The 65,000-nt window shown below is 41.4% G+C and overlaps 2 protein-coding genes and 1 long non-coding RNA gene across 6 annotated transcripts; 1 reads left to right on the top strand and 2 right to left on the bottom strand.

The window, feature by feature from the left end:
* Positions 1–14,170: 14,170 nt before the first annotated feature.
* Positions 14,171–24,927, bottom strand: LOC110526907 (gastrula zinc finger protein XlCGF17.1). Of its 3 annotated transcripts, none has more exons than XR_005052126.1 (2): positions 24,406–24,927; positions 14,171–16,665 (listed from the first exon to the last, which is right to left on the bottom strand). XR_005052126.1 is itself a non-coding variant. In XM_036980264.1 (2 exons), exons 1-2 carry the CDS (start codon positions 24,671–24,673, stop codon positions 15,341–15,343), a joined length of 483 nt encoding a protein of 160 aa, XP_036836159.1. In that variant the 5' UTR covers positions 24,674–24,927; the 3' UTR covers positions 14,171–15,340. The 3 variants fall into 3 exon arrangements, 2 of the variants coding, with proteins under 2 accessions (XP_036836159.1, XP_036836158.1); XM_036980264.1 differs by having other exon boundaries at positions 14,171–15,555; XM_036980263.1 differs by lacking the exon at positions 14,171–16,665 and adding an exon at positions 19,856–22,254.
* A 12,818-nt stretch (positions 24,928–37,745) lies between these two features.
* LOC110526055 lies at positions 37,746–42,128 on the top strand. Its single transcript, XR_002473865.2, has 4 exons — positions 37,746–38,429; positions 38,515–38,595; positions 38,730–38,865; positions 39,639–42,128. It is a non-coding gene; the product is annotated as an uncharacterized LOC110526055 (long non-coding RNA).
* Positions 40,395–61,021, bottom strand: LOC110526054 (gastrula zinc finger protein XlCGF17.1). Of its 2 annotated transcripts, XM_036980261.1 has the most exons (3): positions 60,089–61,021; positions 59,736–59,789; positions 40,395–43,890 (listed from the first exon to the last, which is right to left on the bottom strand). In XM_036980261.1, exons 1-3 carry the CDS (start codon positions 60,354–60,356, stop codon positions 42,995–42,997), a joined length of 1,218 nt encoding a protein of 405 aa, XP_036836156.1. In that variant the 5' UTR covers positions 60,357–61,021; the 3' UTR covers positions 40,395–42,994. The 2 variants fall into 2 exon arrangements, with proteins under 2 accessions (XP_036836156.1, XP_021462332.1); XM_021606657.2 differs by lacking the exon at positions 59,736–59,789 and having other exon boundaries at positions 60,089–61,016.
* Positions 61,022–65,000: the final 3,979 nt, after the last annotated feature.

Genomic DNA, 65,000 nt, shown 5'->3' with positions numbered 1-65,000 from the left:
CCAGACAGGGCCTCAAAGGAGGGAGCACAGGAAGATTAGTCTGGGAGCAAAGCGTTCTGACAGGTCTACCTGGCTCAAGCAGACTGAAGTGTGTCCCTTGTGACGTATGCAATGAGCCCACTGGCGATATGCAATACGAAGGGCCCGCTGAGCTAAGCATCAGGCAACTAGAGGTGTGCTCTAATGGAGCCTCAGGAGAATATAGGTGCAGGTATGGAAGAGTTCAGACGTGTGGCAGCTGCAACTGCAACACCATGACCAACTGCACACTAGACATAAGGACCGTAAATGGTTCCTGGGACCCCAGAGGGTGTCAGTGTGCCTGGGATAGACATGGAAACATCTCAGGCAGAGATTGCCTAAAAATGTCGCAGACAGAGGGTCACGGAGGTCAAACTAACCAGAGGGGCCCTCTTAACCCCAGTTAGAATAGAAGCACCACTCTGGCCCATTCCCACTGGAACTGCAGGCCCAGACCCAGATCTAACAGGTCAAAGGTTCCAATTTAACTCTAGCTATGAGTTTCTGAGAGCCAGGGACCTTGGAGAGGGACCCTCAGATGGGTATGGAATAGACAGGGTCAACAGGCAGGCCTGGATGGAAACAAAGAAAGGTGAATGGATCCTAGTGGACCCTAGTATAGCCTGGGATGGAGTGCTTCTGGAATTGAATGGTTGGAACCAGATAGACGGATATCCCCTAGACAACAACCATGAGCCTAACAAACATCCTGGATGGATGAGAAGGTGTTGGTGGGAAGGTCAGTGCAGGCCAGTTAGAGAGCTACACTGAGGCAGGGCAATGAAAAAGGAACAAATGTTCACCTTTGTCACCCCCATGACTGGAGGAAATGATGCCCCTCCCCATGATGGAGACGGCAGGAGAAGGTACAGGTTAGGCCTAGGATGGCAGCTGTACTTAGCCCAGGACCCTGTGTATAAAACTGAAGGAGTCTACTCTTGTCACAAGTACATATGTAGAGATAGTGCTGCTGGAGAGAGAAAAGGTAAACAAAAGGCAGCACTCAAAAGAGAACAAAGCCCACCTAAGAAATCATTCCTGGCTAGGGTAAAACTGGTATTTGGATCAGACCCTGGAGAGGGCCTATCCAAATTCAGAAACCCAATGGTTAAAAAATAAACTAAAAGATGCTCTCCCTCTTATATTTCACAGGAAATATGAAGTTGGGGGAGTACAGAACAAAGCACAGGGAATGTAAGATAGGATGGTGCTGGTGGGTGAGTATGTTTTTAATTATAGTTGGCGTCCCCAGCGCCACCATATTAGGATTGTATTTGGGCCTAAAATACGAACAAGAAGAGTTAGAAACAGGACGAGCGATATACCTAGAGCAACAAGAATGTGAAAGGGACTTAATCACATTTAGAACATTCACAAAGAGATGGGGCATACCGGTACAATGTGACACAGCCAATAAAACTGGGTGTCCAGGTTTCCCCACTGTAAAACTAAAAAGCAGAACTAAGTACACTAAGTGGAACAACAGCCTAGGTGAACATTTCACCCAAGTAATATTATGGAAACACATTGAGGGAACCATGCTGTCCGGTTGGATTGTTAACTCGACAGCAGGGCTAATATTAGGAAACCAAACTTGTTTAAACGGAGTTTACACCAAGTCCTATAAAGGAGGACAATGGGAAGGTAGCCTAAACAATGGAACAAATGTCACAGAGATAAAGTTAATCTACGAACAAAGCACAGATAGTGAGCCTTGGGAGGACGTGGTTTGTCACAACCCCAGTGTTGTTTTAAACACCACAACCTGGCCTACCACAGTGAGCATCAACCGCACTCCTTTAACTACCGCCATAACAAGCAACCCAGTAAACGGAACTGCAGCTCCCCAACCCTCTAGAGAAATGGATACCACCAGTGCGTCAGCCACAGAAAGAGCTGGGGTCACAACACAAAAAAAATTAACCGACAGCGCAGTTGTAACCCAGCCAAGATCCACCCAAGGGGTGACTGCCATAAAACCCCAAACGACCCAGACAGAACCTAAGCTAAGTATGGACAATGCTTCAGAAAGGCTATGCATAAAACAGAAAAATGGCACCAAACTTAGAATACGACACAAAGCTAAAAAGGAACCTAGTCAGGAAGAGATATACCTTAAATATTTAGTGTTATATCTTCACACAGGCAATAAATCATCATGGGATGATAGAGTGCTAGGAGGAAACAATGGTATAATCCTCCCCTATACAAAACGAAGAACATACAGGTATCCAGGTTACACGTCAGGGCCTTTGGATAGATTCTTTATGTTTGAGTATGGGCAAGTAAACAATAGGATACCAATGGCTCAAACCCAGGATAAAAACCCCATGTATTACACAATGACAGGATGGACCTGTTTTACCACCCACAACAGAAGTAACCCAGGTCTGGTGGGACCCCGCCAGACACCATGGGTGACTCTAAATATAACTAGCCTAAAAGGAATATATGAACAAAGCCTAGCCATGGCACAAAGCTTATGTGGAAAAAAACCTGAATGGAACTGGGGACAAGAACAGAACAACCCATACCACCGCAAAGGGGTCTGGAGCAATGCACTTATCTATGACAAGTTTGTCAAACCACCTGCCAACCAAACTGAAGCATGGGCAAGGTACCACTGCATCTCGGCGCATGGACAGCTTCATGAGAGATATAGTACCCCCTTCTACCACAAATGGTCTGGAGGTCATTACCCCTCCCCAGGTATGGTAGGGGTAGGTCCTCGTTTTGCGGCAGCCAACCTAAATGCCCCTAGGCCAAGTGCATTTGGTAGCGTTAAATATTGCCCTCAAAGAAAATTAGCGGTAGGATCCGTACGCAGTCCAAGAAATATAGATCCTTATGGTATTTTATGGAACCAGTGAACTTCCATGGCTATAGTTTCCCTGCCATAGGACAGGTAAATAATGCTACTTTTGTATGGATGCACGGTTTAACCTTGCAAAAATGGAACACCACGGGCACAGTAATGAAAAGGGCCAAGATAGATCTACAAGAAGCTCTAGTGTCTACTAACACAACCACACTTAAACCCAGCAGTACAGTTGTGACGGCTCTGTATGACCCGGACAGTCTAGGGTGGCATAAGAGGCCCTTAGACCCCACTCCCTCCACCGGAGGGTACGTACAGCTAGCCTGTTACGGAGGATTAAAATTCCATGTCAACCCAGGAGACATACCCGGTACTAGAGACCAAGCACTGAGAACCAATGCGGCCTTAGCAAGGCACTCCAGATTCATGATGGAGACGAGCAGTAGGAAATGGTTTATGAAGGCCTACCAAAACTGGGCCACAAAGTTAATGTGGTCCCCGGCAGAAACTCAGTGGGCTGATAAATGGAGTACTAGCTCCGATTGGAATAATAATTAACTATGGTGTAGAATAAATCTAGCTGCGGGGAACAAGAGCGTAACAATAATATCTCTCAAAGATGTCAGACAATAAAAAATTGTGTTTCTCTTTTAAGGAATGGAGGTCAGGACAACTTTTGTAATATCCTAGGAGAAAACTTCTGGACAGAAGGTGTAAATGGGCTACAATGGTATTTGGATGAAGAAAAAACTCAAGGGGCCTATGGGAACTGGATAGCGAAAGCCTGGGGAGGTTTCACTACTGGATTGGCAAGAGCAGCTAAAGATATAATTGAAAAACTATTCAACCAAGTTAAACAAGCAATAGGTGAGACATGGTCTGGGGTAGTAACCTGGTGGGGTCAGGTGAAAGCCAAGTTCATGTTAGGGTTATACATCGGAATGGGCATAATCATGGTCATAGTGATAATGACAGCGTTAGGGTATGCGAAAAAAATGGGCATACCTATAGACAAAGTGTTCAAGAGAATATGGAGAGGGCTGTTTAAATTGATGGTCAAAATAAGTAAACTGGCCCTAAAAATCATCTGGTCAACCTTTAAGGGGATCAGATGGTTGATAAAGGGACTGATCATCTGGAGCATGGTATACGAGAGAGTGCACCCTCTTAGAAGACAGGAACCAGCAGTTCCTATTGAACAAGACGTACTGCTCATGACCCCGAGAGGAACGGATGTGACTCAAGTTTAAGGGGCAAAAAAAGGCTGATAAATAAGAGAGCCCCCGACAACTCAGATCACAAACACTTTCCTGCTCGGAGACACAGAAGCATCCTGCTCTTCACACAACGCAACTCAACAACCAGATTAACTTTAGGCCGTGAAACTTAAAGATATCCTCTACCATGACTTCCAACGAAACTGACCATGACAACTCGACTGAGGCATACAGTCCCTTCTCGGACCAGGTATGGGAAAACATCTGTTGTCAAATACTAGTTCTCGTAATTTTTTTGAAAATAGCATGGGAAAATAGGCATAATAATGGCTTAGTAACTTGGGTTACTCTATTTATCAATTCATTAGTGGCCATTGCTAGACTAGGGTTAACGATGGGACAAAGAATAATGTTGTCCGTTGTGCCAATAATACTAATACAGAGAATGTACACAATATTAGGAAAATATTATTTGGTCTGTCTATGCTTAGAAGCTTTAGCTGCAGCTATGACTGTAGTAAGTGAAATAGGTGCAATAGAGAAAAACGGAACAGACGGTAAAATGGAACCTGTGTGTGCTACCATAATTGGAATACACTATGTGGCACGGGTCATTGAAGTAGGCCTAGTTGGCGTGCTATGTGTCCAAATAGTCAAATTAATGAGAAAACTGAAACCAAAAGATCAGCTGAACACAGCCTTAAAGGCCGTCCCACTGGTCCTCTGGGTGACTGTCCTATTGACCCTAAGTTGCGGAGAAGAAATGGGGTGGCCCACAAACATTTTGAAAGTAGTTTGGGGATTGTGTTTACCCATCTTTTTTCCCCCTACTCCCAGCAGGGCCAGGAGGAATACGCCGAGCCCTGGGATGGGGTAAGGATGGCTAAAATCATAGCGCCCCCCCACCCCCAGTGACAGAAACCATAGGGGAAGCAGGGGTATTAATAGAGGTAGAGGAGAGTAGGATATGGTTCATAGACCTGTGGGTAAGACAGTTAGATGCCCTTAAGGCATATACAAATTGTGGGGGTTGTGGCCAATTGGAACCATTGCCACTAGGGATAGACTCTACCAACGGGGTAGTGTTAGGAGGAACCACCTTCATATGTGCTCATTGTTACCAAGGGGGTGTAGCATACCGCATTAGGCGTAGCCATGACCCCATTGGTACTTATGCGGGCCCAGTACTGGGGAGCCATGGGGCCAGTAACAGAGGAGGGGGACAGATGGATCAGGAAGTTGAGTCCCAACGGACCCAACCTGAATCTCTGGAAAAGCGAATCATGGCCCAGAAAGGCATGGAGAAAGCCGGGATACCGAACCTTGACCCTTAACCACCGGAGGGTGGCTGGGGACATAGGAAATGGTACGCTAACCGGGCAGTGTGACGAGGCTCTGGTAGTCAAAGACCTGGAAGCCCATTGATCTCAGGAAGACCTCACCATGCTAAAACAGAGCCCTTGGTTCATGTACGGGAGTGCTAGACCACTACTGAGTTGCCAAATCTTCCCACCAAAATGGGAAAGACTCAGCTGTGACCAGTGGAACCTAAGCAATTATGTGGCCGTAAAGGACCACTGGTTCCCTAGAGCAGATGATAAAATAGCCATTAGAAAGGCTAGGAGAGAGCCAATGTCCAAAGTAATTGGGTTTACTGAGACAGGGGGAAGTGAAACTCTGGCTGACTTCAGTAGGAAGCACAGTTGAATTACATGGGATGGCTTACGAGACCTATTCAACAGGTTGGAGAAGAAGGTCAACAGAGACGGGTTCAAAGATGCACAGGGTGTGAATCAGGAACCAGAGGAAAGTACACCTGCCAGTGGGGCAATAAGGATGGTGTTAGTGTTATGCCGCTTTGCAAGAGATGCTTATGTTGTCAGAGTTGCGCTGGAAAAAGGCAGGAGTGGTATAGCGAGGACGAACATGAGAATATGTTGATATATTTGAACATGGTAGAATAGCTACTAGATGTAGACATACAGATGGTGTATATTCGAGAATGAGGGTCAGAGCTGACCCTGAGGGAACCATGCCGGGACATCGTAGCTGGGCAACAGTATGGGGAATAACGGCTAGGTCAGACGGACTAGTGCTAGGAATAACCAGAGTTGGTAATCAGAGTCCGGTTAAGGGCACTAAGAGAAGAGGGACAGGGGTAGATCCTGGAGAGGGTGTAGTAAAACGCCAAATGGACCTACCTCCTGGTCCTCTTTCCCTGTCTTACCCACCAAGGGTAGAGACAGAGATGACCTCGCCTACTGAAATACCGGATTGGGCAAAGCCACCAGAAGACGACTCAAGCCAACCAACTACTGAACCTGACTGGTGTCAGGAAGAATCACCCTCTGCCTCAAGTGACACCTCTGAATGGGAACAGCTGATAGACTCATTGCTGATAGAGTAAGGGCACTGTCATAAACAGAGGCCCATATGCGCACTGTAAGAAAAGTATTTCCTCATTGTTACTAGTGTAATAGGCTCTGTCATAACCAGAGGCCCATATATGCACTGTAAGAAAATTATTTCCTGTTGTAAGATATGTCATCACCCTCTCTGCTCTGAGGCAATGGGAGGAGCAGCGGATCGGGTGCAGAGAATCAAAAGGTATATAAAGAGACATTTGCCATTACTTTGGCGCTGACTTCTTGAATTCTGAATTCATTTAGACAACCATTTGACTTCGGGTAAATTGACACCTGACTCAAATTACTTAAAAGATTCTAACTTGTTGGATCTGAGAAGTAACTCTCCGATATACCGTTTAACTATCGAACAGCTGATGCAAATATATCCAGAGAGTTCTCTGTAGCCTCTAGATTGAGCTCAGCATCTCGACCTCGTTGCGAGCCACTGACACTGCGGTAGTTCAACGGGTTTAACTATTGAACAGTTGTTTTGTCGCTTTGCGCCAGGTACGTGGGTGCTGATGCAAATATATCCAGAGAGTTCTCTGTAGCCTCTCGATTGAGCTCAGCATCTCTACCTCGTTGCGAGCCACTGACACTGCGGTAGTTCAACGGGGTTGAGAGACACTCTAGTCCTTAAGGTTATCCCTTGCTTTCTCTTATGGATGTCTGAATTGACCCTGTGGTTTTGCGCCAGGTACGTGGGTGCTGATGCAAATATATCCAGAGAGTTCTCTGTATCCTCTCGATTGAGCTCAGTATCGCGACCTCGTTGCGGACACAGACTTTTTGGTATTCCATTTGGGGCAGGGAATCACCAGCGGGTTCTCCCATCCGAGCCAAACTTGAATCTCTCAATTTAGTAAAGCACCGACTTCAAGTCAACCTCTCAGCCAGTAGAGGGGAGTCGCTACTAACTAAATTAAAAAATAACTCTGACCGATTGAAACTCTGCTCCTGATCTCGTGGGTCTCCTCGTCATCTCTCAAAGGTAATTAAATAACTATTATAAGTATTTAAATATAGAGATAAGTGTTATCATTGTACCAGGCATTTTATAAGAGCATTAAGTCATTTGCATGTTTTTGATTAACGCTGTGTGTGACCGAGTAACAAATTGTGTATTTTGAAGTGTGTTTGATTGTAAAAGACAAAAAACAGAGTGTTTTCAAAAATAAACGGTAGTCTTATTTTGTCTCGAGAAAAAAGTTCTCTCAAAGACAGTTAACGGCACGGGAGATAACAACTCTGACACTCCCCGCTACCGGGACACTGGAAACGGGGATCAATGCTCTATGACAGAATGAGTTACCATTAAAAGACAAGGAGGAAGGTGTGTCCAGTAGTGATTCATTTAATTGTCTTATCGATCTATCTAAGTTTTATTTTCCAAGCGATACATAGCCGACGGGCAGAGTAGTGAGACTAAGTTGACTAAAGGTCTTCACACTTTAAACTAGATACATCACAGAGGGGAAACACTCAACCACAGGGAAATCATATAGAGACTGGTAGGACTAGTGCTTAATAACAACTCAAGGACCAATTAGTGGTGAAGCAAAGAGTCTAGAGGATAAAGGTGGGGTTCACACATCCCAGCTAGAGCTAGACCGTTGAGAGTGACGAGGCAAAAGACCTCTCTACGCGGACAACGCTTCGATATAGAAAGAGAGGCAGGGCTACGCGAGCGGTCCTGGTTATACCGAGATAACCTGAAGTATCTATAGTGCCCTGTCCAATCCAGGGAACGGGACGCTAACCACCTCTAGCACCCCGCTGCCGGCCAAGGGGCGGGGCTGAAGGTTTCGAATCGCAGTTGGCAATAAAAGTTACTTCTAGATTTGTATAATTTTCATTTAGATTTGATAGCTTAATCACAGACAATGATTTTGAGATACAATCATAAATTAATTGTGTAATTAAATGTATATATTTAATTAAATTAATTCAATTAAACTGTTCCATGAAAACGTGCATATTAAAACATGACTGGCACGCAAATTGGTAGAAATAGTAAAATAAATTTGCACTCTAAATTAGAGGTCGACCGATTATGATTTTTCAACGCCAATACCGATTTTTGGAGGACCATTTTTAATTATGTATTTGTAATAATGACAATTACAACAATAGTGAATGAACACTTATTTTAACTTAATATAATACATCAATAAAATCAATTTAGCCTCAAGTAAATAATGAAACATGTTCAATTTTGTTTAAATAATGCAAAAACATTGTGTTGGAGAAGAAAGTAAAAGTGCAATGTGTGCTTTGGAAGAAAGCTAACCTTACAGTTCCTTGCTCAGAACATGAGAACATATGAAAGCTGGTGGTTCCTTTTAACATGAGTCTTCAATATTCCCAGGTAAGAAGTTTTAGGTTGTAGTTATTATAGGAATTAGAGGACTATTTCCCTCTATACCATTTGTATTTCATTAACTGTTGACTATTGGACTATTATAGTCACTTTAGTATTTCCAGTGTAACAGTATAGCTTCCGTCCCTCTCCTCGCTCCTCCCTGGGCTCGAACCAGCAACACAACGACAACAGCCACCACATCGAAGCAGGGTTACCCATGCAGAGCAAGGGTAAACGAGGCAGTTAACCCACCGTTTCTAGGCCGTCTTTGAAAATAAGAATGTGTTCTTAACTGACTTACCAAGTTAAATAAAGATTAAATAAAGGTGTAAAAAAATATATATATTTAAAAATGTAAAAAAATTGCCGCCCAAAAATACCGGTTTCCGATTCTTATGAAAACTTGAAATCGGCCCGTAATTATGAATTTATGAAGGCCAGCAGGAGGTGGTGGTTCAAGAAGATTTTGTTTCTTCCTCTAGTTAGGTTATATTGATGTAAAGGCATAAAAAAAATTGCTGAAAATTATACAATGACTTTTCAACAGCTTTAGCAATTTGAACCCCACAGGAAATCTACATTGGCAGTTATAGAATATACTATATAGCCTAGAAACCTGGTTAAACTATCATTATGACATCATGGATGGCCAGTCCTTGTATTCATAGTGTAGTGAATTCAGGCGGTAGCCCTGAGCTGAACTCAAACCTGGGTCCACTGGCTGTCAAGTCAACATCTCAAAACTGTTACGCCAAGATGTCTGAACTTCTTCACGAGGTCTCTAGGATTTGGGTTATGGTTGCGACAATAGCTTCCTCTATGAATTTGAGAGTGTAATTCCACCACTGTTTTGGTAATATGATGATGGATGGGTCTGGAGAAATGTAACTACTCTCAAATTCATAGACAGACCTATGGAGGCAAGGACTGACCATCCATAATATCAACATTATAGTTTTAACCATGTTGAGGCTACACAGTGTTGGTTTACATTGTTTGTAAACATTGGAGTAAAAAAAGCTTATTTGGGGTTCTGATAGGGTACAACAGTTGAACTAAGCTCATGAGGCATGTGTTATATTCTTCAAGAATCAATGGCTATAAATAAATAATTTAAAAGTCACAATATGGATGTAGCATGTCCCCTTTAACACCAAACATCAAACTGCTGAGTTTGTGCCTCTGTTTTTAAGACTTACTTACTAGTGTTAAAAACTTGTTGAATCTAGGGGTCATTTTTTTATTTTTGGAAAAATAACTTTCCCAAAGTAAACAGGCTATTTTTCAGGACCAGAAAATAGAATATGCATATAATTGACAGCTTAGGATAAACACTCTCAAGTTTCCAAAACTGTAAAGATATTGTCTGTGAGTATAACAGAACTGATATCTTCTTACCGACGTGGTTCCTGCACAGGAACACCTCAGCGGAAATTTCAGAGCGCCACCTATAGTACTATAGTATAGTACTCGATAAATCTCAAACTTTCATTAAAACACACATGCATGAATTAAAGCTACACTCGTTGTGAATCTAGCCACCAAGTCAGATTTGTAAAATGCTTTTCGGCGAAAGCATGAGAAGCTATTATCTGATAGCATGCACCCCCCCAAAACACCAAAACGTCACCTAAACAACAGATTTTGCAGTAGCCGGCGCTACACAAAACGCAGAAATAAAATATAAAACATTAATTACCTTTGACGAGCTTCTCTGTTGGCACTACTATATGTCCCATAAACATCACAATTGGGTCTTTTTCCCGATTAAATCCGTCAAAGTATGTCCAAGATGTCCATTTATGAAGGCCGTCTGATCCAAGGAAAAGTCACCTTTACGAGACGCAACGTCACTTTTTAAAATGAAAAAAGTTGCCTATAAACTTTTACAAATCACTTCAAACGACTTTTGTAAACCAACTTTAGGTATAAATAAACGTTAATAATCGATCAAATTGATCACGGGGCGATCTGTATTCGATAGCAGCAAGTCTTGAAATCATCGTCCATTTTTTTTACTTTCATAATTTCCTGGGTGCACCCCAAGACAGGAAGTGCCTATACGTCATCCCACCAAGGATAAATGTGCTAAGAAATGCATTGGCGACATCGTGTGGAATCTGTAGGCGTTGTAAACGGAACCGGATCTATTTTCTTTTGCCTTAGACTATTCAAAGACTGGCGGATGAATTTTTTTTGTGTGTTTTTGGTGAACAGTTTTCCCTGGGATTTTTACTCCTAAACACGCTCTGTTATAGCCACAGACACGATTTTACCAGTTTTAGAGACTTCAGAGTGTTTTCTATACACACATACTTATCATATGCATATACTATATTCCTGGCATGAGTAGCAGGACTTTGAAATGTTGCGCGATTTTTAACAAAAAGCTGCGAAAATTCTCAGCATCCTTAACAGGATATTGCAGGTAAAAGAATTAGAAAAATCCAATCAGGAACGCAGCGGTTTCTAAATAAGAGTCCCTTCCTATGCTTCCCTATTGAGCAGTGAATGGGATATCAACGAGATTCCTTTTTCTATGGCTTCCTTAATGTGTCTAGTATCACAAGACTTAGTTTCAGGCTTTTATTTTGAAAAATGAGCCTGAGCGACAACATTGCGTCAGTGTCCACCTGATGGCTCTTTGTGTATTTCTCACGCAATGGTAGCCATTTTTCCACCCGGTCTTACTGAAAAAAGCTCTGTCCGGTTGATATATTATAGATTAGATATTTGAAAAACACCTTGAGGATTGATTATAAACAACGTTTGCCATGTTTCTGTCGAGATTATGGAGCTAATTTTGAATATTTTTCTGCATTGTCATGACCGCAATTTCCGGTCGTTTTCTCAGCCAAAGGTGAAGAACTAACTTTTGGCTACAAAAATAATTTTCTGGAAAAAAGGAACATTTGCTATCTAACTGGGAGTCTCGTGAGTGAAAACATCCGAAGCTCATCAAAGGTAAATTATTTAATTTGATTGCTTTTCTAATTTTCGTGACCAGATTGCCTACTGCTATCGATAAACTTACACAAATGCTCGTCTTGATTTGGCTGTAAAGCATATTTTCAAAATCTGAAATGACAGGGTGATTAACAAAAGGCTAAGCTGTGTTTGAATATATTTCACTTGTGATTTCATGAATATGAATATTTTCTAGTAAGATTTTTTGTCCGTTGCGTTATGCTAGTGTCAGTTGATGACAAATTCTCCCGGATCCGGGATGGGTAGTTACAAGAGTTAACCAGGGAACGATTTCTCAAAGCCATCTTATGGCTAAATTCACCATTGGATGCCTTAAGATGCGTTTGGGAAACCGGGCCCATATATCCAGATATCCTCTTCTTCTTCCTCCTCCTTTTTGGATGTGACAGTCATCTCCACCTCCTTCACTCCAAAAACTGCATCCTCTTCTTTCTCTTCCTCCTCTTATTTTACTGTAACTTTCTCCTCCTCTTTCACTCTGAACACGTCTTTCGCTTCTTTCACAGTAACGGCCTCACCCTCTACTTCTTGTTTTACTGTGATAACCTCCTCTTCTTTATCAGGAGGAGAGTAGCTTAGTGAACTCATGGTCGGGGATGTTAGCTAGGCTAATGCTAACTTAACCAGTCTGCTAGCTGACTAATAACAACAAATCGGATAACTAACAAGACGACAGAAAAGGGTTTAAAACACAGTGGCTAATATACACTAAAGCGTCTAAAGAGCTTTATTGGTTTGCCTATTTTGTCTAGCAAGCTACCGAGGTGTCTGACTAACTGTTGCTGCTGTTGAAAGAAGCTAGAAGTCCACTAGATTTTACGTCACACTAGCAGCATTGCCTCAAGTCGCAAACCGCCATCTGCTGACTGGAGTGGGTAAGTCAGTGAAGTGCTAGTGAAATGTATATATATATTTTTCTGAAAAAAAGTTAAAGGGTAGGAATCATTGACGTCGCTAGGCCTAAAATATTCATTTGCCCCCCCTGAATAAATAAATATAGTCAATATATTTTTTATTTTTTTTCATCAACCGTTCCATCGCATCTTAAACTTCCTACCGGTACGGCACTAGGACCAGGGGAGGCTGCTGCTTCGCTAGTGACTGTTGGACTTTCTTCAGCAAAGATGATGGACAGAAAAACTAGGAGAGAGTGGTACCCCTACACAGAACTGAAGTGGATCTAAGATGGTGGACAGAAGTACTAGGAGAGAGGGGTACCCCTCCACAGAACTGAACTGGATCAAAGACGGCGGAGAGAAATACCAGGAGAGAGGGGTACCCCTACACAGAACTGAACTGGATCAAAGATGACTGACAGAAATACTAGGATGGAAACAAATGTAAGGGATAACTAATCATGCAAAAAACATGTACAGTTGACGGGAATGTTAGTTAATGTAGAGATAAAAGATTATGCATTTTTTTTATCATAGTTCATTTACGAAAATCGTGATTTAGCCAGCTAGCTGGCTATCTTTATGGGTGTTGTGACATGAGTATGAAATTGTAATTCTGGTTGTTTTAGGGACTCCAGAAACAACCAGCAAACCAGGCTGTCGTGTTGTGAAACAGTGGATGTATAGAATCTAGCTAGCTGAAGAATTTACTGCAAATTGAATGTACAATTTTGTAAGCTTTCCTTGCTGATATTTGCAATGCAGATAGATGACATCACGTAGCTAGTTATGTTCTTGCTTATTGTGCAGTGGATGATTCAAATCCCTGTATGCCTATCTAGCCGATCTGTGTATGGACCCAAACGTTTGGCATACATATTAGTTAAGAACCTAGCTATGAACCTCAGCTATCATAGCCAGTTGTATCAACTTCAAAACAGCCTGAATGACATTAATGAAGCCTATGGATTGAGTAGAATATGTTGTACCAAGGATGCAAGTCGTATATACATGTAGTTATTACCATGGATGAGATCCCCACATTGTTGCCTGTACATTTAATATATTCCCTGATCATGTACTCTACTTTGGCAAATAAAGGTGCAATTTAGGTATGCATGTCTTGGAGATTATTTTAGTCATATACATCAAATTCCAGTCTTTGAATGACGCTGTGTCTGCATGTATGTATTACAATTATACACTTCAACAGTGTTTACCAATCTTGGTCCTGGGTCATCAATGGTTACACATTGTAACTAATAGACTAGAAACAGGATTTAACTAGTTAATTCATATATACAGAAATATGTTAAAAACAGTACACTAAACTTCCTATGCATCATGTAAATACTCTAACACTGGTTCATCTCAATATCTAATGTCCTTCATCTGCATTGATCTGGTAAACACAGGATAGGTGGAGTATTTCATCACATTACACTTCATTTCAACCAGTAGAGAATGTGAAACGCTTTATTGAAAAGCTCATTATCCAAGTGTTATAAATACACGTTCAATCTGTCCTTCAATGCACATCTGTTGTGCATTATAAAAACAGAGGAAGAAAGAGGAGTTGGTGCAAGAGGTGTAAAAGACAAAGGGAAAGAGGTAAGCACATAGGAGCAGGGAAGGAAGCACATGATTAATGAATCACAGTGCTACATAAATATTCTCTCAGTTCATCACAATTACATAAAAGTGTCTCTAGTCGGCCCAAAGGTCATCTTAAAAGCAGGTGAGGTGGCGATGATGGGATTGGGGGTTGGCTTCCTCTCACATCAAAACATACCTGCAGAGGAGAGACAGATGGAGAGAGAGAGCATGTTTAAGCCTTGTGTTTTTATTTTTTATTCTAACATTGTTAGTCATCAATTAGGAGGTGAAATGCAAAACTGACCTTGGATCATTAACTCTGGGACTACTGCATCTCTATCTGTATTTCAATGTAAAGCATCTCTTTAATAATACTTCCTGTATAATATAAACTGACCTGGGAGCATTAACTCTGGGACTACTGCATCTCTATCTGTATTTCAATGTAAAGCATCTCTTTAATAATACTTCCTGTTGTCCTGAACATGCGGTGCCCTCTATGTAGCCAGTTCAGATGCGGGAGGGGTTCACCGACACAGCTGATATAACCTAGAGGATTTCGGGAGAAGAGGAGAGAGGGGTGAAGTGAAGGAGACAGACAGTTATTGAGAAAATAAGGTAGTTAAAGCCAACAGGAATCTGTGTGTGGCCTCACCTGGTGGCTGCAGAGGACTTTATGCTGAAAAACATGAACGGACAAACAATCTAGCATAGTTAATAATAATGAATAATGAAGTGTCTTACTATTCTCCATGTTTGGCCCTCTTGTCTGTTCTTTGATTGTGGAAGGAGCCACAGTTATACAATCAGTTACAACAATCAGTTATAACAAACAGTTACAACAATCAGATTGATACATGAGTGTGTAGGTGTGGGTTATATGGTGTCTAATTGTTCTACATTTTTTCAATATGGGTGATTTAAAATAGCCTGTTTTGTTTTTGCACAGACATCACACCCTTACCTAAACATAACATTGGATTGATAGATGCATGGGCACACATGTGCATGTGTAGCATGTGACAATAACAGGATCATATCAAGGATGGCATCACAAATGAATAAATAAATACCACTTGAAGCTTGATGATGATGAGTTGATCATTTGAATCAGCTGTGTGCAGTGCTGAGGCAAAAACAACAATGTGCCTCTCTTTGAGTCCCCAGGACTGAGAACTACTGCTCTTCATTGGGACCTCTTCATATGTAGACTGGCTTTCATAGCGTTCTTTATCTGAGGACAGAAAACCTCACAAGAAACAGACTTCATTATAGTCAAATTACACCACACTGAATATTATGTTACTATTATCTCCGTCCTCACTTCTAGGGACAGGAACTACACAAAAGGTGCCGCTTAGGCTGCCCGATGTGACTCCGTCAAGAATTCAGCAGAGCAAGTTTGTATGAAGGTCTGGTTATTAAATGGGTACATAGATCAATAGTAATATCCTCTAAAACACTCTGGTGACAACCTTTACTGCCCTGTTTCCAGTTGTCCACATGGCTGGGAGAACCTATTCAAGTAAGTAAGTAAATAGATTTTGAAAATATAAATAAAAAAACGATGTATTATTAGCTAACTCGCTACAGTGCAGGCTGACTCAAATGAGCTGCTAAATGAGCTATCTAGCCAACTTCAAATACTGTATAGATAGATAGCTAAGTGAATTGAATATCACCCCTTACCTAACTTCATATTAGCTATCTTGATCTATTTACCACTGTAAAAAACTAAATCCAAATGCATTTGTTGGTAGCTAGCTAACAGCCATGGAGGAGGGTGAAAGGACAGCAGCCCCAACTGTCAGTGAGAGAGGAGGCTATTCTGGATAGGGCAGTCCATCTGCTGACTGGACGCAGTTGAGTACAATGTATATTTTATTTTCAGACAAAAAGTTAAAGGGTCGGAGGCATGAGTTTTTACTCACCAGTGTAACAATACAGTGCGGTTAAAGATTTAGTAACTTATTTGTAGTCACGATCTGGTTCCATATAAGTACAAACAGTTATGTTTTTGTTTAATAGTTACAAAATTAAAATGACATTTTAAATGTTTTCTTTACTCAAGTATGAAAATTGGGTACTTTTTCATCCACTATATTTTTATAACGATCCCTTGTGTCATGCAGTCTGGGTAACCCCGCTGTCTGAAACGTTCATCCAGACAATTGGTCTTGTTTGTCATAGTCACTCTGTGTACTACAAATCCTGTGTATGCGACTGTATTGGCTAATGGGGAGGATCTTTTTTTAGGGGTGTAGTTTGTTTCATGCTCATCAAAGGTGAGGGTGAATTTCAGATGTTCACTGCTGGTATTGATGAAGGAGTGGAATCGATGAAGTTCCTCTGCTGTCCCCTAGAATAGAAGGAACACGTCATCAATGAAGCCTTTTTCAGAGCCTGATGTGCTATAATGGATTGTTAGGGTTGACAATCACATTATTCTCTAACAACCCCACATACAGATTGGCATAATTAGATGCTATTTTTTAAAACTACAATGACCATAATGACCTGAGAGCCTACTTGTCTTGTCTGTGTTTCCTTTACACCTGCTACGTAAAAGAGACCGAAGAATGTGTAACAGTATAGCTTCAGTCCCTCTCCTCGCCCCTACCTTGGCTCGAACCAGGGACCCTCTGCACACATCAACAACTGACATCTACAAACCCTCGTTACCCATCGCTATTAGCACGTACCCCGCTAACTAGCTAGCCATTTCACAATGGTTACATAAGCACAATGATCAATGCTATCTGGGATCCTTGGGACATCCCTACCCTAAACCCTAACCCTAACCATTTTAAATGTCAACTTCAATGGGCAAGGGACATCCCAAGGATGTATCTCTACCTGAAAATACATGATCTAAGTGTTTGATTGTTGGTATTCAGCAGTCATTAAGTCTTATTTACTTTATAATGAACTACTAAAATAGTGATTTTGTCAGACAACAGCTCTACACTTTATTGACTGACTGATCCATTCATCCTTCCATCCCTCCTCAGCCTTCCTCTCCTCTGAAGACCCAGTGGGGGTGGAGCTCAGTCAGAGAGCTGTTGAGGGACTGGTTAGGAAGAACACTTCTACAGCCAGAGAGGTGAGAGGTCACACATGGTTTAGATGGTAAATATGTTTGTCCCCTTAGCGGCTCATCACGTCAGCAAATGGGAATATGTTCCACCTATGTTTATTTACATGAGTGCAAATTGTCCACTGATATTGGTGTAATTTCTCACCCCTTTTGGCTGTATGAAAGTTAATTTCCCCTCAGGCAAACACATTTGTTCTTTGTTATTATGATGGTAATTTGTGTCAAATGTTCTTTTCCCCACTCATCCACCCTGCTTATTTTATATTCAGTGGCCTGGCTTCACCCAGACTGTCAAAGGCCCATCCTGGTAGATCTGAACCTAATGCAGTTTGGAGGTGATCAAATGACAGAAGTCACATTTAGGTGTCAGGTGTAACTGAGGCTGTAGATGCTCCATATCCATTACTTTGAGTGTTTTTATATAACATGACTGAATGTGTTTATTTCTGTGTTGCAGGGGCAGTCAAGAAATGGAACTGCAAGTCTGCAGAGCTGTGGGAGACCACCTCAAGCCCTTGGTTGAGCCGGGGGTGGTGTTAACCTCTCCACCAAGCATTCAGCAGGCTGGAAAAGTGGCATTGATCTGTTTGATCCATTTGTTTGTTTCAGTTTTCAGTAGTTGAATCCTTTGACGTATTGTTGATTTCAAAACATTTCAGTTTCAACAAATGAACTGGGTTGGTTGAAAAGTGATACTAAAACGTACATACAATGCACTATTTTAACATAATGGAAGATATACTGTTTTTCATACTAAGATATGTGTTGCTTTTGCACATACAGTGCCTTGCGAAAGTATTCGGCCCCCTTGAACTTTGCGACCTTTTGCCACATTTCAGGCTTCAAACATAAAGATAAAACTGTATTTTTTTGTGAAGAATCAACAAGTGGGACACAATCATGAAGTGAAACGACATTTATTGGATATTTCAAACTTTTTTAACATATCAAAAACTGAAAAATTGGGCGTGCAAAATTATTCAGCCCCCTTAAGTTAATACTTTGTAGCGCCACCTTTTGCTGCGATTACAGCTGTAAGTCGCTTGGGGTATGTCTCTATCAGTTTTGCACATCGAGAGACTGACATTTTTTCCCATTCCTCCTTGCAAAACAGCTCGAGCTCAGTGAGGTTGGATGGAGAGCATTTGTGAACAGCAGTTTTCAGTTCTTTCCACAGATTCTCGATTGGATTCAGGTCTGAACTTTGACTTGGCCATTCTAACACCTGGATATGTTTATTTTTGAACCATTCCATTGTAGATTTTGCTTTATGTTTTGGATCATTGTCTTGTTGGAAGACAAATCTCCGTCCCAGTCTCAGGTCTTTTGCAGACTCCATCAGGTTTTCTTCCAGAATGGTCCTGTATTTGGCTCCATCCATCTTCCCATCAATTTTAACCATCTTCCCTGTCCCTGCTGAAGAAAAGCAGGCCCAAACCATGATGCTGCCACCACCATGTTTGACAGTGGGGATGGTGTGTTCAGGGTGATGAGCTGTGTTGCTTTTACGCCAAACATAACATTTTGCATTGTTGCCAAAAAGTTCAATTTTGGTTTCATCTGACCAGAGCACCTTCTTCCACATGTTTGGTGTGTCTCCCAGGTGGCTTGTGGCAAACTTTAAACAACACTTTTTATGGATATCTTTAAGAAATGGCTTTCTTGTTGCCACTCTTCCATAAAGGCCAGATTTGTGCAATATACGACTGATTGTTGTCCTATGGACAGAGTCTCCCACCTCAGCTGTAGATCTCTGCAGTTCATCCAGAGTGATCATGGGCCTCTTGGCTGCATCTCTGATCAGTCTTCTCCTTGTATGAGCTGAAAGTTTAGAGGGACGGCCAGGTCTTGGTAGATTTGCAGTGGTCTGATACTCCTTCCATTTCAATATTATCGCTTGCACAGTGCTCCTTGGGATGTTTAAAGCTTGGGAAATCTTTTTGTATCCAAATCCGGCTTTAAACTTCTTCACAACAGTATCTCGGATCTGCCTGGTGTGTTCCTTGTTCTTCATGATGCTCTCTGTGCTTTTAACGGACCTCTGAGACTATCACAGTGCAGGTGCATTAATACGGAGACTTGATTACACACAGGTGGATTGTATTTACCATCATTAGTCATTTAGGTCAACATTGGATCATTCAGAGATCCTCACTGAACTTCTGGAGAGAGTTTGCTGCACTGAAAGTAAAGGGGCTGAATAATTTTGCACGCCAATTTTTCAGTTTTAGATTTGTTAAAAAAGTTTGAAATATCCAATAAATGTCGTTCCACTTCATGATTGTTGTTGATTCTTCACAAAAAATACAGTTTCATATCTTTATGTTTGAAGCCTGAAATGTGGCAAAAGGTCACAAAGTTCAAGGGGGCCGAATACTTTCGCATGGCACTGTATTTGTTCATTTGTTTTGTCTGTTGATTGTCAGTCATTGGGTTAATTTGTCTTACAATATGTTCAAATCAAGCTTTATTTATACAACACAACGGATTCACAGGAAAAAACTATGAAAATAAAAAAGATTTAGTCCACAAACAATAATAACTGAAAGACTAATGAGCATTCTTAGGAAATGCCATTGATTAAAATATAAATTGGACGCAATATCAAACCCCAAAATATAAGCTTGTTTTTTAGGAGGGGCTCTGAAAGACACTATGGGGGTTTCCACTGAAAGGCGACTAGTAACAACAACTGGGACCTAAAAGACACCCACCATGAGACCCACTAAATCTGCCCAAGAAGAGGCAAACAAAAGAAAAACCCAAACCTAACTTAGACAGGAAGAAAACCAAAAAGGTAGCGCAACTAAAGGTGTTGACTCTCCACATCTATCAAGACAACTGGAGCACTGGGCCAGACACTCTTAAATAGAACCTGGACCAGCTCAGGTGAAACACCTTTCCACTAACGAGATGGACAAGGCAGCACAGGTGTAACACATACTGACTAACGGGGTGACACCAATCTGTGTGCCGAAGACACATTTCAGCTGAACAACTGACTAAAAAACAACTTCCATTTCACATTATAATCAACTACACTTCACCTTCTACAATATAAACATGGTGTCTACTGGCTGTCAACAATTAAAAACAAGAAAAAGCACCTACTTCTAAATAATAATATACAATCACATTTTTTTTCTCCTTTTCCTAAATCCTAAAACTCAAATCAAATCGTATTAGTCACGTATTAGCTGAATACATGTGTAGACCTTACAGTGAAATGCTTACTTACGAGCCCCGAACCAACAGTGCAGTTTCAAAAAAATACAGAAAAGAATGAGATAGAAACTCATCTCCAATAAGGAAAAACATGTCAAAATAAATTGTGATCCATGGTAACACACTGGTTAAATGCAAAACACATCTTTTTGACTGTCCACCCTTGAGACAACCAGCAACCAAGTTGTCCTTACCACAGACTTGTCTGATTTCAAGAGGAAACTCCTGCAATATCTGTAGTAACTTTCCAACTCACTGCAGAGCTTCTCTTTCTTTTCAGGGTTCACTAGATAGACATGTTGTTGGATCGGGGCCCACTCCCCAAATGTCATGCTCTAGTACATTTGGGTTGGCACATCTAAGAATGAACCCTGATATTCTAAAAGCAGAGCAACAGTGGTGCATTTAAATTTAGGGGTCGCCAAACAAAGGAAACATACAATGCACTTATTTGTCATCACTCATCAATATCATGTTGAAATCAATTGTGTGAGAGCAGGGAGATGAGGTTGCACGTTCTGTTAAAACTAACAGCTCAAAAACCACATGGAATCTGGGAATAATGTGTACATCCCTTTGTAGAAAACACATTTTGAGGTGTTATATTTTGATTGAAGTGGGTAACCACTTGGTAAGTGGAACACAACTCTTTTTTTTGTTAGTAAATGTTTGATAAATCACATAAATAGTAACTCTTTCAATTCAGAGCCTGGATCTTTCCACTGAGGCTAAGATCAATTGAACAAGAGGTAAACATTTAGGGTTCTACATTCTGATATTCAATCAAATACTCCTACAATGTAAAAACATTTTGACATTGATATCATGAAACAACCCCATGTATTTTCTGATGTTTAATCAGATATCTTTTATCAGTGTATCTCTTCCCACATTGATCACAGCTTTGAGATTTCTCCCCTGTGTGTGTTCTTTGGTGTACAGTCAGCTGGCTAGATGTAGAAAAACTCTTCCCACATTGACTACAGCTATATGGTTTCTCTCCTGTGTGTGTTCTTTGGTGTGAAGTCAGCTTGCTAGATGTATAAAAACTCTTCCCACATTGAGCACAGCCATAGGATTTCTCTCCTGTGTGTGTCCTATGGTGTATAGTTAGATAGCTAGATGTAGAAAAACTCTTCCCACATTGATTACAGCTATAAGATTTCTCTCCTGTATGTGTTCTCTGGTGTAAAGTCAGCTTGCTATATGTATAAAAACTCTTCCCACACTGATCACAGCCATAGGGTTTCTCTCCTGTGTGTGTTCTATAGTGTATAGTTAGATGGCTTGATTTAGAAAATCTCTTCCCACATTGATTACAGCTATATGACTTCTCTCCTGTGTGTGTTCTCTGATGCAAAGTCAGATGGGTAGATGTAGTAAAACTCTTCCCACACTGATCACAGCCATAAGGTTTCTCTCCAGTGTGAATTCTTTGATGTATTTTAAGGTCGACTGAAGAGCTGAATCTTTTCCCACAGTCAGAGCAGCAGATAGATTTCTCTCCTGTGTGTACTCGCTGGTGTTTCTTGAGGAGTTCTGATCTGGAGAGACTCTTTTCTGCCTCATCAGCATCATGATGTTGTTGATGATCCCCAGAGGATCCACAATAGTCACGTCTCTCTCCTGTGTGATCGACAAAGTCAGACGGTTAAATGCCCACAACAGCAGAAATCCATTGTTTATTTGAGGTGAAAGGTGATGCCCAGAGCGTACCCATGAAGTTCTACAACAATTGACATCTGTTAAATTATTTGATCCTTAAGACAGTCAAGTCAGCAACAATCATATTTTGTCTAGTTTTCAAATTAGTGGTAACTAGAAAAAAGTTATTAAAGTTGTTGAAGCAGTGTGCCAGATGACTTTTGGTCTCCACTCTTTCTGTGTTTAATAAAATTGTGGCACGAGGGCGATGCACATGCAATTTGATTACAGAAACTCCTCCCTGCTAATGAGGATGTAGTATATCGTCCTGGAGTAAAAATGGTGAGCAAAGATTTTAGTTTTTCACAATGTATTCTGAATATTACAGTGCAAGATCAGGAGTGCTACTGAAGGAAACTCACATTAAGCTCTGTGTCTATTCACTAATTCACCACCATGGGGGAAAACTCAGGGGAGTTTTCATAGGCTGACAGCAAAAATAGCCTCCATTTACAGGTTGCTTATGAGTGAATTTCACACTACTTTTGGATTATAATTGTAAGGCTCGCTTGAATCTCCTGCTTAATATGTTTGTATTGTCACAAAATCAACTGTTTTACACTTAAAAAACACTTCAACCAGTAAAATGCTCTTTGGCTAGCTTTGCCATCAGCCTGACAATAAGGGTTCGTACACTAAGTGTTTAACAAATTGGCCCATAACTTCACCAAACAATAACAGACCTACTGTAGGACCCATAACTTCACCTAATAACAACATAGACCTACTGTAGGACCCATAACTTCACCTAATAACAACATAGACCTACTGTAGGACCCATAACTTCACCGAACAACAACATAGACCTAGGATTATAAATCATTAAAAATTTCAGGTGAAACATGGAAACTAAAATGTCTTTGTCATGACATTTCATAACCTGATCCCCAGATAATTTTGTGAATAATCCCACTAGGTTACTCTGTAATGTGTTGTCATTCTAAATGTCCTGAATAAAAGAAAATAGCTCTTTGTGTTGTACAATAGCCTATCCATAAAGGAACCGTTCTCTACACGTGTCCAAAAAGACTAACGAGATCCTACAGTAAATCAAGCAGACAATAACACATTATAAACACCACTTTGTTAGGGATGTTGGATCCAAAGTAGAGCACAGCATAACTGTCTTTACCAGAGTAATGAATGAAGAAGCACTTCGGTTGTTGTTACATGTCGTGATGTTTGTCATTCGACTGTCATCCAGAAAATGATTTCCTGGATCAACTGATGATAGTTGAACATGTGACTGTAACTACACAGCTACAATATTAAGTATTATGTGTAATTTTTGAAAAACCACATTAATGACAGTATCCATTTGGGTGTTGTCAATAGCGTTAAGGTGACTCTCAGGTTAGAACCATTGGATTTCGCAAATTCTGATATGATTTAGGATTTCTGTTTTCCCAGCGTAATATAAGGAGCCACTAAATGTTACGTAGGTAGAGTGCATTTCAGAGATTTGAAAACAAAAAACTGTACTAACAGGACAATAACCTAAACCACAAGGCCAAATCTACACTGGAGGAGCTTACCAAGATGACATTGACATCCTGAGTGGCCTAGTTACAGTTTGGACTTAAATCGTCTTGAAAGTCTATGGCAAAACTTGAAAATGGCTTTCTAGCAATGATCAACAACCAACGTAACAGAACAGGAAAGATTTTTAAAAGAATAATGAATATTTACATGAAGATCAGTCCCTATTGGATGACATCACGACTTACCATCAAGCCAACTCCTTGAATGCCTTACTATGACATCACTCACTCCTTGTTTGCAGTAAAAAAAACACTATTTTGCTCAAAACATATTTGTTTCCCTTTAGTGTGTTTTTACTTTACTGTATTTATATGACACTTTTCAACAGGAAACGTTTTTTTTAAAATCACTGGAGGACGTCATGAAGAATTCATACAGTACAAAAACATATTCAAGTGTAGGACGCCTTTTTAAAAATCACACATTAGTTCAACAACTGCAGAGTTTGTGCCCCTGTTTTATAAGATAGTACTCACTGTATTTACTGGTGATAATCAGATCAATGTCCCTGTTTTATAAGATAGTACTCACTGTATTTACTGGTGTTAATCAGTTCTCCAGTCTTCTCTTCTTCGTCCTCCTCTAATGTGACAGTGATCTCCCCCTCTTCATCCTTCATTCCAAAAACGTCTTTCTCTTCTTCTTTCACTGTAACAGCCTCACCCTCTACTTCTTGTTTTACTGTGACATCCTCCTCTTCCTTCTCCTCTTTCACGACAATGTTCAGCCCCAGATCTTCTTTCTCTGTCCAGCAGACCTCCTCTTCTTTAACAGGAGGGGAGTAACTTAGGGAGCTCATGTTCTGGGATGTTAGCTAGCTAGATATCATTAGCGACTAGACTAGTGCTAACTTAACCAGCTAGCTACTATAGCTGACTAATAAAAAATAACGTAATATTATATTAAATAGGTTAACAAGAAGATAAGACAGAAGTGTGTCTAAAACACAGTAGCTAATATACACCGAAAGCGTATAAATAGCTTGAATCTTTCGGCTATGTTGGCTAACAAGCTACCGAGGTGGTTGACGAGCCGTTTCTGAAGAACCGTCCACTAGATAATACGTCACGCTGACAGCGTCGCCTGAAAGACGCACATCGCCGTCTGCTGACGGGAGGGGAAATGCAGCTGAGGATCATATTTTATTTTCAGACAAAGATTATTTGAAATGGATTTAATTAAATAAAACTATTATATTGAGACATACAAAGGCAGGAATGTGTTGATTGATTAGTGCGAATATATATATTTTTTACTACAGAATATTTAAGGCAGTTTCATTAAGTCAAACTACATTTAACTACGTAGCCAGCTACTGTAGGTCTATACTGCTCCTACATGGTGTCACAATACATCAAGTAGGTGTATATAATGAACAGACTAGGTCTATACTGCTCCTACATGGTGTAACAATACATCATGTAGATGTATATAATGAACAGACTAGGTCTATACTGCTCCTACATGGTGTCACAATACATCAAGTATGTGTATATAATGAACAGACTAGGTCTATACTGCTCCTACATGGTGTAACAATACATCATGTAGATGTATATAATGAACAGACTAGGTCTATACTGCTCCTACATGGTGTAACAATACATCAAGTATGTGTATATAATGAACAGACTAGGTCTATACTGCTCCTACATGGTGTAACAATACATCATGTAGATGTATATAATGAACAGACTAGGTCTATACTGCTCCTACATGGTGTAACAATACATCAAGTAGGTGTATATAATGAACAGACTAGGTCTATACTGCTCCTACATGGTGTAACAATACATCATGTAGATGTATACTACTGTTCAAAAGTTTGTGGTCACTTAGAAATGTCCTTGTTTTTAAAGAAAGCACTTTTTTTGTCCATTATAATAACATAAAATTGATCAGAAATACAGTGTAGACATTGTTAATGTTGTAAAAATGTATATTTTTTAACAAATTGTTTTACCTTTATTTAACCAGATGGCCATGATGTCATAATGATAGTTTAACCAGGTGGCCAGTTGAGAACAAGTTTACAACTGCTACCTGGCCAAGTTAAAGCAAAGCAAACAACAACTTGTTCTTTAACAAAGCTTTTGTAAACAGTGTGCGGGTCTTCTTGTTCCTTAACAAAGGATTTGTAAACAGTGTTGTTGCATAACAATCAGGCAGTAGAACAACAATAATCATCACCCGCTTGACCAATCTTCCCTCCCCTTAACATTGGGTTTGATTCAGACCCTGCCAGTTTACCAGGTGGACATTGGGTTTGATTCAGACCCTGCCAGTTTACCAGGTGGACATTGGGTTTGATTCAGACCCTGCCAGCATGGCCAGAAATGTATTCCATGGTCAAAAAATTATAACCACAGAACCACCCCAGACCTTTCATGCATGACTAAAAACACCTAAGAAATTAGATATACTGTCATGGTCTAGTTTGTCACTGCCTCAGACACCATTCACAATGCTGGCTGAGGTACGAGTAAAAAATGACATATTATTTCCTAATTGTAAAATAATATCCACTCTTTAATCAACTAGTCTCTCACTGTTTAACAGTCTGAAGGACACAACTAATGTTATTCTGGTTCGTCTGTTAGTCCATAATCAACAAGTCTCTCACTGTTTAACCAGAATAACATGAGTTGTGACCTTCAGACTGTTAGTCTGTTAGTCCATAATCAACGAGTCTCTCGCTGTTTAACCAGAATAATATGAGTTGTGTCCTTCAAACTGTTAGACTGTTAGTCCATAATCATATTCAGCTAATTAGATGTAATGTATTGTCATGTTATGTTCTCTATAATGAAACATCACCAAGTGAAATAAAGTTGATAAGATATTCTTAAGTCATTAAATAAAAAATAGTTGTTCAGAAATCATTAATTATCATGTTGCTCTCATGAAATTAACTAAATATTCCACAATCATTACCACTGCTGATATTCACAGAGAATAATTGCTGCAGACATCAGACACCACCTCTCCCGTATGCACACGTGACTGAAATGTAACCAATTACACAAAACAGCAAGCGTTTGCCAGCCAATGTGATAATTCCAGTGCAGTACATGTGTAGAGGGATAATTCCAGTACAGTACATGTGTAGAGGGATAATTCCAGTGCAGTACATGATGTAGAGGGATAATTCCAGTGCAGTACATGGTGTAGAGGGATAATTCCAGTACAGTACATGTGAGGGATAACTGGTTATTGACTGGAGAGAGAGAGTGACAACAACATAGCTGCTTGTTAAAGAAGAGATGGAGAGAGAGAGAAAGGTATAACCAAATACATTACACATGGACCTTAAGAAATCCTGAATGTACTGAAATGCCTGGAGGGGGTGGGTTAATTCATACCCCATCATTTATACCTGTTAATTCGTAACCCATCATTTATACCTGTTAGTTCATAACCCATCATTAATATATTTTAATTCACAAACCATTATTTACACCTTTTGCTCGAAAGGGGAGGTTCGGGCAGGCTGGCACGCTCCCTGACCTTACTTCTTACTAGGCAGGAACTAATGGGGATCCATAATAAACCCCAGGAAGAGTAGCTGCTGCCTTGTCAGGAACTAATTGGGATCCATCATAAACCCCAGGAAGAGTAGCTGCTGCCTTGACAGGAACTAATGGGGATCCATAATAAACCCCAGGAAGAGTAGCTGCTGCCTTGTCAGGAACTAATTGGGATCTATCATAAACCCCAGGAAGAGTAGCTGCTGCCTTGACAGGAACTAATGGGGATCCATAATAAACCCCAGGAAGAGTAGCTGCTGCCTTGTCAGGAACTAATGGGGATCCATAATAAACCCCAGGAAGAGTAGCTGCTGCCTTGGCAGGAATTAATTGGGATCCATCATAAACCCCAGGAAGAGTAGCTGCTGCCTTGACAGGAACTAATGGGGATCCATAATAAACCCCAGGAAGAGTAGCTGCTGCCTTGGCAGGAACTAATTGGGATCCATCATAAACCCCAGGAAGAGTAGCTGCTGCCTTGACAGGAACTAATGGGGATCCATAATAAACCCCAGGGAGAGTAGCTGCTTCCTTGGCAGAAACTAAGGGGGATCCATAATAAACCTCAGGAAAAGTAGCTGCTGCCTTGTCAGGAACTAATGGGGATCCATCATAAACCCCAGGAAGAGTAGCTACTGCCTTGACAGGAAGTAATGGGGATCCATCATAAACCCCAGGAAGAGTAGCTGCTGCCTTGACAGGAACTAATGGGAATCCATAATAAACCCCAGGAAGAGTAGCCGCTGCCTTGGCAGGAACTAATGGGGATCCGTAGCTGCTGCCTTGTCAGGAACTAATGGGGATCCATCATAAACCCCAGGAAGAGTAGCTACTGCCTTGACAGGAAGTAATGGGGATCCATCATAAACCCCAGGAAGAGTAGCTGCTGCCTTGGCAGGAACTAATGGGGATCCATAATAAACCCCAGGAAGAGTAGCTGCTGCCTTGGCAGGAACTAATTGGGATCCATCATAAACCCCAAGAAGAGTAGCTGCTGCCTTGACAGGAACTAATGGGGATCCATAATAAACCCCAGGAAGAGTAGCTGCTTCCTTGGCAGAAACTAAGGGGGATCCATAATAAACCTCAGGAAGAGTAGCTGCTGCCTTGACAGGAACTAATGGGGATCCATAATAAACCCCAGGAAGAGTAGCTGCTTCCTTGGCAGAAACTAAGGGGGATCCATAATAAACCTCAGGAAAAGTAGCTGCTGCCTTGTCAGGAACTAATGGGGATCCATAATAAACCCCAGGAAGAGTAGCTGCTGCCTTGTCAGGAACTAATGGGGATCCATAATAAACCCCAGGAAGAGTAGCTGCTGCCTTGGCAGGAATTAATTGGGATCCATCATAAACCCCAATAAGAGTAGCTGCTGCCTTGACAGGAACTAATGGGGATCCATAATAAACCCCAGGAAGAGTAGCTGCTGCCTTGGCAGGAACTAATTGGGATCCATCATAAACCCCAGGAAGAGTAGCTGCTGCCTTGACAGGAACTAATGGGGATCCATAATAAACCCCAGGAAGAGTAGCTGCTTCCTTGGCAGAAACTAAGGGGGATCCATAATAAACATCAGGAAAAGTAGCTGCTGCCTTGTCAGGAACTAATTGGGATCCATCATAAACCCCAGGAAGAGTAGCTCCTGCCTTGACAGGAAGTAATGGGGATCCATCATAAACCCCAGGAAGAGTAGCTGCTGCCTTGGCAGGAACTAATGGGGATCCATCATAAACCCCAGGAAGAGTAGCTGCTGCCTTGACAGGAACTAATGGGGATCCATAATAAACCCCAGGAAGAGTAGCCGCTGCCTTGGCAGGAACTAATGGGGATCCGTAGCTGCTGCCTTGTCAGGAACTAATGGGGATCCATCCTAAACCCCAGGAAGAGTAGCTGCTGCCTTGGCTGGAACTAATGGGGGATCCATAGTAAATACAAATACTTGTATCAATATATTTGTGTCTCTTTACTCTCAGATTCTTTAATGCTAATTAGCATCAAAGTTGACGACATGCAAGACTACAAATCCCTGCAAGCTCCTGCATGTCATCTCTAGCCAACACCTTTCAGTTCACAGAATTGTCCATTGAAATCAATCTTGACAATTTAATCATTGCTACATTAAGGCCTGATTGGTGGAGTGCTGCAGAGATGGTTGTCCTTCTGGAATGTTCTCCCATCTCCACAGAGGAACTCTGGAGCTCTGTCAGAATGAACATCGGGTTCATGTTCACCTCCCTGACCAAAGCCCTTCTCCCCCGATTTCTCAATTTGGCCAGGCGGCCAGCTCTAAGAAGAGTCTTGGTGGTTCCAAACTTCTTCCATTTAAGAATGATGGAGGCCACTGTGTTCTGTGGGACCTTCAATGCTGAATACATTTTTTGGTGCCTTTCCCCAGATCTGTGCTTCGACCCTATCCTGTCTCAGAGCTCTATGGACAATTTCTTTGACCTTATGGCTTGCTTTTTGCTCTGACATGCACTGTCAACTGTGTGTGTGCCTTTCCAAATCATGTCTAATCAATTGAATTTACCACAGGTGGACTCCAATCAAGTTGTAGAAACATCTCAAGGATGAACAATTTCGAGTCTCATAGCAAAGGGTCTGAATACCTAAGTAAATACATTTGCAAAAATCTCTAAAAACCTCTTTTCGGTTTGTCTTTATGGGGCATTGTGTGCAGATTGAGGTCAACATTACTCCAACATTTTTGAATTTGTTAAAAGTCCATTTTGATACAGAAACCCATTCGGTTCCTGAATGGACGGGAGATTCTGGCAGGCGGGAGGCTCCGGCAGCTCCGGAGTGAAGGGCGATTCCAGCATCGCCGGCGTGATAGGCAGCTCTGGCAGCTCCGGGCTGACTGACGGCTCTGGCAGCTCCTGGCTGACTCATTGCTCTGGCAGCTCCTGGCTGACTGACGGCTCTGGCAGGTCCTGGCTGACTGATGGCTCTGGCAGCTCCTGGCTGACTGACGGCTCTGGCAGCTCCTGGCTGACTGACGGCTCTGGCAGCTCCTGGCTGACTGACGGCTCAGGCAGCTCCTGGCTGACTGATGGCTCAGGACAGATGGGAGACTCTGGCAGCTCAGGACAGACGGGAGACTCTGGCAGCTCAGGACAGACGGGAGACTCTGGCAGCTTAGGACAGACAGGAGACTCTGGCAGCTCAGGACAGACGGGAGACTCTGGCAGCTCAGGACAGACGGGAGACTCTGGCAGCGCTGGAGAGGAGGAAGGCTCTGACAGCACTGGACAGGCGGGAGCACCTGTAGGGAAAAGACGGAGAGACAGCCTGGTGCGGGGGGCTGCCACCGGAGGGCTGGTACGTGGTACGAGGAGGCACCGGATAGACCGGACCGTGAAGGCGCACAGGAGGTCTCGAGCACCGAGCCTGCCCAACCTTACCTGGTTGAATGCTCCCCATAGCCAGGCCAGTGCTGCGAGGTGGAATAGCCCACACTGGGCTGTGCTGGCGAAACGAGGACACCATGCGTAAGGCTGGTGCCATGTACACCGGCCCGAGGAGACGCACTGGAGACCAGATGCGCTGAGCCGGCTTCATGGCACCTGGCTCGATGCCCACTCTAACCCGGCCGATACGAGGCGCTGGGATGTACCGCATTGGGCTATGCACACGCACCAAGGACACCGTGCGCCTCAAGGCATAACACGGTGCCTGCCCGGTCCCTCTCTCTCTCCGGTAAGCACGGGAAGTTGGCGCAGGTCTCCTACCTGCCTTCGCCACATTCCCCGTGTTCCACCCCCCCAAAGACATTTTTGGGGCTGCCTATCGGGCAATAAACGTGAAATGAACAAAACAGTCCCGTGTGGCAACAAGCACCCACAAACCAAAAGTGAAACCCAGGGTCCAGCCTAAGTATGATTCTCAATCAGGGACAACTATTGACAGCTGCCTCTGATTGAGAACCATACTAGGCCGAACTCAAAAACCAACATAGAAAAACAAACATAGACTGCCCACCCCAACTCACGCCCTGACCATACTAAAACAAAGACAAAAACAAAGGAATTAAGGTCAGAACGTGACAAAGACTGGCCATCCATGAGGTCAAAATTATTGTTTTAAACAGATTTTGAGGCTATATAGTATATTCTATAGTTGCCAGTGAAGATTTTCTGTAGGGGTCAAATTATTAGAGCTGTTGATAAGTCATGTATAATATTCAGCCATTTTTTTTCAAGCCATTACGTTACATTAAACTATTAAATTAAAGGCGAAACATACCTAGATTCAATTACATTTATGAATTGGTTTGAAACCTTTGTTTTTTTATATTATTTAAATGTAACCTTTATTTAACTAGGCAAGTAAGTTATGAACAAATTCTTATTTACAATGGCTGCCTACACCGGACAATGCTGGGCCAATTGTGTGCTGCCCTATGGGACTCCCAATCACGGACGGTTGTGATACAGCCTGGATTCGAACCAGGGTGTCTGTAGTGACGCCTAATGCACAAATCAAATTTATTTATACAGCCCTTTGTACATCAGCTGATATCTCAAAGTGCTGTACAGAAACCCAGCCTAAAACCCCAAACAGCAAGCAATGCAGGTGTAGAAGTGCGGTGGCTAGGAAAAACTCCCTAGAATGGCCAAAACCTAGGAAGAAACCTAGAGAGGAACCAGGCTATGTGGGGTGGCCAGTCCTCTTCTGGCTGTGGCGGGTGGAGATTATAACAGAACATGGCCAAGATGTTCAAATGTTCATAAATGACCAGCATGGTCAAATAATAATAATCACAGTAGTTGTCGAGGCTGCAGCAAGTCAGCACCTCAGGAGTAAATGTCAGTTGGCTTTTCATAGCCAATCATTAAGAGTATCTCTACTCTAGAGAGTTGAAAACAGCATGTCTGGGACAGGTAGCATGTCCGGTGAACAGGTCAGGATTCCATAGCCGCAGGCAGAACAGTTGAAACTGGAGCAGCAGCACGGCCAGGTGGACTGGGGACAGCAAGGAGTCATCATGCCAGGTAGTCCTGAGGCATGGTCCTAGGGCTCAGGTCCTCCGAGAGAGAGAAAGAAAGAGAGAATTAGAGAGCATACTTAAATTCACCCAGGACACCGCATAAGACAGGAGAAATACTCCAGATATAACAAACTGACCTTACACATAAACTACTGCAGCATAAATACTGGAGACTGAGACAGGAGGGGTCAGGAGACACTGTGGCCCCATCCGATGATACCCACTGACAGGGCCAAACAGGAAGGATATAACCCCACCCACTTTGCCAAAGCACAGCCCCCACAACCACCAACTTACCCTCCTGAGACAAGGCCGAGTATAGCCCACAAAGATCTCTGCCACGGCACAACCCAAGGGGGAAGATCACATCAGTGACTCAACCCACTCAAGTGACGCACCCCTCCTAGGGACGGCATGAAAGAGCACCAGTAAGCCAGTGACTCAGCCCCTGTAATAGGGTTAGAGGCAGAGAATCCCAGTGGAAAGAGGGGAACCGGCCAGGCAGAGACAGCAAGGGCGGTTCGTTGCTCCAGAGCCTTTCCGTTCACCTTCACACTCCTGGGCCAGATGACACTCAATCATATGACCCACTGAAGACATGTGCCTTCCGTAAAGACTTAAAGGTTGAGACCGAGTCTACGTCTCTCACATGGGTAGGCAGACCATTCCATAAAAATTGAGCTCTATAGGAGAAAGCCCTGCCTCCAGCTGTTTGCTTAGAAATTCTAGGGACAATTAGGAGGCCTGCGTCTTGTGACCGTAGGTATGTACGGCAGGACAAAATCAGAGAGATAGCTAGGAGCAATCCCATATAATGCTTTGTAGGTTAGCAGTAAAACCTTGAAATCAGCCCTTGCCTTGACAGGAATCCAGTGTAGGGAGGCTAGCACTGGAGTAATATGATCAAAGTTTTTGGTTCTAGTCAGGATTCTAGCAGCCGTATTTGGCATTAACTGAAGTTTATTTAGTGCTTTATCCGGGTAGCCGGAAAGTAGAGCATTGCAGTAGTCTAACCTACAAAAGTATGGATGAATTTTTCTGCATCATTTTTGGACAGAAAGTTTCAGATTTTTTCAATGTTACGTAGATGGAAAAAAGCTGTTCTTGAAACAATCTTGATATGTTCATCAAAAGAGAGATCAGGGTCCATAGTTTTATTTTTTATTTTACCTTTATTTAACTAGGCAAGTCAGTTAAGAACAAATTCTTATTTTCAATGACGGCCTGGGAACAGTGGGTTAACTGCCTGTTCAGGGGCAGAACGACAGATTTGTACCTTGTCAGCTCGGGGGTTTGAACTCACAACCTTCCGGTTACTAGTCCAACGCTCTAACCACTAGGCTACCCTGCCGCCCCATAGTACGCTGAGGTCCTTCACAGTTTTATTTGAGACGACTGTACAACCATTAAGATTAATTGTCAGATTCAACAGAAGATCTCTTTGTTTCTTGGGACCTAGAACAAGCATCTCTGTTTTGTCCGAGTTTTAAAGTAGAACGTTGGCAGCCATCCACTTCCTTATGTCTGAAATACAGGCTTCTAGTGAGGGCAATTTTGGGGCTTCACCATGTTTCATTGAAATGTACAGCTGTGTGTCATCCGCATAGCAGTATTTAATATGATGTACAATATTCCATGATGTTTCTATATGATAACAATAGCATAATATATTTAATATGATGTACAATATTCCATGATGTTTCTATATGATAACAATAGCATAATATATTTAATATGATGTACAATATTCCATGATGTTTCTATATGATAACAATAGCATAATATATTTAATATGATGTACAATATTCCATGATGTTTCTATATGATAACAATAGCGTAATATATTTAATATGATAACAATAGCATAATATATATTTAATATGCCATATACTATTTTTTTACTGTTTCACAAATTCATTTTAATTAACTTACTCATTATGATTCAACATCAGTTTACCGTCTCACCTCATACTGTATTGGAGCAGCAGCAGCTGACTTGATCGTTGATGTTAATCATCATGTTTGAATCTGAGAGTAAATAGAGCCGACTACAACTCTAAAAATGAAGGGTTCAACTGGAGTTATTCTCAGATCCCCTAAGAACCGTAGGGTTCTTGGTCAATGAAAAACAGCCCCAAAAGGTTCTTCAAAGAACTTGTTAGAAGGTGGTTTCATCGAGGAACCTCCGTTGTTGCGGGAACTTTGCAATTACGACTGAAAACGATGGTGACAAGTTTGGATGCGACAACAAGTTAAAAAGGTTAAGTTGGGTTGATTTTTGGCTCTGAATATATATCGAAATAATTTATAATTCTAATATAACATACTAATAATGAATAACGAAGACAATGATGGTTTTCTGTGAATATCTTCCATAACGTTACTCTAGTTAATTACCGTAAATATTAGAAAGCCGGGTTTAACCGTCGGCGTTGTATGAGCGAGCTACAGTACAGTACCGTTATCTATAAAGTTATGTCCTAACTTGGCAGAACTAGGTTTGGATTATTTCCCTCAACTATATTCTTTCCTATCTATTGTATATTGTTTCCATAAAGCCAACATGGCTTTACACTCATTAACGTAAGCTTCCAATCTAGAGCAGTTCTCACTTTTGTGATAATGAACTAGCTAACGTGAACTAACTAACAAACGAACTAACTACGGACGGTGACCTGTCCAGACGAGATGTTACAACGAACTGAATCGTCAATGGAGGTCTTCCTCTTTGTGTAGCCTGCTACAGCATGCAATACTATTAACTCACAAGGGGGCATAACGTTACATGGACAATACTATCCCATTTTGGAAACGTTACATGTACAATACTATCCCATCTTGGAAACGTTACATGTACAATACTATCCCATTTTGGAAATGTTACATGGACAATACTATCCCATTTTGGAAACGTTACATGGACAATACTATCCCATTTTGGAAATGTTACATGGACAATACTATCCCATTTTGGAAACGTTACATGGACAATACTATCCCATTTTGGAAACGTTACATGGACAATACTATCCTTTTTTGAAACGTTACATGTCCACCCCCTTGTGGAGGGAAATTAATATCTTAGATGGAAGCTGAAGATGGGATTCAAATGCATAGTGTTATTAATACAGTGTCTCGACTACCTATTTTGTATAAATGCCCTTCAGAATCCAAACATTATTGCCACACAGCAAAATGTTGTGTACAATATTTCAAGACAGCCTGATAAAATATTGAACAATTTGTGTCCAAAGATATCTTGAAATGTGATATCAGGGCTGTATGGCAGTACTGTTACTGTATGGCAGTACTGTATTGGCTAGTGCTTTCTCCAATATGTTCTTCTATTTTACATTCAATTGTATGTCGATGCCATTTATGTTTCAACATTTCTATTTCAATATTTATTTTATACAGTGCCTTGCGAAAGTATTTGGCCCCCTTGAACTTTGCGACCTTTTGCCACATTTCAGGCTTCAAACTTAAAGATATAAAACTGTATTTTTTTGTGAAGAATCAACAACAAGTGGGACACAATCATGAAGTGGAACGACATTTATTGGATATTTCAAACTTTTTTAACAAATCAAAAACTGAAAAATTGGGCGTGCAAAATTATTCAGCCCCTTTACTTTCAGTGCTGCAAACTCTCTCCAGAAGTTCAGTGAGGATCTCTGAATAATCCAATGTTGACCTAAATGACTAATGATGATAAATACAATCCACCTGTGTGTAATCAAGTCTCTGTATAAATGCACCTGCACTGTGATAGTCTCAGAGGTCCCTTAAAAGCGCAGAGAGCATCATGAAGAACAAGGAACACACCAGGCAGGTCCGAGATACTGTTGTGAAGAAGTTTAAAGCCGGATTTGGATACAAAAATATTTCCCAAGCTTTAAACATCCCAAGGAGCACTGTGCAAGCGATAATATTGAAATGGAAGGAGTATCAGACCACTGCAAATCTACCAAGACCTGGCCGTCCCTCTAAACTTTCAGCTCATACAAGGAGAAGACTGATCAGAGATGCAGCCAAGAGGCCCATGATCACTCTGGATGAACTGCAGAGATCTACAGCTGAGGTGGGAGACTCTGTCCATAGGACAACAATCAGTCGTATATTGCACAAATCTGGCCTTTATGGAAGAGTGGCAACAAGAAAGCCATTTCTTAAAGATATCCATAAAAAGTGTTGTTTAAAGTTTGCCACAAGCCACCTGGGAGACACACCAAACATGTGGAAGAAGGTGCTCTGGTCAGATGAAACCAAAATTGAACTTTTTGGCAACAATACAAAACGTTATGTTTGACGTAAAAGCAACACAGCTCATCACCCTGAACACACCATCCCCACTGTCAAACATGGTGGTGGCAGCATCATGGTTTGAGCCTGCTTTTCTTCAGCAGGGACAGGGAAGATGGTTAAAATTGATGGGAAGATGGATGGAGCCAAATACAGGACCATTCTGGAAGAAAACCTGATGGAGTCTGCAAAAGACCTGAGACTGGGACGGAGATTTGTCTTCCAACAAGACAATGATCCAAAACATAAAGCAAAATCTACAATGGAATGGTTCAAATATAAACATATCCAGGTGTTAGAATGGCCAAGTCAAAGTCCAGACCTGAATCCAATCGAGAATCTGTGGAAAGAACTGAAAACTGCTGTTCACAAATGCTCTCCATCCAACCAAACTGAGCTCGAGCTGTTTTGCAAGGAGGAATGGGAAAAAATGTCAGTCTCTCGATGTGCAAAACTGATAGACATACCCCAAGCAACTTACAGCTGTAATCGCAGCAAAAGGTGGCGCTACAAAGTATTAACTTAAGGGGGCTGAATAATTTTGCACGCCCAATTTTTCAGTTTTTGATTTGTTAAAAAAGTTTGAAATATCCAATAAATGTCGTTCCACTTCATGATTGTGTCCCACTTGTTGTTGATTCTTCACAAAAAAATACAGTTTTATATCTTTATGTTTGAAGCCTGAAATGTGGCAAAAGGTCGCAAAGTTCAAGGGGGCCGAATACTTTCGCAAGGCACTGTATATATATATATCTTTTAATGCTTGTAAGACTATTCTTTGGCACATTTTCTCTCGCTTTGAAAATCCTATAGGACAGAACATGGACACAATGCAATTGGGATCAAGAAGAAGGTACAGATTTGTGGTAGGACAGCTGCTTTTGAAGTGTACATTTATCCTACATAGCAGTAAATACAAACTGACATCTATTAGCATACATGTGTCCAAATGATATTTTCAGATCTTCTCAGAAATGAATCAAGTCCATTGAATGGATATAGACAAAAATATCATTCAAGGACTATCAGAGGTAGAGAGGTGTCATATATACATATATTCATACACATAGCTCATATATTATACAGCGCCAAACTTATCCGCTTGACTCAAGTCATTGCACGTATCCCTGCCCAAACAGGAACGAACACATATACCCAACCATAAACTGCCCCTCTCAGTTCTCTTATCTCACGACCCCAGGACACACACAGACATTCCATCGCACGAACACACACACCCAGCCATAAAACTGCCCCTCTCAGTTCCCCCTACCTCACGATCCCCTGACACACAAATACCTTCTTGCATAAACACACACACTTCATCCCCCCTCTACTGGTCGGGTGCCCAGAGCAGAAGACTCTGCTGTGCACCAATGGGGCTCCTGCTCTGGCTAGAGCAGGTCCGCCTCCAACCCTTCGGGACCATTCAGAAGGCGACACGACAAAACTCTACCTACATTATTCCATGTATAAAAACTGCTGTAACCTTTGTCTAAGCCCCTTTTTCAGCTAACTCCTTCTGAGCTATATGAATCAGGTCCGTGCACGTTAAACTGCAGGACAAGATATCTTTTGACTCAATAAACTGCCTTTTTGTTACAACTGAAATCCACTCTGTCCAGCGTCCATGATTTGGTCTCACTCTCCTGTAAGTTAATCATCAACAGAGGCGAGACAGAGGTGAGGACATCATCCTGCTATTTTGACAGTCCCTGAAGGACAATACAGAAGAGGTATTTGCTATTATTCCTTCCCTTTCTCTAACGTATTTTGTAATAAAATTAGCAAGTGTAGTAAGATCATTGCTTACCTTACTAGGACTGGAGACCACAGCAGCGATTCTGCTCTTGCCCAACCTCTTCAATTGAGGACCCGAGTGGCCTTTATGTCCGTGACAAGGTATGCCTTTGCACCAATCATCTGTTTCTTCAAAAACATAGGTGTGCATGCTTATATAAAACTACAGCTGAAAATTTGTTCTGTTCTTTGTTAATTGTATGTGTATGAATCTTTTCTAACTTTTGTTGACACAGATTTCACCGCTTTTCACTCCTTTACTGCACATCAGTGGAAATCCATTTCACCATGAGAGTGAAAACCCGCTGGCCTTTGATGGGGAGAACATCCACGCCCTCGAGGACGTCCCCATGGGACTTGGGGCTCTGCTAGGTCTGTATTTTTTATTTTCCCTTAAATTTCCCCAAAATGTCAGTAAAACACTTATGTTGTTAATAAGTTACTGTGTTCTGGGGATAAGAGAAGTTGGGGTGAAGTTACCAGGGCCGGTCATAAAGATGGCAAACTTCCTAACATAACTAAGTGGATACAATATACACACTAAAGCTGAAAAATATGTATTTAGCATCAAGTCAACAATGTTGTTAGTTTACCTATGATTCATTTTTAATGTAAGTTGTTTTTATTGTACATCGTTATTTTATATTTTTTAAATGTCATGAAAAGCACTATACAAAGTAAATGTATTATTTATTATGGTCTGACATGTATGCAGAAATGTTGCAATTTTGTAATGTGTTTTGTTTGATAAATTGTTTAGTAAATATTAATTCACATTTGTGGTGCCACTAAAAAAACAATGAATTATTTAAATCAATATTGTTATTAAAATATTTATTATAATGAAGGAAGGGTGGACAGGGAGTTTAAAAAAGGAACTGCCCAGACTTTGTAGACTGTTTAATAATGCTTAAGCCTCATCTTTATCAAATTATCCATTAAAGATACCAACTCAAAACCTACGTATGTCTACATATGGGTTGTTTAAATTGTATCTATTTATAATCCCAGTATTACTTTATCAAATCTCTAGTAATCATTATACACACATACAATTCATCATATTTTCAAATATTCACAGAATCCATATAAAATGTAAGAAATTCTGAGGTACTCACAACAACCATTCCATTTGCTTTTTCAAGGACTCTCCATAGCTACGTAGCAACTCTCCAAACTCCCAGCGGAACCAAAAATAAACTTTTGTTTCCCGGACAATGATCATGGGATCGTCAACGGTTCTCTAACCTCCCAGAGACCACGGCAAAATCAAGCCTCCCAGGAACTATAGACCTTCAGCTGCTTTCTAAAATGTCAATCATCTGATTAAGCATATTTCTATATGTTACTATCCAAACGTCAGATTAAGACTCATTTCCATATTCACACAACTCTCATATCAGTCACACAATGCTATTCCCAAACATACCTAATCAATTAGTTGTTTTTCAACAATATTTTAACCTGCAGGAATATTTTCACATTTCTATCTCATGGTTAGTTCCTAGGATAATGCAACTCATACATTGACACTCAGAACCTCCTGTCTCGGCCCTGTTTACACCTCCAAGGTGCCCCCCTCACACAGGAATACACACTCAGAGCCTATGAGGCTTTTCTAAAAACTCCACTTGTTTTGCTCATTTTCTTTTCTTTAAAAAAAAAACTACGTTCGAGATGTGGTATCCACTCGGCTCGCTGCCTCTCAGATCAAAGGTGGGTCCATCTGCTCCGTTCCCGAAGTCTGGTCTCCCTGAGATTCCAAGTTTGAGGGATCCCTCCACGATTTACCCACGTCGTGAGGAGCGGTCACCAAGTCAAGATTCACATCCCCATTGCCAAATGTGGTGGTTAATTTCTTTAATATCAAATGAGAAACAAACTTATCACATAAGTCAGAGTTATTCTTAAACTAAATCTTTATTCACTTAATAATAAGGGAGCAGGTCAATACAACACACACATATAAAGTGAATCAATTGAGTGCTCTACGATAATTATGGCTGGTCGACGAATCACCCCCAGATGATTAGTTGAGAGCCCAGATACAAAAGTACAAAGGTATTTTACAGCCAATTTACACCCCTTTCAATCTACATGACGAACAACCAATGTAAAGAATGGGTCACAAGATAAAGATTTGTATGGAAGATATAATTCTCAGCAGACAGTATCTGCTGTAAAAACAGTACTCTTTGTGTAGAGACCAGGGTCTGGCCCTGGGGTCATCTCTCCCTGGTACCACATAGAACAGAAACATTAACTCATAATCTGGAATGTGGTCTCTTCATGTATTATCACCCAAAAGACATTGTAAATCTCCTGTCAGTGTTATCTCCCAGAGGCCCATCCTCAGTAGAACACACAGACACAATAGTTCTAAGAATCCTCTATTCTGTTGCATAAAACAACCATTTGATGCAATAAAAGTATAATAACATAATCTTGCAATTTTGCTCTCAGTGTCCACTGAAAGTTGACTAGTAACAACAACTGGGACCTAAAAGACACCCACCATGAGACCCATTAAATCTGCCCAAGAAGAGGCAAACAAAAGAAAAACCCACAACTAACTTAAAAACAGGAAGCAAACCAAAGCGGTAGCGCAACTAAAGGTGTTGATTTGTCACATCTATCAAGACAACTGGAGCACTGGGCCAGACACTCTTAAATATAACCTGAATCAGCTCAGGTGAAACACCTTCCCACTAACGAGATGGACAAGCCAGCAAAGGTGGAACACATATTGACTAACGAGGTGACACCAAAACGTGCTAACGTTCAACCTCAAAACATAAATGGAAAAACTAAAGTCTGTAACACCTTCCTCCTTAAGACAAATATATCCTGTTTTTGTTGGACAAGTTTGCTTACCACCAAGAGAAAACAACTTCCATTTCACATTATAATCTACTATAATGCTTCACCTTCTACAATATAAACATGGTGTCTACTGGCTATCAACAATTAAAAACAAGAAAAAACATTTGTAAACAATATATACAATCATATTATTTTTATATCCCTTTTCTTACTATAAAACTCATCTTCCTAAAACCCACTAGCTTCTGGAACTCTCATCCCCTTGGAACGAGCTCAAACAAAACTCATCTCCAATACAGAAAAACATGCAATAAACTGTGATCCATGGCAACGCACTGGCTAAACGTAAACACTAAACTTTTTGACTACCCACCCTTGAGACAATCAGCAACCAAGTTGTCCTTAACACAGACATGTCTGATTTCAAGAGGAAACTCCTGCAATACCCGTAGTAACTTTCCACCTCACTGCGGAGCTTCTCTCTCTTTCCAGGGTTCACTAGATGTTGTTGGATCTGGGCCCAGTCCCCAATGTCATGCTCTAGAACATTTGGTTTGGCACATCTGAGAATGATCCCTGATATTCTAAAAGCAGGGTAACAATGTCAATATAATTGTACCCAAAAATCGTCAGTTGGTTGCATAAATAATTATGATTACTAAATGTTACATGAATTGTAAATATGAAATATCAAAACCAAATGTACACCCCTTTGTTAATATGTATTAGCAATAATTAACTAAATTGAAATATTTGTAGGTGATTTGAGTCATGCTTCGTCATTATTGGAATAAAGACATTTAGCACTTGAATGTTGTAAATAAATACTGGAGTGATGTAGGACTGTTCATAAAATTGATTATAGACCAATTTATTATACTGCGACCATGTGTATAGGCTGCAAGTACGTTGAAATTAAATAGTTCTTTTCAACTTTCACTTTCAACTAAAACCAAACTTATATTGTATGTTTTCAACATTTTGCTAGGTGGATAGCCCCAATGTCAGAAAAAGTTTATGATAAATTGAAATCCTTAACATAAAATGTACTATCTACACAAACATCTGCCACAATAATCACATTACTTGTATTTACTTATACAAGCACCAAAAGCGAAAACTTGAAACACAACTAAAAAAAAAACACATGAAAAAAGGAAATATCTTTCACCTCACTGGTTAGAGGACAACATGCAGAAGACAGTCAGCTACATTTTGGAGAGATGCATTTAAGTTTAGGGGTCGCTAAATAAAGGAACGCAACACTTATTTGTCATCACTCATCGATTACATGTTGAAATCAATTGTGCGAGACAAGGGAGATGAGGTTGCACATCCTGTTAAAACTAACAGCTCAAAAACCACACGGAATCTGGGAATAATGTGTACATCCCTGGTTAGAGGACAATTTGTAGAAAACAAATCGCTACATTTTGAAGTGTTGCATTTTGATTCAAGAGCGTCACCAATGTGGTAAGTGTAACAACTCTTTTCTTGTTAGTCACTTTTTGTTAAATCTCATAAATAGTACTCTCTCAATTCAGAGCCTGGATTTTTCCCAAGGCTAATATCATGCTGAAATCAATTGATAAGGGGGCAAACATTTAGGGTTCTACATTGTGACATCATTAAAATACTCCTCCTACAATGTGTTAATATTCTACACTGTGACATTAATTCATTGATATCGTGAAACAACTCCATGTATTTTCTGATGTTTAGTCAGAGATCTTTTATGAGAGTATCTCTTCCCACATTGATTACAGCTATGAGATTTCTTTACTGTGTGTGTTCTCTGGTGTGCAGTTAAACGGCTAGATCTAGCAAAACTCTTCCCACATTGAATACAGCTATAAGATTTCTTTACTGTGTGTGTTCTCTGGTGTGCCTTCAGCTGATTAGACATAGTAAAACTCTTCCCACATTGATTACAGCTATAAGATTTCTTTACTGTGTGTGTTCTCTGGTGTGCAGTTAAACGGCTAGATCTAGCAAAACTCTTCCCACATTGAATACAGCTATAAGGTTTCTCTCCTGTGTGTGTTCTATGGTGTGCCTTCAGCTGACCAGACATAATAAAACTCTTCCCACATTGAGCACAGCTATAAGGTTTCACTCCTGTGTGTATTCTCTGGTGTACAGTCAGAGTTCCAGATGAAGATAAACTCTTCCCACATTGGTTACAGATATACGATTTCTCTCCTGTGTGTTTTCTCTGGTGTGATACCAGGTTGATTACCCGAGGAAAAATCTTCTCACATTGATCACAGCTATAAGATTTATCTCTTGTGTGTGTTCTCTGGTGTGATATCAGGCGGGTTGAGAGAGTAAAACTCTTCCCACAGGAAGAGCAGCAGTAAGATTTCTCTAATGTGTGATTTCTCAGGTGTATTCTAAATTCGGATGAATATTTAAAAACTTTCCCACAATCAGAGCAGCAGTGAAATCTCTTCCTTGTGGATCTCCGCAGGTATTTATTGAGGTGTTCTGACGTGGAGAGACTCTTCTCTGCCTTGTCAGCATCATGATGTTGTTGAGGCTCCCCAGAGGATCCACGGTAGTTCTGTTTCTCTCCTGCGTGAACAACAAAGTCAGATAAATGGTTAAAGGCCCACAACAGCAAAAAATCCACTGTAAAAGTGATGCCAACAGTGTGGTCATGCTGTTGGACAACAATTTACGCCTGTAATAAATGTAATGATTATTTGACATTTGTCTTAAAATGAGCAAGAACAGTCATATTGTCTTGTTTTCACATTAGTAGTAACATCTAAGATTGTAGACTAGAAATAAGTTATTCATGTTGTTGAAACTCTAAGCAGTGTGCCAGACAACTTTTGGTCTCCAGTATAGGCCCCTTTCTGTGATTAATAAAATTACGGCATGAGGGCGATAAACACACAATTTGATTGTAGAAACACCTCCCTGCTAATGAGGAAACTGATAGTTATGGATGTAGTATATCTGCCTGGAGCAAAGACGGTGAGCAAAGATTTTAGTTTTTCACAATGTATTCTGAATGTGAATGGGGGAAAACTCTGGTGAGTAACCTCCATTTCCAGGTTGCTTATGACTACATTTCACACTACTTTGGATTATAATTGTAAGGCTTGTTTGAATGTCCTGCTTAATATAATGTTTGTGTCATCATCGCAAATCAACTGCTTTGTACTTTAAAAAAACACTTCAACCAGTAAAATGCTCTTTGGCTAGCTTTTCCATCAGCCTGACAATGAGGGATTGTACACGGTTTGCAAAATTGGCCCATAACTTCACCTAGCAACAAATAAAGGAAAATAGCCTATCCATCAAGGAACAGTTCTCTACACATTATGACCAAAGTAGGGATGTTGGATCCAACGTGGAGCACAGCATAACTGTCTTGACCAGAGTAAAGAATGAAGAAGCACTTTGGTTGTTGTTGCATGTCGTGATGTTTGTCATGTGACTGTCATTCAGAAAATGATTTCCTGGATCAGCTGATGATAGTTGAACATGTGACTAAAATAAGGTTAGGATATTTTTTTTCACCTTTATTTAACCAGGTAGGCAAGTTGAGAACAAGTTCTCATTTACAAATGCGACCTGGCCAAGATAAAGCAAAGCAGTGTGACAAAAACAACAGAGTTACACGTGGGATAAACAAACAAACAGTCAATAACACAATAGAAAAATCTATATAGTGTGTGCAAATGGAGTATGGAGGTAAGGCAAAAAATAGGCCATAGTAGCGAAGTAATTACAATTTAGTAAATTAACACCGGAGAGATAGATGTGCAGATGATGATGTGCAAGTAGAAATACTGGTGTGCAAAATAACAAAAAAATAAAAACATGGGGATGAGGTAGGAAATTTGATGGGCTATTTACAGATGGGCTGTTTACAGCTGCAGCAATCAGTAAGCTGCTCAGATAGCTGATGCTTAAAGTTAGTGAGGGAGATATGTCTCCAACTTCAGCGATTTTTGCAATTCGTTCCAGTCATTGGCAGCAGAGAACTGTAGGAAAGGCGGCCAAAGGAGGTGTTGGCTTTGGGGATGACCAGTGAGATATACCTCCTGGAGCGTGTGCTATGGGTGGGTGTTGCTATGGTTACCAGTGAGCTGAGTTAAGGAGGAGCTTTACCTAGCAAAGACTTATAGATGACCTGGGGCCAGTGGGTTTGGTGACGAATATGTAGCGAGGGCCAGCAGACAAGAGCATACAGGTCGCAGTAGTGGGTGGTATATGGGGCTTTAGTGACAAAACGGATGGCATTGTGATAGACTGCATCCAGTTTGCTGAGTAGAGTGTTGGAGGCTATTTTGTAAATGACATCACCGAAGTTAAGGATCGGTAGGATAGTCAAGTTTTACCAGGGTATGTTTGGCAGCGTGAGTGAAGGAGGCTTTGTTGCGAAATAGGAATCCGGTTCTAGATTTAATTTTGGATTGGAAATGCTAAATATTAGTCTAGAAGGAGAGTTTATAGTCTAACCAGACACCTATGTATTGTAGTTGTCCACATATTCTAAGTTAGAACCGTCCAGAGTAGTGATGCTAGTCGGGCGGGTGTGGGCAGCGATCGGTTGTTGATTGATCGGTTGTTATTATCGGCTGTTGAGTCTGCCGATAAGAATACGGTGATTGACAGAGTCGAAAGCCTTGGCCAGGTCGATGAAGACGGCTGCACAGTACTGTCTTTTATCGATGGCGGTTATGATATCGTTTAGTACTTTGAGAGTGGCTGAGGTGCACCCGTGGCCAGCTCGAACACCGGATTGCACAGGGGGTACGTCACCTGAGTGGGTTGATTCACTGATGTGGTCATCCTGTCTGGGTTGGTGCCCCCCGCCCCCCTTGGGTTGTGCCGTGGCGGAGGTCTATGTGGGCTATACTCAGCCTTGTCTCAGGATGGTAAGTTGGTGGTTGAAGATATCCCTCTAGTGGTGTGGGGGCTGTGCTTTGGCAAAGTGGGTGGGTTATATCCTTCCTGTTTGGCCCTGTCCGGGGGTGTCCTCGGATGGGGCCACAGTGTCTCCTGACCCCTCCTGTCCCAGCCTCCAGTATTTATGCTGCAGTAGTTTATGTGTCGGGGGGCTAGGGTCAGTTTGTTATATCTAGAGTACTTCTCCTGTCCTATTCGGTGTCCTGTGTGAATCTAAGTGTGCGTTCTCTAATTCTCTCCTTCTCTCTTTCTTTCTCTCTCTCGGAGGACCTGAGCCCTAGGACCATGCCCCAGGACTACCTGACATGATGACTCCTTGCTGTCCCCAGTCCACCTGGCCGTGCTGATGCTCCAGTTTCAACTGTTCTGCCTTTTTATTATTCGACCATGCTGGTCATTTATGAACATTTGAACATCTTGGCCATGTTCTGTTATAATCTCCACCCGGCACAGCCAGAAGAGGACTGGCCATCCCACATATGCTCTCTCTAATTCTCTCTTTCTTTCTCTCTCTCGGAGGACCTGAGCCCTAGGACCATGCCCCAGGAATACCTGACATGATGACTCCTTGCTGTCCCCAGTCCACCTGACCGTGCTGCTGCTCCAGTTTCAACTGTTCTGCCTTATTATTATTCGACCATGCTGGTCATTTATGAACATCTTGGCCATGTTCTGTTATAATCTCCACCGGGCACAGCCAGAAGAGGACTGGCCACCCCACATAGCCATAGCACATATTCCTCTCTAGGTTTCTTCCTAGGTTTTGGCCTTTCATGGGAGTTTTTCCTAGCCACCGTGCTTCTACACCTGCATTGCTTGCTGTTTGGGGTTTTAGGCTGGGTTTCTGTACAGCACTTTGAGATATCAGCTGATGTACGAAGGGCTATTTAAATAAATTTGATTTGATTTGAGAAGGTACGGTGGGATTTGAAATGGTCAGTGATCTGTTTGTTAACATGGCTTTCGAAGACTTTAGAAAGGCAGGGCAGGATGGATATAGGTCTGTAACAGTTTGGGTCTAGAGTGTCACCCCTTTGAAGAGTGGGATGACCACGGCAGCGTTCCAATCTTTAGGAATTCGGAAGATAGGAAAGAGGTTGAACAGACTAGTAATAGGGGTTGCCACAATGGCGGCAGATAATTTTAGAAACAGAGGGTCCAGATTGTCTAGCCCAGCAGATTTGTACAGGTCCAGGTTTTGCAGCTCTTTAAGAACATCAGCTATCTGGATTTGGGTGAAGGAGAAGCTGGGGAGGCTTGGGAAAGTAGCTGCGGGAGTGCGGAGCTGTTGGCCGGGGTTGGGGTAGCCAGCTGGTCCAGGTTCTATTTAAGAGTCTCTGGTCAGCCATAGAGAAATGCTTCTTGAAATTCTCGATTATCGTGGAGTTATCGGTGGTGACAGTGTTTCCTAGCCTCAGTGCAGTGGGCAACTGGGATGAGGTGCTCTTCTTCTCCATGGACTTTACAGTGTCCCAGAACTTTTGAAGTTAGAGCTACAGGATGCACATTTCTGTTCGAAAAAGCTAGCCTTTGCTTTCCTAACTGACTGAGTGTATTGGTTCCTGACTTGTCTGAAAAGATGCATATCACGGGGACTATTTGATGCTAGTGCAGTACGCCACAGGATGTTTTTGTGCTGGTCGAGGGCAGTCAGGTCTGGAGTGAACCAAGGGCTATATCTGTTCTTAGAAAGGGGCATGCTTATTTAAGATGGTGAGGAAATTACTTTTAAAGAACAACCAGGCATCCTCTACTGACGGGATGACGTAAAAATCCTTCCAGGATACCCGGGCCAGGTCGATTAGAAAGACCTGTTTGCAGAAGTGTTTTAGGGAGCGTTTGACAGTGATGAGGGGTGGTCTATTGACCGCGGACCCATATCGGATGCAGGCAACGATCGCTGAGATCCTGATTTAAAACAGCAGAGGTGTATTTGGAGGGCAAGTTGGTCAGGATAATATCTATTAGGGTGCCCATGTTTATGGATTTAGGGTTGTACCTGGTGGGTTCCTTGATAATTTGTGTGAGATTGAGGGCATCTAGCTTGGATTGTAGGACGGCCGGGGTGTTAAGCATATCCCTGGTTAGGTCACTTAATAGAACGAACGCTGAAGATAGATAGGGGGCAATCAATTCACATATGGTGTCCAGGGCACCGATGGGAGCCGAGGGGGGTCTATAACAGGCGGCAACAGTGAGACTTATTTCTGGAGAGATTCATTTTTTAAATTAGAAGCTCGAACTGTTTGGGCATGAACATGGAAAGTATGACAGAACTTTGCAGGCCATCTCTGCAGTAGATAGAACTGTCAAAAAGAGAGGAGTTGCAATCTTGACGGAAAATGTTGTGGTTGAGGATGAAAATTCAGAATGTTTGGTTGCCTTCTTAAGCCAGGATGCAGACACGGCAAGGACATTAAGGTAGGCGGAGTGTGCTAAAGCAGTGAGTAAAACAAACTTAGGGAGAAGGATTCTGATCTTAACATGCATGAAACCAAGGCTTTTTCGATTACAGAAGTCAACAAATGAGAGTGCCTGGGGACACACAGGTCCTGGGTTAACCTCTACATCACCCGAGGAACAGAGTAGTAGGATGAGGGTACGGCTAAAGGCTATCAGGACTGGTCATCTAGTGCGTTTGGAACAGAGAATAAAATGAGCAGATTTCTGGGCGTGGTAGGATAGATTCAAGGCATAATGTACAGACAGGGGTATGGTAGGGTGCGGGTACAGTGGAGGTAAACCTAGGCATTGAGTGACGATAAGAGAGGTTGCATCTCTGGAGGCACTAGTGCTGCTAGGTGAGGTCACCGCATGTGTGGGAGGTGGGACAAAAGAGCTCTCTGAGCCATGTTGAGTGGGACTAGGGGCTCCGCAGTAAAATAAAACAATGATAACTACCATAAACAACAGTATACAAGGCATATGGACATTAGAGAGAGACATAAAGCGAGGCATAAAGCAATCACAGGTGTTGATTGGGAGAGTTAATTAGCTACGACAACAGGTAAACTGGCAATGAATGGGCAGAGAGGGTCAGTTAACTACACACAGGGCCTGAGTTTGAGGCTGGGGCCGACAGATAAACAAAATGGAGACCCGTGATTAATGAACAATCCAGCAGGCATCAGCTATGTAGCCAAGTGATCGTAGGGTCCAGTCAACAGGAATATATGAACCAGGGAAGCCGTTAGGTAGTCATTACTACGCTAGCCGGGAGATGTGCCTGGCTCGAGGCTAACTGGTGCTAGCTTCGGGACAAGGTCTTCACCAACGTACTGCAAAGGCCGGTTGAGGGCATACCGTCGGCAGACCAGTCTTGATGGATCGGCGGGGCTCCGTGTTGACAAAGGGTCCAGGGCAATTGGCAAAAGAGGTATTGGAGCTGGAGTAATTTTGTTTGCTAGCCAGGAGATGGACCTGGCTCGAGGCTAACTGGTGCTAGCTTCGGGACAAGGGCGTTAGCCACTATAGCCAATCCGGTGCAAAGGTCCAGAGCTTACGGCAGGAATCCGGTGATGTAGTGGCTTCTAGCCGTCTTAGTGAAGAGTCTTAGAGGCATCAGCTGTGTAGCCGAGTGATCATAGGGTCCACTGAGCAGGCTGGGAGATGGGCCTGGCTCAAGGCTAGCTTCGAGGCTGGGCCACTAGGTGGCAGCTAGCTAGCTGCGATTATCCGGTGTAATGGTCCAGAGCGGGAATACGGCAAGAATACGGTGATGTAGTGGAGAAAAACAGTCTGACATGCTCAGGGTTGATATTGCGCTGTGCAGACTGGTATTATCCAGGCTAAAAGCCGCTGGTATCTGAGCTAAAAAGGTAAAGGCCACTAGCAGTGGCTAACAATGACTAAATAGCTAGTAGCTAGTTAGCTGGTTAGCTTCTGATGGAGGTTCTAGCTATAAGGTCTAAAAAATAGCAACTCCGTATCACATTGGGTGAGGCGGGTTTGCCGGAAGGTATATTTAATTTAAACATGGAAAAAGAGATTGAAATATTTGGCAATATATACAAAAAATTACAAAAAAAACATAACATTTACAACAGCAAACACGTCATACTGCTACGCCATCTTGGATTGCAAGATGACTCAGTTAAAAAACATTGGACATAGCAAACTGAAATTTTTTAGTATTTCTGTGCCCATGAAAACTGTTTCCCCAGCGTAACATAAGGAGCCACTAAATGATACGTAGTTCGAGTGCATTTCCGAATACAAAAAAACTGTCCCACGGCAAGATCCCTTATTTAAGTTGAAGTTCATATGACAAGCGTAACGTTATGACTATAACTACTGTTCCCTGTTGCAAGGGAAACTAGGTACAACATACTATTGAATTCAGGTGATGAGCGTGAGGCTCGGGTTTATTCCTTAAATTTAATACCGAGCTTCACCGACCCAGGAAGGAGTGGGGCCAAACATGTTTTGCACCTAGTTTCTCTCCTTCAGGGAACAGTAATTATAGTGTTAGGTTCTAATTTTTCAGAGTATGTAACTCACGGACACTAGAGAAGCTTAACCAAATTCAATTCTTCCCAAAGGGTCGTTACAGCCGTAGTTCAGACAAAAACATGTTCTCACCATCACAAGTGTATATACCACACTTTGGACACGCCTCCTTCTCTTCAATCTTTACATCTTCTGGGTCGACAGGAAGAGGGTAACAGGATACTAAACCCTTATTACTCCCTTCAGGGGATCTGACCTGACCTCAACCCCTCCTTCGCCTAATCCACAGATGTCCATCCGCTTCCCCTATAGCAATCCTGTGATCTCCTCCCGTCCACCCAGCACATTCCACAGCCACTCTGTCTTTCTACAGATCTCACTCCTTTATATACTCTGCGTCAGATCTATCATGTCTTTAATATCTCAATGTTCAGCCCGAATCCAGTCATAAAAATACACTCCCTTTCAGTCGGTCAACTTCGGTAAAACATACTATGGGATAATACAATCATTCCCCATGCCGACCTAAACGGATACTAAATGAAACGGCCCCTGGCAGACAACCCAGACCTTACTTCGCAAGATTTGTGAATTTATTAATTGTATTTTGTTTAAACCACTCCTGTCAATGTTGAGTAAGGAGGCACACCTAATTATGCATATAGTAGTAGGATTAATATATCTGGCCTGAGGGAAAATGTAGGCCTATAAATGTGCACATTTGGGGATGTCTGATAGTATTTCTGATTGTCTTAATGCACCACCACTAATGAGTTGTGGAGCTTCTCAAAGTAATGCTTAATTCACCTCAAACAGCAAATAATCAAAGTCTAATAAAACTCAACTGAAAATGAGAATAGTTCCTCAAAGTATTTGAAAAATATTTCCAGCTCTCGCCCTTTCGATAACCACGTAGTTCGTAGTTCGAGTGCATTTCCGAATACAAAAAAACAGTCCCACGGCAAGATCCCTTATTTAAGTTGAAGTTCATATGACAAGCGTAACGTTATGACTATAACTACTGTTCCCTGTTGGAGGGAAAAACGTAATGCGCTGATCCAGTGGAAATGTCAAAATACCTGATTACTTCTTATCCTTTTCACAAATAGCCTACAGCTGCGTCGGTCGAGAACTCACTGGCGCAGGAAACTGAGGGCCCAGAATATTTTATACAATCTTGCCATCTCGAGTTTTGGGCCGACCCAGTTGATAGTTGATCCGATGTTTCCAGTTCCAGCATAACATCAGAATTTACGAAGGTCAGCAGCAACGGGAGGAGGAAGAGTTTTTTTCTGATGGTTAGGCTATCTTGATCTCTGGCTCCCGAGTCATTTGTGTGTCTTAATTATTTAATCAAACAGAGTCCTTAAAGCATCAGACCAGTTCAGTACATATAGCTGATTTAATTAAAAACACATGGGGTGTGTCTTTATATGGAAAGATACACGTTATAACATTTCTACCAATCGGTTGGTAGAAAGAAAAGACGACTCTTGGTTGACAGAAGATCTTTGAAGTTGGGGCCCTAGTGCATTCATTAAGTTCAGACCGCTTCCCTTTTTACACTTTTTGTTATGTTACTTAATTCTAAATTAGATTTTTTTTAAAGAATTAAATGAAAATGTTAAATGCTTGAGACTCATTTAAATAAATCAATCACTGATAAACATTAGAGTAAAAACAGCTTACATTTTGGGTTCTGGTGGGGTACAACAGTTGAACTAAGCTCATGAGGCTGCTGATAAATAAGTGATTTATTCAAGAAACAATGGGTACATATCATTAATGTATAAGTCCCAAAATGGATGTAACAACTGCTGATTGCCCCTCGAGGAGAACATATTGGGCTAATCTAATAAGAGATATTGAGGACTACAGTATTTCAGGCATTGTCATTGGATGCATTTGATCAATTATAAGGTTTTGTTGATGGTCCATTCTTGACGTTCTACACGTTACAGTGTAGCTTCAGCCATTCCTACAGAACAACATTAAAGTGTAGAACCCCTTTACTGCATATTGGTTCAACGACTGCAGAGACGGTATTTAGTGGTGTTAAAGAGATCTCCAACCTCCTCTTCTTCCTCCAATGTGACAGTCATCTCCCCTTCCTCCTCTTTCACTCCAAAGACTGCATCTTCCTCTGGCTTTTTTATGGCGGTTTTGAAACTGTGGCTTCTTCCTTACTGAGCGGCCCTTTAGGTTATGTCAATATAGGACTAGTTTTCCTGTGGATATAGATACTTTTGTATCTGTTTCCTCCATCTTCACAAGGTCCTTTGCTGTTGTTCTGGGATTGATTTGCGCTTTTCGACACCAAAGTACGTTCATCTCTAGGAGACAGAATATGTCTCCTTCCTGAGCGGCATGAAATACATCTACAGGTACACCTCCAATTGACAAAAATTATGTAAAGGCTATCAGAAGCTTCTAAAGCCATGACATAATTTTCTGGAATTTTCCAAGCTGTTTAAAGGCACAGTTTGAAGGTAGACAATTTTGTGGAGTGGTTGAAAAACTAGTTTTAATGACTCCAACCTAAGTGTATGTAAACTTCCGACTTCAACTTCATATCAAAGCCCCATCCTGGTAGATCTGAACCTAATGCAACTTGGAGTGATCGGATGACATTCAGGTGCCAGGTGGAACTGAGACATGTCACAAGAGGTCCTTTCAGTCCCCATGTCCAGAACAGACTATGGGAGGCACACAGTACTACATAGATCCATGACTACATGGAACTCTATTCCACATAAAGTAACTGATGCAGCAGTAAAATTAGATAAAAAAACACCTGCACAGACATGCATACTCACACTCGATAAAATACACACTATATATACATACACAGCATTTTGTACTGTAGATATGTGGTAGTGGTGGAGTAGGGACCTGAGGGCACACAGTGTGTTGTGAAATATGTGAATGTATTGTAATGTTTTTAAAATTGTATTAACTGCCATAATTTTGCTGGACCCCAGGAAGAGTTGCTGCTGCCTTGGCAGGAACTAATGGGGATCCAAAATAAACCGTAGCTGCTGCCTGGGCAGGAACTAATGGGGGTCCATATAAAACCCCAGGAAGAGTAGCTGTTGCCTTAGCAGGATCTAATGGGGAGCCTTAATAAACCACAGGAAGAGTAGCTGCTGCCTTGGCAGGAACTAATGGGGGTCCATATAAAACCCCAGGAAGAGTAGCTGCTGCCTGGGCAGGAACTAATGGGGATTCATAATAAACCCCAGGAAGAGTAGCTGTTGCCTTAGCAGGATCTAATGGGGAGCCTTAATAAACCACAGGAAGAGTAGCTGCTGCCTTGGCAGGAACTAATGGGGGTCCATATAAAACCCCAGGAAGAGTAGCTGCTGCCTTGGCAGGAACTAATGGGGATCCATATAAAACCCCAGGAAGAGTAGCTGCTGCCTTGGCAGGATCTAATGGGGATTCATAATAAACCCCAGGAAGAATAGCTGCTGCCTTGATAACATTAAAACAGCCTAAAAGCACTGTGCTGAGGCAACAATCAATGGGTGTTGAGCTTTATTAAATTCATCAGTTATTCTGCGCTCTAATCAAGTCAATAAACATTGGGTCGTTAGTTAGAATATAGTTACTATACTGGCAAGTTTGATGTATAAGTAGCCAACTAACGTTAGGTAGCTGGCTCACATACTGGTACATACTGCTGTAAAGATATGCTATGCGTTTTGTAAGGATAGTGTAGTTAACATAACGTGTAACGTAACTTATTTGAAAAGTCATTACTTTATTACATTGCTCAACATTTGTCATAATTATTTAAAGCTGTTCATTTGTATCCGCGCTCTCGTTGGACTTCGGCTGCATATTTTCCTCCATTTTCTTCAAATCTGAAAACGATGTGAAGCCATGCCCATTTCCTGAAGAATTACATTATGGGCCCTAAAGTACTGTAGTATGTACCAGTATGTGAGCTAGCTACCTAAACAACTGACATGTTTCTGTGGACATTATGGATATAATTTGACATTTTTGTCTGTGTTGTCGTGACCGCTATTTCCGGTGGATTCCTGGGCATAAATCACCAAACTAACGGAGGTATTTGGATATAAAAAATATCTTTATGGAACAAAAGGAACATTTGTTGTCTAACTGGGAGTCTCGTGAGTGAAAACATCCGAAGATCATCAAAGGTAAACAATTAATTTGATTGTTTTTCTGATTTTCGTGACCAAGTTACCTGATGCTAGGTGTATTTATTGTTTTGTCGAGCAATTGATAAACTTACACAAACGCTTGTATTGCTTCCGCTGTAAAGCATAATTTCAAAATCTGAGACGACAGGGCGATTAACAAAAGGCTAAGCTGTGTTTCGCTATATTGCACTTGTGATTTCATGAATATGAATATTTTCTAGTAATATTATTTGACTGTCTATGCTATTCAGCGTTGCTGATGACAAATATACCGGATCCGGGATGAGTGGTTCAAAGAGGTTAAAGGTGAAAGATTGTCTTTTCTTAGCAAGGTGTTGCTCAAATAATGTTAGCTGCTAATCGCTAGTTAGCGGGCTAGCTAGATTGCTAAATGTATTAAAAGTCAGAGCAATCGTAGCTAGCTAATACTGCCTGGTACCAGTGCTGATGTAGGCATCGATAAGCATGTTTGTGCAGGGGTATCTTATCAGAAAGGAGTAAGTGAAGTATGAATATGTTGGCTAGCTAGCCGGGCAACATGAAGTTAGAAAACAACATGTAATGTAACATCTAATTAGGGTCAACTGGAAACACTGACGAACACTTTGGTTCCTACCATGTCTTCTTCTCTGAGGTTTATTGTCAGACTACACATCAGGTGTATTGCTGCTACCTACTGTACGGGGTTGTAAAAAAATAACCAGAACGCAAAAAAAATTGGGATTAACAAATCATACTAATTACGTAAAATAAAAAATAAACACAAACCAAATTCACTCCATACCCTGAATTTCAAACAAAAATTGTACTACTCAGATCCCTACACAGGTTCAGGAACCTGGGAGGGGGGAACGTCTTCATTCAGTACTCCCTGTAACATTTCGTCTGTGAAGTCCTGGAGATCCAGAAATCTATTTGCAGCCTTCACAATGATGTCTAGCTTCTTAGATGTTTTATTAGTTTATTATTAATGCAATTTATCACTGCGGCAGTGAGGGCAATGCAAATGCAATTTTGTTGTAGAAACTCCTCCAAGCTAATGCGGACACTGCTAGTTTTGGATGAAGGTTACTAATTATTTATTAATGCAATTTATCACTCGCTCTATAAACACCAGGTACCCAGGTTTTACATAAGATGGGAGAACCACTTCACCAAACCACAGTAAAACCTTCCGTCTATCATTCATTTTAATCAACGTGCGTCTACCTGAAATGTTTAACCTAAACCACACAAAGCATTCTCCTTTAGCGCTGTTGACACACAATCAGTATCATACCACTCCTGGTCACTCGAACCGATTCCACTTTACCCAATTCATCCTTCACCATCTTTGAGACCGTTAACGGGTCACCCACAAAAACATCCTTGCTGATAATTCCCACTCCGACACTAAACTGCTGTTCATTACCAACTTTAGCCTTTTTCACTCCACTGTTCTTCACCATCGTCCACTCAGTCTCACCAACTGTACTCACGCCAAGAGAATCCCACAATGCTTCCTCCATTGCTCCTCCAGTCATGCCCGTCATTGAAAATAAGAATTTGTTCTTAACTGACTTGCCTGGTTAAATAAAGGTTAAATAAATAAAATAGACTCCCTCACTATGCTGTGAAAGATGTGAGAGTTTGTGTTCTCAAAGTAGCATCTATATTGTTCTCATTCCATCTGTATTGTTCTCATTCCAGCACATCTGTTGCTTCACCAACTTGTTATCCCTTTTGTCTGCACTGCTTGCTGTCATTTCCCTTCATGATTTCCCTCTCTTGGTTGTCTCCACCATGCTCCTACTCTGTCAGCAATTCCTCCCTGGTTTATTAATTGGTAGTCAAACAACAATATATTCAAGGTGCTGCACATTCTATTCCAAATCTAGAATTTGAATCGTCATTATGTTTGCATGATTTCAACAGTTCACCAGTTAACTAGGGCTATAATGTGGATACCAAGGATGTGGATACCAAGGAACTTGAAGCTTTCAACTGCTCCACTACAACCCCTTCAATGAGAATGGGGGCGTGCTCAGTGTTTTGTCCCAGGTTCCTTAGCTTAGTGATGAGCTTTGAGGGTACTATGATGTTGAAGGCTGAGCTGTCGTCGAAGAATAGAATTCTCACATGGGTGTTCCTTTTGTCCAGGTGGGAAAGTGCAGTGTGGAGTGATATAGAGATTGCATCATCTGATGGATCTGTTGGGGCGGTATGCAAATTGGAGTGGGTCTAGGGTTTTTGGGATAATGGTGTTGATGTGAGCCACAACCAGCCTTTCAAAGCACTTCATGGCTACAGATGTGAGTGCTACGGGTCGGTAGTCATTTAGGCAGGTTACCTTAGTGTTCTTGGTCACAGGGACTATGGTGGTCTGCTTGAAACATCTTGGTATTACAGACTCAGACAGGGGATGAAAACGTCAGTGAAGACACTTGCCAGTTGGTCAACACATGCTTGGAGTACACGTCCTGGTTATCCTCTTGGTCTGTGGCCTTGTGAATGTTAACCTGTTTAAAGGTCTTACTCACATCGGCTGCGGAGAGCGTGATTACAAAGTCGTCCGGAACGGCTGATGCTGTCATAAATGTTTCAGTGTTACTTTCCTTGAAGCGAGCATAGAAGTAATTTAGCTCGTCTGGTAGGCTCGTGTCACTGGGCAGCTATCGGCTGTGCTTCCCTTTGTAGTCTGATGTGGCAAGCTCTGCCACATCCGACGAAGGTCGGAACCGGTGTTCAAGGGGTATATCAATCTCCCCAGGGTAGCAGTAATACGTTGAGAGATTTGTCCACAAAGGGTTACCCCTCCCATACCTGGCTCATTATTGGGATTCATTGCTGATTCCTACTTGTAGCTCACTATGAAGTTTCTAGTGATACAGGTTAAGGGCCCTGTTGGACATTGTGGATGGTAGTGGAGTCGAGGGAGCAAGCAGGGTTGGACACGGCCATGTTATTATCCCACACAGTCTCTGTGGTTCATTTGAACCCCGTTCCTGGGAATTAAATTTGATTACAAATCGTCCCAGTCTGTTACCACACAAGGGGTCCGTTTGTCCCATTTCCAGCAAGGTTACGAGGCGCTTTGTCATTTCCAGAGTCAGTTTATTTTGGTACTGTCCATATGTAGCTTGTTTTTGGTCACAGAATGGCTGAATAAGTGCAACGTTTTACCAGGAGCTAACTATGCAGAGCATAGCGCATGTCAAATGACTTTAGCTTCCCTCCAGGTCTGAGGGCACACGCTCTCTAGTAGGCTTAAATTAAAGATACAGAAAATAGGAGTGCCAATGTAGTCCGCTATTATCCTCAGTAATTTTCCATCTAGATTGTCAGACCCCAGTGGCTTGTCATTGTTGATAAACAATCATTTTTTCACCTCTTCCACACTGACTTTACGGAATTCTAAATTTACAACGCTTGTCTCTCATAATTTGGTCAGATATACTTGGATGTGGAGTGTCGGCGTTTGCTGCTGGTATGTCATGCCTTAATTTGCTAATCTTGCCAATGAAAAAAATCATAAAAGTAGTGGGCTTTAAAAACTTTTCAACCAGTAAAATGCTCTTTGGCTAGCTTTGCCATCAGCCTGACAATGAGGATTTGTACACATTGGCCCATAACTTCACCTAACAATAACATAGACCTACTGTAGGACCCATAACTTCACCTAACAACATAGACCTACTGTAGGACCCATAACTTCACCTAACAACAACAGACCTACTGTAGGACCCATAACTTCACCTAACAACAACATAGACCTACTGTAGGACCCATAACTTCACCTAACAACAACATAGACCTACTGTAGGACCCATAACTTCACCTAACAACAACATAGACCTACTGTAGGACCCATAACTTCACCTAACAACAACATAGACCTACTGTAGGACCCATAACTTCACCTAACAATAACATAGACCTAGGACTATAAATCATTTAACATGTCAGGTGAAACATGGAAACTAAAATGTCTTTGTCATGACATTTTATAACCTGATCCCCAGATAATTTTGTGAATAATCCCACTAGGTTACTCTGTAATGAGTTGTCATTCTAAATGTCCTGAATAAAAAAAAATAGCTCTGTGTGTGGTTCTATAGCCTATCCATAAAAGAACCGTTCTCTACACATTATGAGCTAAGTATCTCTGTGTCCAAACACACAAACGAGATCCTACAGTAAATCAAGCAGACAATAACATTATAAACACCACTTTGTTAGGGATCTTGGATCCAAAGTAGAGCACAGCATAACTGTCTTTACCAGAGTAATGAATGAAGAAACACTTTGGTTGTTGTTGCATGTCGTGATGTTTGTCATTTGACTGGCATTCAGAAAATTATTTCCTGGATCAGCTGATGATTGTTGAACATGTGACTGTAACTAAACAGCTACAATATTAAGTATTGTGTGTAATTATTGAAAAACCACATTAATGACAGTATCAATTTGGGTGTTGTCAATAAAGTTAAGGTGACTCTCGGTTAGAACCATTGGACTTTGCAAACTCTTACATGATTTAGGATTTCTGTGCCCATGAAAACTGTTTTCCCAGCATAATATAAGGAGCCACTAAATGTTACGTAGGAAGAGTGCATTTCAGAGATCTGAATACAAAAAAACTGTACTAACAGGACAATAACCTAAACCACAAGGCCAAATCTACACTGGAGGAGCTTACCAAGATGACATTGAATGTTCCTGAGTGGCCTAGTTACAGTTTGGACTTAAATCGTCTTGAAAGTCTATGGCAAAACTTGAAAATGGCTTTCTAGCAATGATCAACAACCAACGTAACAGAACAGGAAAGATTTTTAAAAGAATAATGAATATTTACATGAAGATCAGTCCCTATTGGATGACATCACGACTTACCATCAAGCCAACTCCTTGAATGCCTTACATCACTCACTCCTTGTTTGCAGTTGTCTAAAAAAAAAAACTATTTTGCTCAAAACATTTATTTGTTTCCCTTTAGTGTGTTTATACTTTACTGTATTTATATGACACTTTTCAACAGGAAAAGTTTTTTTTTTTTTTTTTTATCACTGGAGGACGTCATGAACAATCCATACAGTACACAAACACATTCAAGTGTAGAACGCCTTTTTAAAAATCACATATTAGTTCAACAACTGCAGAGTTTTTGCCCGTTTTATAAGATAGTACTCATTGTAGTTACTGGTGATAATCAGATCAATGTCCCTGTTTTATAAGATAGTACTCACTGTATTTACTGGTGTTAATCAGTTCTCCAGTCTTCTCTTCTTCGTCCTCCTCTAATGTGACAGTGATCTCCCCCTCTTCATCCTTCATTCCAAAAATGTATTTCTCTTCTTCTTTCACTGTAACAGCCTCACCCTCTACTTCTTGTTTTACTGTGACATCCTCCTCTTCCTTCTCCTCTTTCACGACAATGTTCAGCCCCACAGCTTCTTTCTCCGTCCAGCAGACCTCCTCTTCTTTAACAGGACGGGAGAAACTTAGGGAGCTCATGTTCGGGGATGTTAGCTAGCTAGATATCATTAGCGACTAGACTAGTGCTAACTTAACCAGCCAGCTACTATAGCTGACTAATAATAACTAACGTAATATTATATTAAATCGGTTAACAAGAAGATAAGACAGAAGTGTGTCTAAAACACAGTAGGTAATATACAGCGAAAGCGTATAAATAGCATGAATCTTTCGGCTATGTTGGCTAACAAGCTACCGAGGTGGTTGACGAGCTGTTTCTGAAGAACCGTCCACTAGATAATACGTCACGCTGACAGCGTCGCCTGAAAGACGCACATCGCCGTCTGCTGACTGGAGGGGAAATGCAGCTGAGGATCATATTTTATTTTCAAAAAAAGATGATTTGAAATTGATTTAATTAAATAAAACTATCATATTGAGACATAGACAGGAATGTGTTGATTGATTAGTGCGAATAAAACATTTTTACTGCAGAACATTTAAGGCAGTTTCCTTAAGTCAAACTAAATCTCAATAAGTAGCCAGCTACTGTAGGTCAATACTGCTCCGACATGGAGTAACAATACATCATGTAGATGTATATAATGAACAGACTAGGTCTATACTGCTCCTACATGGTGTAACAATACATCATGTAGATGTATATATTGAACAGACTAGGTCTATACTGCTCCTACGTGGTGTAACAATACAGTGCCTTGCGAAAGTATTCGGCCCCCTTGAACTTTGCGACCTTTTGCCACATTTCAGGCTTCAAACATAAAGATATAAGACTGTATTTTTTTGTGAAGAATCAACAACAAGTGGGACACAATCATGAAGTGGAACGACATTTATTGGATATTTCAAACTTTTTTAACAAATCCAAAACTGAAAACTTGGGCGTGCAAAATTATTCAGCCCCCTTAAGTTAATATTTTGTAGCGGCACCTTTTGCTGTGATTACAGCTGTAAGTCGCTTGGGGTATGTCTCTATCAGTTTTGCACATCGAGAGACTGAAAATTTTTCCCATTCCTCCTTGCAAAACAGCTCGAGCTCAGTGAGGTTGGATGGAGAGCATTTGTGAACAGCAGTTTTCAGTTCTTTCCACAGATTCTCGATTGGATTCAGGTCTGGACTTTGACTTGGCCATTCTAACACCTGGATATGTTTATTTTTGAACCATTCCATTGTAGATTTTGCTTTATGTTTTGGATCATTGTCTTGTTGGAAGACAAATCTCCGTCTCAGTCTCAGGTCTTTTGCAGACTCCTTGTTCTTCATGATGCTCTCTGCGCTTTTAACGGACCTCTGAGACTATCACAGTGCAGGTGCATTTATACGGAGACTTGATTACACACAGGTGGATTGTATTTATCATCATTAGTCATTTAGGTCAACATTGGATCATTCAGAGATCCTCACTGAACTTCTGGAGAGAGTTTGCTGCACTGAAAGTAAAGGGGCTGAATAATTTTGCACGCCCAATTTTTCAGTTTTTGATTTGTTAAAAAAGTTTGAAATATCCAATAAATGTCGTTCCACTTCATGATTGTGTCCCTCTTGTTGTTGATTCTTCACAAAAAAATACAGTTTTATATCTTTATGTTTGAAGCCTGAAATGTGGCAAAAGGTCGCAAAGTTCAAGGGGGCCAAATACTTTCGCAAGGCACTGTAGCTGTGATCAGTGTGACAAGAGATACTCTGATAAAAGGTCTCTGATCAAACATCAGAAAATACATACATACATATGAAGGAGTTGTTGTTGTTTGAATAAATGTCACAATGTAGAACCCTAAACATTTTTGTAGAACCCTAAACGTTTGCCCCATTCAATTGATTTCAGCGTGATATGGATATTAGCCCCAGGGGAAAAATCCAGGCTCTGAATTGAAGGAGTACTATTAATGTGATTTAACAAAAAGGGACTAACACAAAAAGAGCTGTGTTACACTTACCATGTTGGTGACCCACTTGAATTAAAATGCAACACTTCAAAATGTAGCGATTTGTTTTCTACAAATTGTCCTCTAACCAGGGATGTACACATTACTCCCATATTCCGTGGGGTTTTGAGCTGTTAGTTTTAACAGGACGTGCAACCTCATCTCCCTCCTCTCGGCACAATTGATTTCAACATGATATCGATGAGTGATGACAAATAAGTGTTGCGTTCCTTTATTTAGCGACCCTTAAATGTAAATGCATCTCTCAAAAATGTAGCTGACTGTCTTCTGCAGGTTGTCCTCTAACCAGTGAGGTAAAAGATATCTCCTTTTTTAGTTGTGTTAGTTTCAACAGCACGAACAACCTGATTCCCCCCTAATTGATATCTGTGATTTATTGCTACTTGTGCAGTTTATAAGGTGGTTGTTTAAGTAATAAGTAATATGATTATTGTGGCAGATGTTTGTGTATATAGTACATTTTACGTTTAGGTTTTCAATTTATCACAAACTGTTTCTGCGATTTAATTTCAACGTACTTGCAGCCTATACACATGGATGCAGTATAATAAATTGATCTATAATCAATTTTATTAACAATCCTAATAAATTGAGTCATAAATATCAAATATATTTGTTGTCCTAAGGGGAAGGAGTTACAGTCTTTCCATTTATGTTCCATTTAGGTTTTTCCATTTAATGTTTCGAGGTTGGACTTTACCACGTATAGCTCGTCAGTATGTATAGCTCGTCAGCACGTATACCTCGTTAGCACGTATAGCTCGTCAGCACTAGGACGCATTGATTGGTGTCACCTCATTAGTCAGTATGTGTTACACCTGTGCTGGCTTGTCCATCTCGTCATTGGGAAGGTGTTTCACCTGAGCTGGTCCAGGTTCAATTTAAAAGTGTCTGGGCCAGTGCTCCAGTTGTTTTGATAGATGTGGAGAGTCAACACCTTTTTGGTTTGTGTCCTGTCTTTAAGTTTGATGTGGGTTTTTCTTTTGTTTGCCTCTTCTTGGGCAGATTTAGTGGGTCTCATGGTGGGTGTCTATTAGGTCGCAGTTTTTGTAACTAGTCAACTTTCAGTGGACACACACATAGGAGAGCCCCTCCTATAAAACAGGCTTATATTTTGAGTTGGATATTTTAATCAATGGCATTTCCTTAGGGTGCCCATTAGTCTTTCAGTTGTTAATCTTCTGTTTTATCCTCTTATGTTTGTTGTGTACTAAATATTTGTTTATTTAATTTTTTTTAAATGTATTTACCTGTGAAGCCATTGTGTTGCATCCATGTCTGAAATGTGCTGTATAAATAAAGCTTGATTTGACTTGAACATATGCAAAACTAATGAACCCAATGACCGACCAATCAACAGACTCTTGGTCCCTCTTAGTATCCCCCAAGTCCCTTCGAACTAGACCAGGTACTGTTTTACAGCTGCTCTCTCTTCCTCAATGTCATGAACTAGACCAGGTACTGTGTTACAGCTGCTCTCTCCTCAATGTCATGTACTAGACCAGGTACTGTGTTACAGCTGCTCTCTCCTCAATGCCATGAACTAGACCAGGTACTGTGTTACAGCTGCTCTCTCCTCAATGCCATGAACTAGACCAGGTACTGTGTTACAGCTGCTCTCTCCTCCTCAATGTCATGAACTAGACCTGGTACTGTGTTACAGCTGCTCTCTCCTCAATGTCATGTACTAGACCAGGTACTGTGTTACAGCTGCTCTCTCCTCAATGTCATGAACTAGACCAGGTACTGTGTTACAGCTGCTCTCCTCCTCAATGTCATGTACTAGATCAGGTACTGTGTTACAGCTGCTATGTCCTCCTCAATGTCATGAACTAGACCAGGTACTGTGTTACAGCTGCTCTGTCCTCCTCAATGTCATGTATTAGAACAGGTACTGTGTTGAAGCTGCTCTCCTCCTCAATGCCATGTACTAGACCAGGTACTGTGTTGAAGTTGCTCTCTCCTCAATGCCATGAACTAGACCAGGTACTGTGTTACAGCTGCTCTCTCCTCAATGCCATGAACTAGACCAGGTACTGTGTTACAGCTGCTCTCTCCTCAATGTCATGAACTAGACCAGGTACTGTGTTACAGCTGCTCTCCACCTCAATGGCATGTACTAGATCAGGTACTGTGTTACAGCTGCTCTCTCCTCAATGCCATGTACTAGACCAGGTACACACAGAGAAGGAGACACACACACACACACAGAGACAGACACAGAGAGAGTGAAACACAGAGAGAGACACACACAGAGCGAGAGAGACACACACAGAGGGAGATACACACTCATACAGAGAGACACACATGCAGGGAGAGAGAGAGACACAGAGAGAGAGAGAAACAGAGAGAGAGAGAAACACAGAGAGAGGCACACACACAGAGAAAGAGAGAGAGACATACATAGAGAGAGAGATAAACAGAGAGAGAGAGAGAGAGAGAAACACAGATAGAGACACACATACAGAGAGAAACACATGCAGACACACATAGAGAGAGACAGAGAGAGAGACACACAGAGAGAGTCTCACACACAGAGACACACAAAGATAGAGAAAACACGGATAGAGACACACACATTTATTTATTTATTTATCCGTTATTTTACCAGGTAAGTTGACTGAGAACACGTTCTCATTTGCAGCAACGACCTGGGGAATAGTTACAGGGGAGAGGAGGGGGATGAATGAGCCAATTGTAAACTGGGGATTATTA

The sequence above is a fragment of the Oncorhynchus mykiss genome, chromosome 6 (assembly GCF_013265735.2).
Source record: "Oncorhynchus mykiss isolate Arlee chromosome 6, USDA_OmykA_1.1, whole genome shotgun sequence".
Taxonomy (NCBI): Eukaryota; Metazoa; Chordata; class Actinopteri; order Salmoniformes; family Salmonidae; genus Oncorhynchus; species Oncorhynchus mykiss.
Note: the sequence above shows the minus strand (reverse complement) of the source record. Positions and strands in the feature narration are given on the sequence as shown.

Excerpts from the sequence above, each read along its gene's own strand:
- LOC110526907 (XM_036980263.1), bottom strand. The coding sequence starts at position 24,673 with ATGAGCTCCCTAAGTTACTCCCCTCCTGTTAAAGAAGAGGAGGTCTGC. Across the intron at positions 22,255-24,405 it reads GATTAACACCAGTAAATACA|GAGAGAGACGTGACTATTGT; the intron begins GTGAGTACTATC and ends TCGATCACACAG.
- LOC110526054 (XM_036980261.1), bottom strand. The coding sequence starts at position 60,356 with ATGAGCTCCCTAAGTTTCTCCCGTCCTGTTAAAGAAGAGGAGGTCTGC. Across the intron at positions 59,790-60,088 it reads GATTAACACCAGTAAATACA|ACAACTGCAAACAAGGAGTG; the intron begins GTGAGTACTATC and ends TTTTTTTTTTAG. Across the intron at positions 43,891-59,735 it reads TTCAAGGAGTTGGCTTGATG|GAGAGAAACAGAACTACCGT; the intron begins GTAAGTCGTGAT and ends TTGTTCACGCAG.